Below are 72,089 nucleotides of genomic sequence, written 5' to 3' on the forward strand. Positions count from 1 at the left end.
GCTTAGGCTGTAACTAGGCATTTAGCATGTATATTGACAATTTATAGGACAACACAAACCTTACAGAGGATTGTAGGTGACGTAGGACCACACGCCAGAGCCTTATTAGCCTGCAAGACGCACTTAAGCTAATGCTACAAGGAAAGAAGGTTGTTTTTTTTACTGTTTCACAACAAGGCTATAATATACACACCCAATATTTGCTTTTTCAAGTAAGTTCATGTACCAGAAGCACACACGCCAAGACTAAGTAGATTTTGATTTATACTATCTCAGGTGCTAAATTTAGCAAGGACTATGTCTATATTTCTGAGAAATAACGTAAAAAGCATAAAATTTGAAGGCAGTAACAAAAACAGTACATGTAGTTACTTGAAAAAGCAACTATTGGGTGTGTAAAGGATAGCCAGCAAAAACGTATATGAAGCCCTACCTCATATATTTAGAAAACTTTACCTAGTAACAGTAACAAAACAGGCAGCAAACTCTAAAATGAACAAATGTTCCTGCAAAACAGGCATCACCTGACCTAAATAAATACATATAGAAATATAAAACCAAAAATAGCATAGTGAAAATATGAAAAGTTTAAACTATAAAACAACTTTAAGCCAAAGTACTTTCTCATTAGTGTTTTTGAAATGATTTAAATAAATACAAAACTTTTTTAATGTAAAAAATTAGTGAATATGGGATACTAATTCTGTAAATAAAAGAATAAAACTTGACAAAACACACTTTGTGCGTCCAATATATAATAAAAGATCTTACCTGAATAGATTAAATTGTGTTATTTGAGTAATAATAAGCCTATACTTGTAAAATAAACAGACAAAACTTAACAAGACACCCTTTGTGAGTCCAAAATGTAATGAAAAAGAAGTTCAGATGTTATTTTGGGAAAATAAAAGAAAAATAAAAAACTTGAAAAATAAACAGACAAAGCTGAATAAGACACACTTTGTGTGTCCGAAATATAATAAAAACTCTTACCTATAAGTCGAATAAATCGTCTTATTTTGGTAAAAATAAAAGGAAGAAACTTGACAAAACACACTTTGGGTGTCGAAAATTTAATAAGAACTCTTTCTTGAATATACTAAATCGTCTTACATTGGTACAAGTAAACCTAAACTTGAAAAAGAATCAGGTAGAAATTGACAAACATATAACAAAAACTCTTGCTAGAATCGTTTAAATTGTGTTATTTGAGTAAAAATACATGAAAAATTGAAAAATACTCGACATAAAGTCAAACTTAGGTAAAAATAAACTCAATTTTATAATTTAAAAAAAAACACGCAGAAACATAAATTTACTAGCTAAATCAATAATCAAAGGATCCGAGGTTCGACACCCCGTTATAAAGGCAAAAAATAAAAACTTTAGGCCCAGTCCAAGATAGCTTTCCCTTCTTCCTAATTCGGATAAAACCCTTACACTTCGTTCTCCTTGTTCAGGGCAAAATTTTCGCTCCAATCTAATTTGGTATCCCAAAATTCTTTTTTCTTGTGTTCTGGGTAACCTTGGCTACTTTGACAGAAACAAGTAGCCACGCAAGCGTTCTACCCTAATCCCCATACTACAGCATTCAGTGCCCTGGAGGCAACCCTGAGAGGAATATTAATTCTCTAAAACCGGTTCTACAAGCGACTCATAGCTTCAGAGATTTAACCTTGACAACGCAGTCCCAGACATCCTTTGTTCTCTGGTTCAATCCCTCCCTTGTCCTGTGCTACGGTGTTGCATACCCTTCACCTGTTCTTGCGTTCTTGTTAACCTTGAAAAAACCTGTTCTTAAAATCTACCGACGCGTTTTCTAATTGGTCAATCGGGTTCTTTGTTTGTTCTGGCGTTCTGACGTTATTTGACCTTGACCGCACATACCCCAAATTCTTTTGTCGTCCAGCTGCGCGGAGTTCACACTCTTCTGCCTAGCGTCTCGATCTACCTTCTTTCATAACATATATTATTAATACATAGTACACTATAACCATATAACATTATTTCATAGTACACTATAATTATTTTCAGTACTTATCGCGGGTTCGAGTACCGGGACCGTACCAAATCGTCATTGGACCTTCACCAATACCCATCAACACCCTTCATAGCGTTTCATAAACCGTAAAATCTTATTTTCAATATTATAAACATTAATATTACATTACGTACTTTACAGTAATGAACATAAAGTCATATACATAACATTGAGTACCTCTAATTATCTTCTATTTACATATTTTTCATAAAATAAATAATTAAAAATTCATAACAGTTATAAATATTCAGATATATAAACATATATTATTCTAATGATATGCATTTATTCTAAATGATTCAAATTTATTCTAAATACATGCAAATTAATTTTAATACATGCAGTTTAGTTATCGCCCGAGGGCGCAAAGAGGCACTAGCGTATTTATAAGCTACTCTGCACAATATTAGGGTGGCTACTCACCAGGAATTCCGGGAATTATGCATGAATTATTGGCTCCGGGGATTATGCGTGAATTTTTCTACGTAGATGTGAAAAATCGCAACTTCTATTAATCTAAATCCCATAGAATTAATTCATATTTATAAATGCTCTAGGGCAATAGGGATTGAAGTGGTGAACGATGGCGTTTCCAGTTCCTCGAACTTCTTCATTTTCACACCTTGTTGCAACTTGTAATGATTGATGACATCCTGAGCAGCTGGGATGCTCTGGGGAATTGGCATTTGGAACATGTATTGCTACTAATTGGTCCTGCTCGGAAGGATTTCCAAGTTCGTGAAATACTTGCCTGCTATACTAATGTGTTGTAAGCTGGGAATCAGATCACAGTGGAAGAATCACATGTTGTCCTCGGTGAGAAACCTCTTACCCTTCTTCTCCAACTTTCGCAACTGGGACAGAAGGTTCTCCTTGGATGCATTGTCCTGTCTTAGCAGTATCAATTTGAATGTAATAGACACATATTCAATTAATGCTGTTCCTTCTGTGTCCTGTCCAAACAAAGTGTAGCCTCCGGGAACATTCTTCTTGACTTGGCGTTCATCTTTCTATTCTCCAATACGGTAAGTCCATCGTCCATCCAAATCTGGAGGGGGAGGGGGAGGGGGGATTGTTTCGAAATTTGATTTAAATCTGGAGTTGTATTCTGTAGAAGGTGGAAGACAATTTGGCGGCGTAGGTCCTCGAGTATTCCTCTGTCGATCTTCGATGATGCTCTGGTTTTGTAGGTACCTGTTAGAGGTGGTCTGAGCCATTGAAAGAAAGGAGAATGATAAAATAAGGAGAGGAATGTAATAGAGATTGGACATACACCAGTCGACATGTACTCAACCAAATGTAGGGCGGCTTTAGAAGTTCACTGTCTGCCTACTGGTCAGGGTGTCTAATCCATTGACTAAGTGCAAGTCGGTGGTGATGTGCCTTAAAAGATACTGTGAAAGTGATGTGATGGGATATTGATACATGATTGTTTAATCAGTGCTTTGGAAGAAGAAGGAATAGGGGCTGGTGCCGTTGATGGTCTGATATGTCTATTTTGTGGTATTCTTACAGGAATTATTTGTTCTTCATTCGTAACATTTATACTGCGAGCTTGTGGGGTAGGTTTTTGTCGACTGGTTGTTTGTTGTGCAAGGAGACGACAACAAAAACAGGATTTAATTTTACGAACAAAACATGCCGTAATTAATAAAAATAAGATAGTCCAAAAAATTATCCTGCCTCCGTAATGTTTCGTTTTCAAGTACACCTTCTAATTTTTACCTACAAGTCAACAATATATTTGTGTGGGTATGTGAAGGGGTAGTAATACGAAAGGTTGAACTAGAGAAAACATCTGCTTGTACCCTTGAATGTTTGGTAAGTTCGACTTGAAAACCAGAAATTATACTTGAATATTATCATGGTTCTAGAGTAGCCACCATGACTACATAACATGCATACTGTTATCCAGGATGAGTGATGATATGATGAAATTGATGAAGGGACACTCACGAATAACACACATGCCCAGGCCGGGATTCGAACCCGGAACCCCTGTCGTCGTAGCGCGCTATGCTAACTACTCCGCATGGAGGTCGGCACATGACGCTCGAAACAGGATGAAGAAATTTTAGAACTAACAGTCTCGAATTTAAGTTCTCATTTTATTGGAAATTCTTTGTATTGCTCAGTTTGTAAATCCTGTAAATACTTCTTACAATATCGCATGTATCATTATTCTTTTGGATTTTGTTCAGGTAAGACTCCCAAGCTGTTGTTTTAAAGTCGTCTCTCTTAATAAGGAACGCTCTCTGAAAGTTACGCCAGATCGATCGTTAGCTATGTTGGGTTGCACACATACAGGTAAGATTTTCACTGGCCATATAGCGCAGGAACTAAGCGCTTTCGAGGTTATATTTATAAGGTAAAGTTGCTTGTTTTTAAAATATCTACCTGCACCCAATCGTTGTCGAAGTTGTATTTGGAAACCTTATCTATTAGGACTAGGGGCCAAGTTACAAATATTTTGACCTCATATGAGTATGTAATTATTAATACCATATGAAGTGTTATGGGAAGAAACCAGCTAAGCCAACTTTCTGTCGAGAGCGAAATAGTAGTGTCATTTCTTGCCATGTGAATGCTGTACTGGATATTTCACCATGCTTTCTTTCGTTTCATGCATTTGAAACTTCCATTCATCAAAGCATACATTTCTTGTACCTTTGCACTTGCATGTTCAGTAACATTTTGCGATCAAAAAAATCATTTTTCTGCAGTTTGAGTAGCGTTGACTTACCTGTTATTTTTCATCTGAGCCTACAAATATTTATTAGATGTGAATTCCCGACATATACTTTAATAAAATTCATTAAACAACAGAGAAGAACGTTGGGGTGGTATACTCATTCAGTTGCCTTGTTCTTGTCTTTTCTCTTGTCATCCTCTCCATTCTGCTTAACGTAAAGCGGCGATAAATAAATTAACCAGCCAATCCATGCTCCCTTGAATTACATTAAGTAAAATATGAATATTTTTGTGAAAATGTGAACTTCGTAATACTATACCAAAGAAAAGGTCCACAGAAAAACCAAATACCCTCAATGGTTTACTGGAGAAATTACTAAAACTTTAAAACTTAAAGAATATCATAGAAAACGCATGAAATATGCTGATTATAGTAAAATAAAATGTAGAGAAACTCGCAATAAGGCAGAGGAAATTATAAATAAAGCTTATCGTATGTATATAAAATAAACTGAGGAAAGCATTAACGATAATGTAAAATCTTTTTGGAATTATGTACATAATAGGAAAGGTAGAAACGTGTATTGAAATCAAACTATGATACATGACAGCAGAATTTTACAAACAAAGCAAAGAATAGCTGACAGCTTTGCTTCATACTGTAAATATGTTTATTCTGCATAACCTAGTTATTAATGATGAAGTTGAATTAAAGATATCTAGTTCACTCACTAATAATATCACTGAAAAGGAATATTGGCACACAGTAAAAAAAATTAAAGCCGATAAAATCCAGTGGACCAGATGAAATTTCTCCATATATAATTAAAGCTTGCGCCGAAGTGCTTCAGAAACCTTAATGTTTTATTTGTAATTTACTAATGAAGACACAATGTTTCCCCAAGATATGGAAATTAACTAAAGTCTGTCCAATCTTAAAATCAAGTAAAAGTACAAGAATTGAAAATTATAGACCAATTGCTGTAGCTAGTATGTGCAGCCTGCGTGATAAAATATATAAAACCTGAAATTATACTTGAATTTTATCATGGTTCTAGAGTAGTCATCATGACTACATAACATACATACTGTTATCCACAGTAAAACTCCGGCTCTTGTCTCCGAGGACCATCTTATATGCTGATAATAGAAGAAGAAGAAGAAGAAGAAATGAAGTAAGACCTACGTTGTTTGTGCTCCGCAAATTATGTGTGAATTTTATGTGTTTGCACGTTCTTTAGCCTGAAATAATATAAGGAGATAACGCAGTAAGTACTATACTAAAGCTAAAACTATAAAAAGTGGAACTAAGGAACATATATAATGCTATACTGCTAAAATTTGCAAGTGAACCAAATGTAAACAAACGAAGTACATGTGAACAGCGTCTTAACGTGTGCAACTGCAACTACTTTATACATCGCGATAGGAGGCAACGTAGGAACTGCTTGAAAATGAGTACATGTTCTGCATGTTCAAAGCCTGTGTCAAGGCAGGACATACTTTCAAAAATACAGTGTAAGGACTGTTTTAACTGGTATCACACCAAAGGTGTTCATCTAGTGGAGAATGACGTGGAATTTATTAAATCAACAAATGAAGGATGGCGGTGTATAAAATGTGCAAAATCCAGGCGTGGTAGCTTGCTAGAAGAAAGTGCAAATGAACCATCAGGAGAAGCAAAACCGTCTATTACGGATGTGTATGAGCTGTTACATAGTTTGAAAAGGGAAGTGGAAAATCTGAGGAAACAACAATAAATCACCGAACGCGAATTAGGAAAGTCGCTTGATCTCGCACATGAGAAACTTGACGAAAATGCGGAGTTCGTGAAAAAACAATCTCAAACCATCGCAACGTGTCTGCTTCAAATAGAACAGTTAAAGGAAGAGAATATTGTTATAAAAAAGAATTTAAATAAGTCACAATTGCAATTAGACGAATTAGAGCAGTATGGGAGAAGAAACACATTGGAAATATGTGGTGTTGCTGTTAACCAGAATGAAAATCTGTTTGAAGTTGAAAAAACGTAGGGCGAGTGTTAGATATTGTAGTTGATAATCAAATGATAGACACCTGTCATAAATTAAAGAAGCCTCCTCAACAAAAATCTGCAGCCATCATTGTTAAATTTATTAGGCGAGTAGATAAGGATAAATTTATGGAAAGAAGAAAAGTAAAAAGAAATCTAAATTGTCTTCATTTGGGTTACACTAGCAATGATATGGTATACATTAACCAAAGTCTCACCCCCCTTAGAAGGAAATTATATAGTGAAACCAGGGCAATTAAACGGGAAAGAAATTATGCATACGTATGGGTTGATAATTCTGGAAATATAAGGTTGAGGAAGAGAGAGGGTGACAAGGATGTATATGTATTAAGAACAACTGATGACTTAGATAACTTGAAACAATAAATGGCTTCGGAAAAATGTAATGAACTATCTATCTATCTACTACCAGAATGTTAGAGGGTTAAATACAAAATTACGCAAACTATACTCTAGTATATCCCTTGAAAATTATGATGTAATCATACTAACGGAAACTTGGTTAAATGTAGGTGTATATGATGGAGAGTTCATAGATAAACTGTACAATGTTTATCGTCAAGATCGGGTCCATAAGGGAGGAGGAGGTGTCTTGGTTGCTGTAGCAAACAAATATTTTGTTGAGGAATTTAAAATCACTATAGAACATGTAGAAATAGTATGTATCAAATTTATATTTGAATATACAAGTTATTTTTTTATATCAGTATATTTTCCACCAGAAACACCAATTAAGAAGTATCAGGATTTTTTTGAATTTGTTGAGGAGATTGCTAACCGGCATAGCTTTAAAGTAATTATTGTTGGTGATTTTAATATTACCACAATAATAGATGATCAATTTAATTTATTCGAAGGTGGACCAATTAGTACCTCTCTTGCTAATTTTTTATCAATGGGAAATCTTAAATCTGTCAAAACATATTAAAAATAAAAATGGGAAAACCCTTGATTTATTATTGACAAATATAAGTGATAGCATGACTCTTATTAGAAATTTACACCCGTTGCTTGAGGAAGACGACCACCACCCTTCACTACTTATTCAGGTCTTTGTAAACAAAAAGGTTACTTGTGTTAAATCAAATTCAGTTACTGTATACAATTATGCAAGGGCAGACTTCTACAATGTGTACAAACACTTGGAAAATGAAAAATGGGACAATTTAGCTACTTACAAGAATCCAAATGAAGCCTTAGACTATTTTTACAAGGTAATTAATGGTGTGATAGACATATATGTGCCGCCGAAAAGATCAATATGTAAAAAACGTTCTTATCCATGTTGGTTTACATCAGATATAATAAGAAACTTAAAAGAAAAAGAAACATACAGAAGAAAGTTGAAACATTCAGATTATTATCAAACTAAATTTGTTGAATTAGGCAGAAAACTAAAAAGAATGATAAATATAGCATATAAAACATATGTATCAGAAATACAGAACAATTTAATAAGGAACATCAAACCATTTTGGAATTTTATAAGAAACAAGGAAAAACAAATAGGAAACTAACTCATATGATGTATAAGGGTAATAGATTGGAAACGAACATACTAATTACTAATGGTTTTGCTGAATATTTTCAAACAGTGTATGCTTCAAATCCTTTAACGTATAACATCATTGAATCCTCTGACATGATAGTATCTCAGTCGTTGTTGGTAGATTCTATCACCAACGCAGAATGCAATGAAGCCATAAAAACATACATATTCAATGGTTGTGCCGAATTATTATGCACCCCTTTGTGTTATATTTATATTATTCTAAAAACGCAAATTTTTCCTGATCTTTGGAAAATCAGTAAAATTTGTCCTGTTTTAAAAAAGGGAGACCCATGCGAAATTACAAATTACCGACCCATTTCACTAATCTCAGCTCCTTCAAAAATATTTGAATATATATTATATGTCAGGATATACAACCATATTAAACCTTATATATCAATAGATCAACAAGGTTTTTGTCCTGGAAAGTCTACTTCAACTAATCTGGTTAATTCACACAGACTATATCCGATTCCCTCGGTGATAGAAATTCTGTTGATGCAATATGTATGGACTTCGCAGAAGCCTTTGATACTCTTGATCACGATGTATTGTTGAGTAAATTGTCTGAGTTTAGTCTCTCTCATAACTTTCTTACGTTAATATCCTCTTACCTATGCAATCGAATGCAATTTGTGACACACAATCAAGTTAAGTCATACACTTACAAAGTCTGTTCCGGTGTACCACAAGGCTCCAATCTTGGACCATTATTCTTTCTATTATACATCAATGATCTACCCACAATTTTTAAATACTCAAAATGCTTACTTTTTGCTGATGACTTAAAATTGTATAAAGTAATGAAAGATCCAAACGATGCACATAAGTTGCAAAAAGACTTGGAAAAGGCACAAACATGGAGCTTCGCAAAAATAAAACTTTAATGTCACAAAATATTTTGCAATAACTTTTTCCAGGCAAATCAAACCCAATACTTATCAGTATACAATGAATAATCGTGTATTACAAAGAGTAAATCAGATAAATGACTTAGGAGTTACATTAAATAATAAATTATCTTTTGGAACACATATTGATCAGATTTGTAATGATGCTTACAGAACGTTAGGGTTTCTAATTAGAAGTTCACAAGACATGCATAATGAAAGAGCTCTGACAAGCCTGTTTAATTGCCTTGTTCGAACCAAATTAGAATATACAAGTGTAGTCTGGTCACCTTACACACAATGTAATAGCAAAAAGATAGAAAGAATTCAGAAGAAATTTATTCGTTACTTATATTACAAAAAACACAAAATATCATCTTTCCAGGATCAGGTATCATATAAACAACTACTCAGAGAATTCAATGTTACAGCTCTGTACGAAAGGAGAGCAGTATCACATCAATTATTTTTATATAAGTTAGTCAACTGGCTGGTCGACAGTCCAAGGCTCCTCCAAACATTAAACTTTAATGCTAAGAAGGACATGTTACGGTTCAGGCAGCCATTTTATTACAGCAAATCCAACTCAACAGAACACCAGAATTCGCCCATTCTAAGACTATGTATTAAACATAATGAAATAGTCAGAAACGGTGGAGACTTGGATTTCGCAATGCCATTCATGCAATTCCTATCCGTCCTTCGAAGAATATCATGAATAAATAATAAACAATTATAAATGTTTTCTGTGTACATGGGTATGTTTGTGAATAAAATTATGCCTGTATGTGTGTATATTTGTTTATATACGAGTATTTACATGTGTATAGTTATAAATGTCTCAGTCTGTATATAGATATGTATCTTGTTCTACCACAGTGAATATAATTTTTGGATTTATGTTCTCTAGAATACTTGTGTTGGTGTTCTTTATTATTGTAGTTCTGCTCTCATTCTTCTTCTTTTGTTTTGTATTGTTAGAATTATATATTTTTTAAATGTTTAAAATATATATGTAAGCCTATTGTAATTGGAGCGAGAGCTCTGTTATAGGTGAAATAAATAAATAAATAATGATATTTCAACAGAAATAGTCAGTGGTGAAAAATGGAATGCTGAATCGTTACTTCGCAAGGCGTGAATGCTACATAGCACCAAACTGTCGCAAAAGTGAGCAAGACCAAATGGATCAGAAGTTTGCACTTTGGACCGTGCAGGTGACAGTAGCGCCAGCTATTTTGCTTTGTTGAGAACTTTGAAAAGACACCACGGACTTGGATGGAGGGAAATCGACAGAAACTATGTTTCAAACAGTGGCGCAGGAACGTTTTTCATTTAGGGGGTACAAAATTCAGCCTCTCATATAGCTATAGCTATATACACACACACCTAGGTATACACACACACACACACACATATATATACAGTGTATATTATACACATATTACTTCACAGGTATAATGTGAAAGCCTGAGAAATATTCCATTTTAGAACAGCACACTCGAATTTACTGTTATTTAATGCAAAATTTGCATAAATAATTTTCATTTCTTTGTTCTGGGATCATTTTGAATTTAACGAAACGGAAAATTAGGAGTTCGAAATGTGGAAATTGCGAACAAAGGCTGTGAGGAGGATTCCCCCTCTTCTATCTTGAGCCACCCCAACCAGGAATAATCATCTCCCACCCACTGAATATAGAAATCATATTATTCAATATATCATACTCAAGAGTTTCACTTGAGTTCAGTTAATTTTAATTTTATGGTCCAATAGCTACGTATAAAAATATTTTTAAACAATTTATGGCAGATGTGTACCACATCCAATGCCTTCTAGTATTCAGTATTTTCTCAGACATCTATAGAGCGTTGTATTAAAAAGAAAATACTGAGTTGAGATGGTTGCTGATCAACTCGTAAGAGGTCTAACTTTGGAATATTTGTAAAACATTTAACAAAGCATTTGTTTGTAATATAATTAGTTGTACCTAATGACGCTCTTCAAGCACTGAAAGTACTATCATTAAATGTACAAAACCAAAATCCTTCAGATCTCAGAGCAAGCAAGGAAAACCATACGCTCGATTTTTTTTTCTTCTCAATCTTTGGTGGAGAATATAAGAGCCGGTATGAAGAGGTATTAAATGCAGATACATGCGTGTGTTATAGGGTGACATGTCAATTCCTCGTTTATGTGAAAAGGTGAACTTTAATGTAAGCAAAAGCATGTGCCCGTCACAGTTAAAGATTCTCGCATGTACAAAGAAAATCCAAAACACATTCCGACCTCGCCGGCCTCTGTGGCGGAGTGTATAGTATAGCGCACTACGACACCAGATTTCCCCGGTTCGTCCCATCATAATTTTCATCATATCATCACTCATCCTCATTTTCGCGATTAGCCCAAAGTGGCAGAAATGCGAAGAAATATAAACCAAATCAAACATTTCCATCTCGCTCAAAGACATTGTGAATCCAATCCAAAATCTACCAATATCTACAGCCGAAAGTGAAATGCCATAAACCTCACCTTAACTGATTACAGAAATCCTTTAGCAGTTTTGAATCTACTTTTCCTTTCCTCAGACCCGCAGTGCATTGCTTTCATGCAGATAAATTAGCAAGAAATTGGATCAAGTCTAAGTATGACAGTGCCCTTGACAAGTCAACTGGCAAACCATAGAACATGCAGTGAGTCTCATTTATCTCGTGCATTCATCTGACGAATGTAATTTTCTTACAGTTTGACTTTAGAGTTTAACTTAAAATGGCGTTTGTGTTACATTTGATATCAAAATCAGATTTTAAGCAACTAATGTACAATTCTAAATATACCTAATAGGAGGTACAAATAAGTCCTCCCTCTGATAAAATCACAAATTGTTCCCTGTTTTAACGTCTAGGAAACATTTCATTTCACCTGATATCGCGATGAGACGAGTCGAGAATTGTCACAGCCTCATCTCGTCTCCTGTGTGGTAAGGTCCCTCTCGTTTTTGTTTGTGCTTCTCCTTGTTGTCTTGTTAAGCTTATTCTAGATTCACTTCATGCTCAGATAGGCTAATCGGGACTGGATCTACTCTACAGTATAAAGTGGAATCCAAAGCACTGTGCAAGTGGGACCCCTCAATTAATATTTAATATAAACAACACATACAGTACATTGTGTCTCACCATTCAAAGTTTCATAACGTACAATATGTCACGAAAACAAAAACTTTTCTTAATAACGTTTATCTTGCTTCGAGGCTGCAAACCATCGAAATAAGGAATTCTATCCTGAATAGATGAAACCGGGCATCACAGGCTCGCAATTGTCACTAATCTATTAACTTTGCAATTACAGTAAACAAAATATACAACTTATTTGAAAAATCAATAAGATATACGCTTGGTATGTCTGGATGAGACACACAGTAATTTAAATTTATTTTAATCAATTTTTTCAAATATCATAGTTTCGAACGAGATCCTCTCGGTCATTAAGTATCGTCTCGCTTTGATTTTGCAGAGATTTATTTCAGTCTCGTCTCGAAAATTGAGAGGAAACAGAGACGTTTTCTTGTCTCAGTACTTTCTCTATATTCAAAAAATCTCTTAATATATAGTTTTCCGAACACCCTCTTACAAAGTTATGGAAATTATGGGTGAGGTACAGTACAGTACAGTACATTGTACCCCCCCCCTCCGCAAGTTGGTTTGTCATGTCTCGTCTCGTTTGTGTAAGTATTTCGTTTCGAAAAATTCAATTTGAAAAATTCATATACTCTTCTGATCAACATTTGTATCTTATCTTCGAATCGACGCGACCACTTCTTTAGAAAAGTATACCCATTCACGCAAAAGAGAATTCGTCTGGAGCGTCATTTTCTGAGAGTAAGCTATCTGATTCCATCGTTCCACACACATTTTAAACAATTTTCATCTCCTTAAAGAGGTTTCCAAGAACACAGGTCAATGAACTAACTAGTAGGAAGCATAATGTAGTAGAATGAGTTTACAATGGTTTGAATTTCTGTGGTAAGTTATATCTTTATGTTATAAAAAAAAGGTAAAGTGCTCTCCTGTGCATAGCACCACGCCATGAAGGCGTATAGGAGGTGTGGGGGTAACGCCCCACACTTTCTTGATCCGGTCGTGAGTGGGGGTGATGTGATCAGCATCACGCCCCTGACCGCCTTTACCCCCCAGGGTTTCCCCCAGGTACCCATGTTATTCGACGCTGGGTGGGCGCAGGGGCCGCTTCCATCTTTATGTTATAACAATATTAATATTTTAATTGAGCGAATTGAAAATATGTTCTTTTAACAGTAGCACCTTGCGTCTGTCAAATTATCTAACGGGGTACAGGGGTGCAATTGGATTTACAGATTAAGGGGGTACAGTACCCCCTTCAAAAATGTGGGGGTACAATGTACCCCTGTACCCCACCGTTCCTGCGCCACTGGTTTCAAACACCTTAGGCCGTGTCCGAAAGGTGCAAGACCATACTTCAAGCGAGCATCCTCCGACTATGAACTTGCAGTGCGGTCTTGAAGTCGTGGACTGAAAGTGAAAGTCTTTCGAATTGCACTTCGACTGCAGCGCCAAATACGATCAGTACATAAAACTGAGGACACGTTGTTTTCCTCGCATTTAGTGTTGCCCACGGGACGAGACATGTCTCGAAAACGAGACGAGACACGAGACGGAACGGGTTTTTAAAAATTCGAGACGAGACGAGACTGACTATCTGTCCCGTCTTGTTTTCGAGACGAGACACGAGACGGGACGAGACGGCTCATGAAAAGTATCGTCCTGTCTCCTAAGTCTCGAAAAAACACAAACAAAATAATTAATCAATTGCAAATAATTATTTGCTCGGAATAAAGTATTTTTGTTTGAGAAACAAATCAGCGTGTATTACATCGAAAAAATAACCAAGGGGCCCGGGTTCGCTACCTGGTGGAGGCACATAGCATAGTGGTTCGGATTCCACTTTAAACTGTAGGTCCAGTCCCAATCAGACTTTCTGTGCATAAAGTGGACTTAAAACAACAATTCAACAACAATACACCCAAAAAAGGCTATCCTACTTATTTTTAACACTCTTTCGAAATCCAGCTTTACTTCCATTTTTCAATGTATTCAAGCTTAATAATTTTGCAGATTCAAGTACATTACTAAAATACCGATTCAGATATCTATTTGTAAAAATATTGTAATAAGAGAACTGTTTTCGATAATTTCTTTGAGTGAGAAATTTATGAAGATATTGTAAACCTTACGAAGAAAATTGCGGGCTTTGGTTGCTTTTCCATGTTAATGAAATTATTTGCTTATCCTTAAAACAGCTGGCAGGGCCGCCGTTAGGAAGCGCGAGGCCGTATGCAAACTATACCCGCGAGGCTCTTATATTTTGAAAAATTATAATGTATACACCTTCAATTCTTCGTAAAATTCTACACTAATATCAACATGGTTATTAATATTGCATAATTTTTACCCCACCTTCAACACAAGGATTTCCCTTGAGCCACCAACGAAATTTGGCAGCGTATTGAGGACATCAAGACAAAAAACTTTCTTTAATAACTTTTTGCTACTTTAGGACCTGTTTCGAACATCTATCAACCTTCCAAAAACATATTTTATCCTGTATGTATGTAGCCATGCTCTACAGATTCATCGTTACAAACATACATAGGAGCAGCGATAGTATAGACGGTTCGGTAGGTCTTTTGACTGCCACGAGGGAGACCCGGTTTACATTCCCGGGCTGGGTATTCTAAAGTTGGTACGAGAGAATGGTATTCCCCAGCAAAGTCCCTTTGCTTATGCATAGAATCCCCACCTAACACATTCCACTACGAACGCTATTCTTTACACATGTGTTGTGAAAGTATAAATATTTGGTATGGTATAGTTGAGAGAAATTCTTTTAGAGAGCACAATGTAGCTTACTTCTCACATAAAATGTGTCCCTCACCTTCGTGTAGCAGTCCAACACCAAGGGTGGCCGTTCCCTCCTACCCTAAGCCAATAGCCTTCACCCACATAATGCATAATCCTCATAAAGCATTTAATGAATAACTGAAATTACTTTTATTAGCTTTACACTTCGATTGATCTGCCTTTGCCAGAAATTCTTCATTCTCTTCACCCAACGGTCTAAATATGGTGTATCGGGTAGTCAAAGTGTCTTGAAACCAGCTAAAGTTATTGGAATACTTAGGATATATATTCTGATTTCCCCCTACCTCATTGCACATATTGCAACATGATGCAAACAAGTAAACTTTTTTTTGCAAATTACAATATTATATATGTATATTCAAGAAAAATGATGCATGTTAAATTTTATATTATTTTGAGAAAAATTCACCTCCAAATATTTGATTATGCTGTTCGCGCCATTATCAGCCCCCTCTGTGTGCGCCTTGGCCAATCCCATTATCGAAGTCAAATTTTGACGCCACATAAGTTTTTGCCAATCTGTGAAAAAATTCCAACATGAAGAATTTCAGTTAACTCCCTCCTGAGCATTGGGACAGTATAAAAATTAGGACATACATTTGCTCCCCTAAGAGCAAAACGTTAGCAACCATAGGGCCAGGTTCTCCGACCTCTACTTTCCCCTGAGGGGGGAGCATATCGGGTCAACTGTTTACCACAGGAGGATGGAGATACCAGAGGGACAATTCAGCCTCATCCACTCTTCAAATACCACCCCGGAGTTAGCCTTTTTGGGTTGACTGGCATAGTGGTAAAATCCGCGAAATCTGCCCCGCACCTTCTCTGGGTTTCAAGGAAGTAGAAATAACAGTATCTCTAAATCTTTATTTATACGTTAGCTGCGGATCCGTTTCACACAGAAGGCAACATGCCGACCGGGACAAGTTTCCTTGCCACGGTGTATCCTCTTCTTGACATCTGTTGTCAATTTGCCTACATCGTAAATTGCCCATCCTCAAATTTGGGGCTGGGAGTTCGGTTTCAACGCAAAGAATCACAACGATGCCTACACTCTATCGAACAATAGAGTTTATGACAGGGAATCGGTAGAAGGTTGGGCTCACAAACAAGAAACTCCACTGTGTTAGTGCTGAAGTTTTATTTTCACAGCAGCCTCGCTGTATCCGTTTCCTTTTCTATAGTATGTATGCTGATTGCAAAATGAAGCTGTATTGCTAATGTAGGCTTCTATTATTTTCATTTATATATTCTAATGTGATCAATTTTTCATGAGAAATAAATATGAATAAAAGAGTCAATAATATTAAATATCTCGATGCGCGAGGCCCGTGCGGTGGCATGCGTCGCACAACCCTAACGGCTGACAGCTGGAATGTTTTTAACGCTTTCAAAGTAAAAAGAAAGTACTGCTACAATTCGTAAGCTATAGAAAGGCAGGCATACAATAATTGTTATCGTCTCAACACGATATATTCCCATGTCCCACATGTGGAATTAGAGAAATTCCACATAAAATCGTGTCATCTAAGGAACTGACCAAAATCAAGGTCTGTAATCTGCCTTGCTGTTTGTAATCCCTCCCTCACACCTCGCGGTCAGGAACTGAATATGGAGCAAAATAACACCTGAATCCAGTGAAGAGATATAATCAATTAAAAGTAAGGGACTGATTGTGATATAACTTCACTGGATGATCGATATCCTCTCATGCTTGTCGCGTCGTTTTGGTTCGAAAGATTGCATTCATTACTGTAGGTTCGTTTCCAAGCGACACTTCTCCCTTTTCACCTGTTGTCTGTTGCTTGTCTCATAGGTCAGACCGAAGTAAGAAGTGACCAGACCAAAGCAACAACCTATGTCGCTTAGAAACGAACCTCCGTTAATAAATGGCACATTCCGAACAGAAGAAACACAAGCTGCACGTATCGCTTATCGCTTGCGTTTTGCTGGACACAGTTCTTCTCTATGACTGTCCATATCAATATCTCAATTTCATGTAATTTCTTTCATCGGTTAAGCATTCTCTAATTTCTCTATATTTCTCGATGTTCCAACATATCTTCAATTTTTTTTAGCAAGATCTTGGTTGTTATATTCTGCAAGATTCCCCCTCGAAAATCCGAATTCATCACACGTTGTCCGTAACGAATCTACCCTGACCTTAACCTCGTGTTCCAGCTATCTTTATTTCCAAAGATCACTATCTTCCTACTGAAATTTCTTCCGAATACCTTAAATCTGCCAACCATCTGCTACCCCAGACGCTTCCTGCCATTCATCCTTGCGCAAAACGATGTGGAGGTAGTCACTACCATTATTTACTGTAGGTCTTCCTCCAGCCATGCTGGGGACAATCGCCCTAAAATTCTTGCTCGTGCAAACAGTTCTTTCATTGTGACCCCTCTTCTCAAAATCAACACACCCTCGCCCCCTCAAGTATACTGATTGCAAACTCCAAAGAATTCGCACTAACAAGCTAGAAATTGACTCTTTGATTGGTTGATTGAATCGGTGTTTTAAGTCCACTTTATGCACAGTAAGGCAAATCGGGACTGGACCTACAGTTTAAAGTGGGATCCGAACCACTAGGTGCCTCCACCAGGTATTGAACCCGTGACCCCTTGATTAAAAAGCGACGACGGTACCACCATGCCATCGGCGAGGACATACTAATAGACAAATAGTTAAGGCCGAATCACACGCAACTGGATATCCAGTTAGTTGACGCTGAACTTGCTACCTGCCCGGATTTGATGTTTGCCTGGATGACTGCTTGACTGGGTTGGAGGAATAGGACATGTTCTAATTGCTACTGGCTTTCCTCGACTGAATTCTGTGGAACAGCCAATCAGAGCAAAATTTGGCCAAATGAAGATAATCTGTGAGTTTGCAAAGGGGAGTTTTTTGTCTGTGGTTTTCGAGTGTTGGCTGTTTTTGTTAGTTTCTCCGATTTTTCCGATTTTTTCGAGCCAATTTCTAGTCCACACTTTTCTTTTTTTAATTTTTAATAAAAGCACGAAGCAGTATTCTTCAAATTGCTCGTCCATGATTATGAATTATGGGAAGAAAAGTCTATCGACAAGTGCGGTAACAAAACAACTAACAAGTATCGTGCGAGGTGAAAACAAGCAAATGGGTAGCCAGTCCAACGCCAACAAGGGCATTCCTACTGGAAATCCAGTTCCTTGTGATTCCAGCTTTAGATATTGTGCGTTGACGTGAATAACATATCTTGCCTGAAGTCAAAGGAGGAAGAAGAATCATGAGAGAGGCTACAAGCGGCATCTGCGGCTTGGAAATGAACACTCAGTAATAAATGCAACCTTTCGTAGCGGAGCGACACGACGAGCGGCACGTGTAGCTTGTCGCTTGAGTGTCGCTCAGACTGGATAATAAACCTTTTGTCTTTTAATAGTTATAGTGTATCGTGTCACCTCTGTCTATTGGTAGCGCATGCGCGGGGAATGTCCGCTTATAGACTAAATGAGATTGTGTCGGTTGTCGCTTCGGTGCGATACTCCCGTGTCGTTTGTGGATTCCCCAATCGAATGCAGGCTTGTGCAGCCTCCCGTGCCGTTACGGTGTGCAATGTTGCTGTTGATGGGCTCGTTCCCAAGCAGCATGTGTCGCGTGTCGCTTCGGTGTCAAATCTCCCTTACATGAAATCTTTCGAACCGAAGCGACTCAACAAACTGCTCGTGGCGATTGTAGCTTGCGTGTTGTACGGATTAGGCCGTTTTACGAATACCGTGTGTCGTGTTCTTTCGGACTGTTAATTTAACCTTCCGAATCGAAGCAATACGACAAGCTGCACGTGTAGCTGAAACTCGGTCGTTTTCTTAACATCGTGCGGTGTGCCGCCTCGGTCTGTTGCTGGTGCATATGCTGTGAATACTTGCCTAGGCGGAAGGTGTTCGTTCGTGTCGCCTGTAACTTTGTAAGATTACAACCCCACCGTGCGAATTGTTTCCTGTCGCGTGTTTCTTCTGTGTGAAAGCTTCCTTAGTGTACGATGGATAAAGAATGGATGGACGTCAGAACAACAAGGCAGAATCCATAAACTATCTAGCTATTGGTAATCAGCAAACTTTATTTTAGACTAAATATTAATGTTCTTATAGTTAACAAACCTTATTTTTTCTGACTGTACAGTGAACAAAATGTTTTAAAGGTATAACCCAGTTTAGGGAATAATGTTTTTCCCACTCATAACTTTTGTTGGCATGATATCCTACATTAATTTTACGAGACGAGACGGGACGGGACGGGACAAAGCTCTTCGAGACGAGACACGGGACGAGACAAACGAATATTTTCGAGACGAGACACGGGACGTGACAGCATTTCCACGGGACGAGACGAGACAGGCCAAAGTCTCGTCCTGTCTCGTCTCGTGGGCAACACTACTCGCGTTTTAGACACTTTTTCCCCCATAGATATCACATAGCATTTTCAAATGTTCTTACACATACATTTGCACACATTAGAAGCACTTTAACCAACAACTTGCTGACACATAAGGTATATTTAACCCGTGTTGCTGGCTTTCTATCTCTGCGATTTTAAACAAATGAACAACGAGTGTAGATATCACATGACTTAGTCACCAACCATCTGTGCTGCTCTGCGTACTTGCGTGCTTCTCTTCTTGGCGCTTTCGAACTGTACTAGGTGACGTCACTTCCGTCAAGACCATACTTCAAGTATGTACTTTCTTTCGGACAGAGCCTAAGGCCCGCTTTAGACGAAAGCATTTCTCTTAGCATTTTTCTTAACATTTACGCCATGACCAAAATGCTACCGTGTAAAGTGAAAAATCTTATGGCATTGCAGATGCACATGGCATATTTCATGGCATTTCTCAAGGATAGAACCCGTCCTATTTCCGTAGCATAACCAATCAGAAGCGACCTCTAGGTAGCGAGTGAAGTTGTAATGGCGGCCGCGTGAGATGTAAACAATGTATCACTTCACATTTTTAAAAGCCGATAACTACTCAACCGAGAGGAATAATGTTTCGTATAAAACTTTGTTAGATACACAACAATGGCGCTGCTTAAATACATACTTTACAACGTTTACTGTACACGTATGGAAGAATATTTAAATTGTTTCAAATGTAAACACAGTGCACTCAACACAGATGGTGTAACTCGACCTGCCTTTCATGCTGTATATGTTATACATTGTAATCGCAAAAGCTAGCCGAAAAGTTACATGAAACGATTGCGTATAAAGTACTATCTGCTATAAGATTTTTTGAAGCATTTGCATAGCATTTATGTTAGCAAAAATGCTAAAGGAAATGCTTTCGTCTAAAGCCGGCGTTAGTCATTGAAATTTTTGTTGCCACACAGAGAAGGTCGTCTGCGTGATATAAAAACCTAAAAGATGTTTTGATTTAGACGCATATACCTAAAGTAGGTTCTAATAAGCAAAATAGGTTATTTTATGTGCTATAAAACTTCATCAGTTGTTGCGTTTGTTTATGAAACGCAGACGTAATTTATTATTTACTATTTACCTGCAAAGGAAGAAATAGGTTATAAACATAAAATCCGAGGTCTAATGATGACACTCACAAACGTCCATGCCCAGGCCAGGATTCGAACCCGGTACCCTTGGCGTCCTAGAGCGATATGCTAACCACTCCGCCATCGGGGCCGCCTAGAGTGATGTTAGAGTCTCCGTTTATTATAAGTTGTGTCGGAAGTAGATTTCGAGGCGAAAAATGTCGGGGCGTGGATTAATAGGAATGGACTGTCCCAATTAAATCGTGACGTCTGATAGCCTTGCATGAATGGTTATGAAACTAAAAGTACCAAATGTTGCAGAATGAAGACTTCTGGAGCCTGTCTCTCTCCATAAACAACCCATTCATTGTGCAAGGACGAAAACGAAAACGAAAATCGTCAACGTCATTTTCGTAGGTTTTTATAGGTTCACATTCAAATATTTCATACCTCGAGGAGAGGAGGCATGGCGGAAGACGGAAGGGGCAATTGTCCCTCCCCCTGAGACGTCTAGAACAGTGTTCCGCAACCTTTTTTTACTCACGGCACACCCCAGACGGGCCTAGACTCAACACGGCACACCAAAATGTCTTCCCCCTCAAAATCATATGAATCTTAATATAATTACGAAATATTACGTCGTTATGTAATCAATTATTATTATCATCATCATTGTTGTTGTTCTTCTTATTATTATAAAACATGAATAGACATGCATTTATTAAACATTTATTAACTTTAATTCACTGTAGAAAATACACATTTCTAATACGAATTTTAAAGTAAATAACTCTACTCATACCTTCAATGTGATACTTGAGCCTGCTTAGCTGCACACAGACGGCTGATTCGTGGCGGAATCGTTGACAAAGCAAGCCTCATTTCTTCATCGATAGATTTGAGTCTCTCTCTCTTTGATGTTTTAATTGCAGTCAACGTCGAGAAGCTCAGTTCACAAAAATAAGTAGTTGAAAATGGCAATAACACATTAACTACCATCTCGGAGATAGCCGGGTATTCACGGCTTATTGACAACCAAAATGTATCCAAAGGCACTTCGAAAAATTTTAATTTCAATGTTCTGTTTGCTTTCAAATCTGCCAGTTCCTCTTGTAAGCGTAAATTTTTCGGAAGATGTTTCAAATCCATACTGAATGGATCACGAACCCAGTCAAAATCTTCAACGCTCTCTCCAAAATATTTTTTGAAAGTCTTCTGCAAGAGTACTAAATGTTCTTTAATTAAGTCCATCAACACCTTGTTATCGTCAGCAAGGGGCCATACAGTTTGGAACATCTCACACGATCCATTTTAAATTGTCTGTATCCACAAGTTCAACTTATTAATAAATCCTTGAATCTTATCCATACTAGTCAGAATATTTTCGTTTCTACCTTGCATTTTTCTGTTTAGTTTAAGAAGCGCCGACAAACAGGCACAAAACAGCCAGCCGTACACAAAAGATGCAGTGTTACAAACAAAGAACTCGCTTGAATAGCTCTATTGTATGATTGATGCGGGCCGCTAAAAGGCTTGCTAAAAGTCTTACCTGGCTTTCTTTGCGGTGAACACAAAGCTTGCCGCCTGCAACCCATCAAACCGGCCCAATATTACAGGCGAGAATACATATAAGATGAGCAAACTATAACAATATTGAGTAAATAAATTAAATTAAATTTCTATGAAAATATAACAGTTATCAGCAAGAATAAACACGCACCTTCTTAATTAAAATCGACAATTAATTTCTTGCAATATTGCAATAGTAGGTAAAAGTTCGCGTCACACCTTTCACCTTGTGACGGCACACTAGTGTGCCGCGGCACACCGGTTGCGGAACACTGGTCTAGAAACAGGTGATCATGCCTCCTTGGCATCTAAAACTGAGCGATCACTCTTCCAGAATTAACAATAAATCATCGTAAACATATAAATTAATGTAGTTCTCTTATGTCTAAAACTAAGCAATCACCCAGCCCTTGACATGGTTTCTAAAACTAATGAGCTTAGCGAGCTAGAGTTGTTTTTTTAAAAAAATAAGATCCACTTCTTCCTTCCACGAGAGAAGATGGTTGCTCCGCCATTACCAATAAGTGCTTGCAATATTATCTGATGTTAATAAACTGTTGGAAAATGAACAAACAAAATATACATTCCAAAGTTTGCTGCACAAGAAACAGAGGGGGCAGAGTAGGAATGGATTTGGATTAGATTTAGATTTTTATTCTTTCATGTGCGAGCCATAAGCTGTACGCACTACATAACATTTGGATGTTTTTCTACAATACATATATATTGCATTTAGTTTATCTTATATGCTGTCTCTTAGTTTGTCCCCTATGTCTTTCACCAAAAACACTCCCCCTTTCTCCAACTTTTCCACACTAGCTGCACTCTGTTCCACAACTAATTTGAGTGCTTCTTTTTTTCCCACACCCTCCAGCCATTTATCCTGCAGGGCGCGCGTTCAGTGACATGCAAACAGATGATCCGTCCCGTCATTCCCCTTACATATTATACATTCATATGTACACTTCGCAACATCTTATTTGACCGCCCTGAAAAAATTCAAAGTCCGGAATTCGTAAATTTGGCAGCATAGCGCTTCAGAGCCAACTAAGAGTAGCCAACTTTGCAACATTTCCTCTTCCTCAATGAAAACGCTCTTGTGATTTTTTTCATTCTTTCACATTCCATAAAGTAAAGATACCCTAAAGCAGTAATAAAATATATGAGTAGACAAAAATTGTTAAGTGGAAATACGAATGTTGAAAATATTTCAAGATACTTCGTTCTGAATTTGAAAATAAGGAAATTTATGTGCATTGTGAAACACTGAACAGGTTCTCATCCACCTGGAAAGAATTGCGGTCACATTTGAATGCAAGAAGGCAAATTTATGATGATTTTATGCGAAATGTTTAGTAAAGATACCTTGCACAACACCACACGATTCTGCAAAGTGTGTCTTTTCCTTGGTTCTTGGCGAAAAATGGTTCGAAACTCCGGCACAATGTTGCTTCAACAGAGATTAACGTGCTTTACTGAGTTTTCCGTTAGCAATCTCCTGGAGTAGTTGGTTAGATGACAGCACTTTTTTTTTTTCTGTTTTCGTCAAGATCGAAACATCGTAGGTTCAAATCTCACCCTTACCTTATATTTTTTTCCTTTTTATTTACCGAGTACGAAGTGTTCTAATAACGTATTATAAGATTATATGATATTACTGTAAATATTTATGCGATGCATGCTCAGTGGCGGCGATTGGCTTTCAAAACTGATGGGGCAAGGTGGGGGGAGGGCAAGGGCAGTTTCTTTCCCTTGGTAGATAATGTTTAGCATAGTGCGGGGTTATCTGCCCCTCCACACTCCATAATCGTCGCCACTGTGCATGCCTCAAGTAATGCTTCTACTAATGTTTTTAATCTTTCAGTGATTGGCAGGATTTTAGGAAATACTTTTCCTTTCATTCAGCTGTTATAAGTTAACACATATTAAGAACTTACATGTCAACTTTCTCTATCCGAAAATACTGGACATAAATCGCATAAATATCAACGGAAATATCCAACAAACGTAGATAAGCATTCTGTCCAAAGCCGTTTACTTCCCGAAAAAGATTTTGCAAAGAACTAGGTTTGAACCCATGACCTTCCATTCTATAAGCAAACGATCCCCCTACACCACACGGTTCACGTTATTTTATGCATTCGGTTCGGATCCCACTTTAAACTGTAGGTCCAGACCCGATTAGCCTTACTATGCATAAAGTTGACTTAAAACACCAAATCAACCAATTCATCTCCTTTCAGAGTGGGCCTTCTATGATACTGTAGTCGGCCAGCATCCGAAAAAACAGTTCTGTTTCGCGTACACAAGAGTGTAATTGCATTTAATATTGTGACTAATTTTACTTTTAAACTACAGATTAAAGCGATAATAGTGTCCAGAAAAAGAACCTCAAAGTAGATCTTCACACAAAGTATTTTAATCCATTGCCAAACATTTCAGTTAAGAATAATATTATGCTTTTCCATTGACCGTATTTTCGATTCATGGTGAATTTGCTAAGAGGACCATGTCAAGACATCTAAATATGTAAGTTTTACTAGTAAATGCATTTGAAATGCACGAAACAACAGGGGAGGAGAAAAATAAACCTCAAGAATAAGTAAAAATGCAACAAAAACTGTTAAAATACTGACAAATAAACTAAAAGCCAACAAAGGCCGAAAAATGCAAAAAAAAAAAAAAAAAAATGTGAAATAGAAAGTGTTTTCCGGCTCTAACTGAAGGGAAACGGATATGATATCAGGTTTAGCATTGTTTTTAAGGGTCAGGAAAAAAGTTGATTTTTCATCAACTTCCGGACCCTAATTAGTAATTATGATCATTGAAAAAGTTGGAGGTAGCTTACTTAAAATTCTCTTTCTGAGGGATCGTATCGTCCCATATCTCCACTTTATAATGCAGAATAAAATGAAGTTCATATTTCGAAAATGACTTGGAGTTTTCCACCACGAAAATATGTTTTTCATAGTTTGAAGTTGGTTAGTATTATCATTCAAGGTTTCCATTGTTTTAATTTCAAACATATTTTATATTTCATACGTTCCTCTATCTTTTCATAATAATAATAATAACCCATAGCTCTACAGCCCGTGAGGGCCTTGGCTTACCTACCGACTGCTGGTCTCCCTCCCACACTGTTCCTCCGTCACCTGTGTCGGGGGATCAGCCCGACGAGCCCCCAGCCGTTGCAGGTCTTCTCGATCGGGTTACGCTCACTCACTCGGACCTTCCCAATTTCCTCACGGTGGTGGGTTGCCACAGGCCCTATACGTAGGCCGAATAAATTCCGACCAGAGCCGGATTCGAACCTACGCCGTCCCGCAGCGAACGATCTTAAGACGAGTGAACGCCTTAACACGCTCGACTATGGAGGAGGACGAAGAACAACAATACATAACTTAAATAGCATTACATTTCGCATCCTGAATACATATATGTGATTTGTGAATTAATGATGATGTTTGTGTTAACACAACATATGAACAATAACTAAAATGAAAAGTTTTTAACTTTAAATTCTGGAAATCTCCAAGTTCTAAGGGAAAATATGCGCAGAAGGGATGTCCCTCAAATGTGCATCGGATTCATTTTTAAAATATTCTAATATCAACGGTATCTGTTCAGCAAACAAAAAAAAATAAAAAAATAAGAGGAGAGGGTGGGATTTGAACTAGCGACCTTTCACGCTTGACGAAAAATAAGGATATCAGCGCCTAACCAACTGCTCTACGTTAACTTCATGACTTTATAACCTTAAAAACATGTTGACGTTTATGAAGACTCCCACTTTCCTGTGTTTCAAGCACATTTTCTCGACAAGTCGTGTAAAATATATGTTTTTGAGAACTGTTCGATATTATGCAAGGTATTGTAAATAAAATGTCTCATAAGCTCCTCACAAATTTGCTTCTTTCTACACAAACTTGATGGCAATTTCCTCCAGGTGGAGAAATACTCTATTCAGTGTTTCAAACCCCCAAAATTTCACGTCGAGCAGGCAGAATCATAAATATCTCTCAAGGTTCTTTTTCCAATTTATTGTTTCTGTTTGATTGTATATTATAATAGCGGTTTGTAGTTTCTAAGTTCATGCAAAGTGTTAAATTGAAAACCTATCACCGCAGCGTTTTTCGTCTAGTGGAAGGACCTACTCAAAGTTGGCTACTCTCACCTGGAGCCGAAGTGCAATGTTGCTAAGTTTACGATTTCGGGACTTCGAATTCTTTCGGAGCGGTCAAATAAGATGTTGCGAAGTGTACCTCTCTCGCTTTTCACCGCAGTATGTATCCACCCCCCTGTCTCAGTCATACTAATCCCTCTCTTGCTTCCTTGCTTACTTTATTCATATAATTTGAATGTCCCCATTCCCGAATGTCCCTTGTCTGGAGGTGTAGTGATATTTTAATTGCAGTTTTCATCATTATTTCTTGCCGATATATCTTCTAGTCGCTGTTTAACGAGTTCAAGTGTTCCTTGGTCTACGTGCTCTTCTTCCCATACCCATCCCAACCCGATCTCGAATAGTTTACCTTTAACTTCTTTTGCCCACGAGCCCATTTCGGAATATCAAGTGTCGTCTCGTCTCGTGGGTGAGGACGTTTGTCTCGCTCTTGATCTTATCTCCACTTGCAAATAGCTGTCTCGTACTGGATCTTGTCTCAGTGCATAAACATCCGTTTCGTTCTCTTCTCAATCTCGATTTAACAATGGTCTGTATCGTTTTCCGGCAAGTCATGAAGCATCTAAATACGTAATTGGTCTCATCTCGTAGCTGTTTTTAAAGTGTTGTCTTGGTTTCGTCTCATTTTTTTCCAACTTGAACTTGAAGAAAAATAAACCAAACCAATCAATAAATCGACGTCACAAACACTCAAAAAACTTTTGTTCTGAATGTATGCAACAACAACACACAGGGTTATAGCTGACATTAATGGATTCATGTAATAAGTGATCACTTAGCCAACTGTGTGTATCGTCTCGACAGGACTCGAAGAGTTTGGTCTTCTTCTCTTCTCAATTATTAAAAGGTCGTCTCGGTACAATTCCTACCTGTTAACCACCACAGAGAAGAAAAATGAAACCCCAATAATTAGCTTTTTTTTATATATATAAGACATAAATTAAACTTAGCAGTCTTGAAATGGCTGCTGTAACCACTATACCACCATTTAGACAGCGAAATATAATTTCAACAGCTTGATTATGACGATTATACTCCTATCACTGCATTAAAAGATTTCTTATTCATTTCCAGTGGGCGAACAAATTTCGTGGTTCGTACTCTGTAGATACAAGTCCAGTTTCGACCAGTCTCTTTGCGCATAAAGCAGAAATTCAAAATTAATCTTCTCGAAATATTTCGAGTCAGCCCACGTGGCGGAGTGGTTAGCATATCGCGCTACGAAGCCAGGGGTCCCGGGTTCGAATCTCGGCATGGGCATGGATGTTTGTGAGTGTCCATTCATCAATTTCATCATATCATCACTCATCCCCATCTTCGCAATTAGCCAAAAGTGACACAAAAGTGAAGTAAAATAAAAACAAATCGATCAATCAATCAATAGAAATATTTCGAAATATGTTCTAAAATATAGCCTTGGACGTCGTATTTCAATAACTCTGATAACACAGTAATGGATATCGGGTTCGGAATTTGAACTGCATAACAACTCCAATGCTGCTCATAACCTACAATATGGAGAGACCTGTGAAATGTTAGCATAGCATTGACATGAATAAACAACCCTACACAGCTATAAAAACGATAAGAGAGCTTTTACATCCGGGTCGATGCAAAACGATAGTTTTGCAAAAACCATTGTTTTGCGTCATGCATTCTTCTACCGTCTCCTAGCATTGGTGTCTACGTGGAAGCGATTGCTCATGGTTTCATTGTCCTAGCAGTGGTGCTGGTAGGAAGACGCTTCTTGCAGCATGGACGAAGTAGACACCATCGAAATGGATCGAAGGGGTAAGTAAGAATTAATTGTAATTCTTCAATTTTCATTAGCTTTTTTCATTACCTTAGTTTAGTTACACTTGTAAATCTTCAAACATGATTTTCTTCTTCGGCTCTTTTGGGTCAATTATTTTACAGGGTACAAAATTCCAAAGAGGATGGGTGTAATTACACTCCACAATGGCTCTATAGCTATTTGAAGAAAACATATAAGTTTGATTCAGCAATACTTAAGATTCACAGTTCAAGAATGGCTTTTACATTCAAGATTTTTAAACAATTCTGCTGTTAGACTAATGGTTGGGAAGGTTGAAAGAGATTGAAGTCTCAAGGAAATAAGAGGAAGACTCTATGGTAATCTTAAAATAGCTGGGAATATTATTTATTTTGAAATTTTTGTTCGGTATGTACTGCAAGAAATTGGAACTTTATTTCCTAAATATGAAACAATTTATGATTCACTTTCTTTCAATTTTATACGTTTGATTAATTTACATAGAGCAGTTTGCATTACATATACATATGAATGTATCGTGATTAGTATGATAGCTTAATATAAAGCCAGCTAAATTTTCTCAAACTTTAGATTTATCCTCATGCACCAACATTGTTTGAAATGTTTGCATATTTAACTGGGTATTTTATGCACTTACTTGAGTGAAAAAATTACTTTCAAACAGCTAAATTAGTGTAGTGGATCGTGAACTACAACCAAAGAAGCCAATAAGATTCACTCAAGCACGTTCGTACATTTGTAACATAAAATAGAAATGGAAGTTGTTGTTTTATAAAATCTGTTCTCCAGCATAGTTACATTATGTATTAATACACTTAGTCCAGTGATGGTTGAAAAAGATGTAGGAAAATAGGCAAAATATGCTGTCTTGGGCTATCAAAGAGTGACCCTTCAGAGTGGTCTGAGCAACCGAGTGCTCCGGGCTAAATGCTGTTTTATGTAACTAATGTAATAGTTCAGAGAAAATAGTGATTACTTGTGACAATTACAGATTCTATTTTTGTCTGCATTTGTCTGGCAGAATTGAGTGAAAATTTGTTGTGGTTTCTATTCCTTGTGTAAAGTTATCGTAAAAAGGTGCTTTATGATTGCCTGAGACAAATATTTGAGACACTTCGGAAAACAACGTCATTGTTCACGGAATTAGCTGCCTTGATCCACTAATGAAACGCTGTGCAATTGAAACTACCACCTCAACTTTCTAAGAGGTACGAGCTAATGAAACTCCATTTTTGGAAGAGTAAGTCGTGGTTGATTTTTTTTTTTTAAAGTCATTTCAATTGTGATTGGATGAAAGTAACGAAGGGGCAAAAACAAATACATTGTGACACTCAAAATACAAACCCTCATAAATTATTACTTTGACAGTGGTTCCAGGCTCCAGGGACTCGTTGCCCTGAAAGAATTAAGTTTCCAGGGTATGCTGCACAGGTTGATATTCTAGTGTATTCGAAATGGTCACGCCATACAACCCAAGTTATCTATAAAAAATAGATGAATTATTGCTGTTACGGTGATCAATTTCGATGAATTCCTTGATTCCTAAATCATTTTGTTACCTCAAAAAATATGTTCATGTAACCATACGTGTGTTGCTTCTCCTGCATTAGATACATGAGAGTTCAGAAAACGAATAGCAACTTATCTAATAATCTCTTCAATTCTGAACAGATTTTTCAATCTCACTTGTTTATTACATATGAGTGATATTTTGTCAAAATAGCCTTTCATTAGCCTAGGGATACTTCATGGACAATGAACAAAGAATTGGATTTCCGTGTGTGTTTTAAATCATTCCTAATAAGACGTTCATTTTAATCCAAACATGCAGTGGCGGCAATTAGGAAGAGCGGGAAGTGGGGGATGCAGTACCCCCGCCACATTTTGCCACTTTTTGCACCCGCACTATAGCCTCTTTATGCTAAGCCTTTTCTACCAAGAAAAAGTATATTGTCCTTGCCCCTCAAATGTTGGCACCCGATCGCCGCTACTACAAACATCCAGATAGATTTGTCAGTTGTGCAAACCTTGTAAGCTAAGAAAAGTAACCCCAAGGAGTAAGAAAACTATTTCAGTCAAAAACTCATACAATGAAAATACTACGCTCAGGAACATGTCCTCAATTACGAGAAACTTCACAAGTGTCTACCATCGCACTTTCTATCACTGTCGCTCCGGCTCCCGTGGCGGAGTGGTTAGCACATCGCGCTACGACGCCAGGGCTCCTGGGTTCGAATCCCGGCCTGGGCATGGATGTTTGTGAGTGTTCATTCATCAATTTCATCATGTCATCACTCATCCCCATCTTCGCAAATTAGCCAAAAGTGGCACAAAAAGCGAAGTAAAATAAAGCAAATCAATCAACCAATCAAATCAATCTATCACTGTCGCCGAATACATAAAATCAAATATGTGCCTTGTATTTGCAACACAAGCTTAAACCTAATTCACATTTATTTCACTGTATTAACATGCATGAAGTAATGTGGTTAGAATGTATGGCTGCACATGGTAAACACTTCCTTGAAATATTTGTGTCCATCAGAGACAAAGCGAATGGAACAAGATGGGAGGATAGATTAGGAAATAATAAAGAAGAAAACAAGAAAAGGAAAGGGAAAAGAAGTAAGAGGAAAATCGGGAGTGTAAGAGAGAGGGTGATACATACGACTTACATACACACATATACTATCCTATATGGTCTTACATTTATACTGCCCACCCTAATCTATCAATATGGCGCTTCTGCCCACCCAGGCGAAAATTTCTGACGCCGTCCCTGGACAGAAGTCGATTCTAGGGCAAGCAAACATTTAAGTAAAAAAACAAGACTAGGAGAATCTAAGAATAGCAGGACAATTGGATACTCATGATGGAATTAGTTTTTACGTGTTCCTTGCATTTTTCTACCAGACGGCCAAGGGCACTTGCAAGGGGCACAGAGGGTCAATTGCCCCCCCCCTTGATTTAAAATTTTATAGAAATCAAAAACATTTCGTAAAATTTTCTTGCTCGCTTCGCTCACAATGTCTGCTATTCTTATAGTCCAAGTTCAGACCCATAGCTATGGCCGGCAGGAGTCGGCCCTGAGAGCCAAACGATCTATATGAAAAAAAATGTTAAAGAGAATGCCATGGTGCCTCGTAAAATTATTGCACCTTATTAAAACAATTTCTTTCTAAACTTAATATGAAATATTAATGATGACACTGTAATCCAAGAAGTCATTGATCAATCAAGGGATTCCTATTTGTTTGTCAGGTGTCAAAACATGTATTTCAACTATAATATAATACAATTCATACAATATTTTGCAAAATGGTTAACGTAACCAGTAGGCAAACGTTGTCTGTAGTGATGCAAGAGTCTCCCGTTTGAAAAAAATATAGTCCGTGGTGGACTAAGGACCCATGTTTTAATGTTTTAGCAAGTACAAAAAAATGTATTAGCTACAAATTTTTACACAATTCATCAAAGTGTAGGTAATATGTAACCATTATTATTTAATTAATTCTATTTTTCTTGCATAACACAACGCAATGGTGTTGTTGGATTCTTGTTAGATTCGTTAGATTGTGCGTAAAAATCTTGCATACTGGAAACTAGAGGGAATCATTATGAAGCATGATTTATAAAGGGCTCCCTTAATCAGTTCTGCAGAGAGGCCCAAAGCTGTTGGTACATATTAATCATCTATTAACATTATCGACCTGTAAATATCAAGTAGATACAGTCCCTATTAGCCTATTTATGTTAAACTTTATATTCTTTGGCAATCTGGAAAGGTCATTATCGAAATATTGCTATTTGATGTTGCTCGAAGTTATTTTGTTCGTTGCAGTTTCAAGATATCATACCTTTTCTGTTACGTATATCTTTTGGGGGAGGGGGCAAGTGCCTCTGTGTACCCTGTTATATCTGCCAATGCGACACAATATATTAAAAATTTGCCCCGTCTAGGATTGACTTCGCCCCTCCTACAAAGAATTTCTGGCTACGGGCCTGGTGGTAGGCTAGGGGGGCTGAAGCCTAGGGCGCCATTCAAAGATATTTTTAAAGACAACAAAGTCAGAATATGTGACGGAGAAATTTACACTCGGCAGAGATAAAAGAAGAAAAAAATACGAAGTGTTACTCGACTCTTGTTCGAATTGAAGATTTTCAAGTGATGAAATGGACCCTAGATACTTCCTATGGCAAGTCATCACGTGGAAATAGGTGTTGTAGTACGTACGTTCTCATAAATGTTCTTCTGACGGTAGGACATAACCGAATTTAACATAACATAACTTCAAGACGACAAACTTTTCTTTATTCAGAAATGCAAACTACGAGTCTTTAAATATAACCTACATTATTTTAAATAAGTTTTCCTTTCTATACTCAATCCAAATTTGTAGGATGTAAATATTACAAACCATGGAATAAGTAAATATAGAAGAACGCACATAAAATGTCAGTTCTTGGTAGTGTGAGAGAGGGAGGGGCTCCAAAGTACAATCCTGCCTAGGGCGCCAAAATACCTAGTTACGGGACTGTGATTCTCATAAGCTCATTCTTAAAATGATCGTTAGGCCTAATTACACTAAATTTAATTCAATTTCATTACATATCAAGGGTAAGGTGCAATTAAAAATATTATTATTATTATTATATTAGTATTATAATTTGCTGTTTATGTCATCTCCACCCCACCCCGTAGCGGCGATTGGGTGCCAAACTGGGGGGCGAGACAGTTTACTTTCTGTTGGTAGACAAGGCTTAGCATCAAGAGGCCATAGTGCAAAGGCAAAAGTAGCAAACACATCATTATTTTGGCACATTATGGTGGAAGAAGGAGTGAGACTCTTATAGCACCCATGAAAGTCTTCGCAGAATTAGTGCAGCAGTTGATGGACGTCCTAAGAGAAAAGTGTGAACGTGTAATGACTCGGAAAAATTGAAAACAATTTGTTACGTTCTTAAAGGTAAGGGCCGCGGTGTTCTAAGGTCGGATTTTTTCCGGGGCTTGTCCCCGCATAAAGCAGCTCTGGGGCTCACACAGTCTCAAATCATTGGGTAGCTTGGGACATCCCTGGGGGGTAAAGGCAGCCAGAGCGTGGTGATGATCACATCACCTTCAAAATGGCCTCGATCGAGAATGTGTGGAGCGGGGCTCTTCCCCCACATCCCCTAAATGTGCCTTCATGGCACAGTACTGTATGTACGGAGAACTTTACCTCAAGTTTGATATTCTTAAATGGTGCACATTCTTTTCTTGACGATATGAAGCAAGCTACAATGGTCTGTTTTATGTGTGTTCCAATTACGTCTGTAGAAGTAGAGAGAAACATTCCTTCTGGCAGACGTTTATGAAACCGACCTTCGTCGTGAAGTGGTTAGCAGAGCTCACTAGGGTCTCGGGTTCGAATTTCGACCTGGGTATGGGTGTTCTTTGTAAGTGTCTCTTCACCAATTTCATATCACCACTCGTTCTTACCTTCACGATTAGTGAATTGTGTGGCAGAAAAGGGAAGTAAAATAAACCAAGGCAAGCAATATGAATATTTAAAACCTATAAAAAGAAAAGACCTAGTGGTTAAGTACAAGCAAAACAACAAAGGAAATTATAATGTTATTTCCATGCATGTCTTAACGTTTTGAATGAAATTATAAATATAAACGACTTGTAATTTGCCACTTTTTGGCTTTATTTTGCCTAGTTTTTGCTTTTAATATATAGTTTCCGCATTACAAATGCCTTTTTGCTTGCCTATTTTAACAAAAGTAAATGCCTAAACTTCCGGGCTCTACTGGTAATAAACAAGTTACTTTTCTAAATAACAAAACTAACCTAAATTCTCGCATGGAGAAATGTGCTAAGTATTTGCAGGAATATGAAATCGTACCTATCCACTTAAAAGGCACGTTAACAGAATGGCGGACCCGTTCTTAAGGCAACTCCTACAAATGATGAGACTATCGCTGGACAACATTAGTGACATACACAATTCGGATAATAACGAGCATTATATCAATATGAAATTATAGACAATAAATTGTAATCACAGTTGTATTCCATCTAAATTGAGTCACGATTTGGTCACTAAAATAAACCAGCCCTAAACTATGGGAGTTCGTCTCAAGTAGTTAAAACGTACAAATTGTTTCTACAAAGGTATCTACAATTTTCAAGAAATGGAAAAATCACGGCAAATTCTGGGTTCTAAGAATCCTATTGAGAGTCAATGGAATTGTTACAACCCAGAACTATCCGTGACTGTACCCAATACCAAATATTAAAACAGCAAAAGGTCCCACCGCCTATGAACTAACACAACTAGACACGTCTCTCAGCACCTTGAGGCTGTTTCGATAGCTTTGTAAGCAAAGCTATTCTAGATGTACGAAGAGATACAATAGCTCAGTTCCAGATCTTCCTTGTCTATGGCATACCGAAATAACTGTAATTGATGAAGCGAGTGCGCATACTTGTCACGTTAATCAAGAGCTGTCAAGTAGCTCTGATTTTGCTCCTACTCATCACCACCACAGAACAGGGCATGTTGAAAGTACCGTCAGTACGATCAAAATGTAATGAAGTGCTACATCAAGGATAATCATGCGCTGTGTTCTTGGGCACCACATAACTGAGAACGGTGATACGAAAATGTCTTCCTTTCAGGCATTATTAGGGTATCTTCTCTGCATCCCCACAGACACAGGTTGGATACCCCATGCCGAAACATGGAAAATCGTAAGATTCGAGGAACTCAAGCTTTCAAGAGAAGCTGTTTCTTAAATTCCAAACGGTGCTGACAAGCCAATAACCGATACGTGGACAAACACCACAAAAAAGTAAGATGTTGTAGGGTTGACTACGGGATATAAGATCCACACTTTCAGGAATTAAAATTTAATAATGTAAACTTTGGTTTCATACACCATTTCTTCCAAGAGGAAAAAGCATTGCCTCCCTCTTCCCAAATAATTTGGGATCTACTCGACAGCAATAATATAGGACTCCGGCCTCGAAAGCCGTATAAAGCTGCAATTCGATGGCAAGGTATCACCCAAAAAAGTAGCTTGGCAGAGTTTCGCCCTCAACGGGATGCTGGGATATGTAGTTCATGAATGTTCCCTCGAGTAGTGCGATGCATAATTACAGGGGAACGTGTCCCTCGTATCTCATGCTTCAGATATCCTTGCATTCTTCACTGAGAGATAGTAACTTAAACGTGTCTCTAGAATCTGAGAGTATGGAAAGCAAGGGAAGGAGTGAACACGAAGAATTTTCCCGGTGATGAGGACAGAGAATTTAATGTTGGCTTTTTTTTTTGTATGGGCATAGCGATTCTACAAGCCACCGCGATTGTTCGAGCCTTGGAAGAAAGAAAATAAACATATTCTCGGAAATCATTAGTTAAGTTCACAAAAACGAAGCTACACTTAACATGTGCCGGGGTGTTGAAAATTCAAAAACATTGTTATAAGTACAACTTAGTTTTAAAAATGTATAATTGAATAAATACTGGCAATGAGAAACTGAAAGTGAACATTTGTCACAGGAACATTTGTCACAGGAACATTTCAAGAATGCATCCATACGATTTGTTCATAAGGGTAAATTTGCTAGCAACCGTAACTCAAGTAGTCCCTTTGTCTTCCGATTTCTATTTTGGCTTCTTCCTTCTGCCTCTCTAGGTTTGTGAGTTTGAATGAAGAACCCCATTCCTTACTCACAATTTTGATGTCGTTGTGCGCAACGCTAATCACTTAGCCACGGTGGTCGCATCGGATCCCGAAACCCATGATTATAATTACATTTTCTACTGTTGCTGCAGTAGTTATCGCAACAATGATATCAACAACAACATGTCATAGCTCGAGTATGTCTTTTGCTGTTGCAGAGTGGTTAGCGCATCGCGCTACGACGCGAGGGGTCACGGGTTCGAATCCTGGCCTGAGCATGGATGTTTGTGAATGTCCATTCATCAATTTCATCATATCATCACTCATCCCCATCTTCGCAAATTAGCCAAAAGTGGCACAAAAAGCGAAGTAAAATAAAGCAAATCAATCAATCAATCAATCAATCAACCTCTTGCTGTGTTACTTAAAACAGCAATTGTACCCCACCCGCACTAAAACTCGAGAGAAATAAATACCTGTATTCCCACGTCACATTTTGAACTCATTGAAAACATATCTCTCCCTCAGTGAGATATCATTAAGAAGTGGCAAGTGAAGCCCATCTTCTTTTGAGTCCTTTTTGTGCAAATCGCCGATACATAAATCACGTCCGAATACATCTTCTTCCACTCAATGAAAAGAGATATTGGATGGCAGCACTGGTACCACTTGCCTACCCCAACTACTGTTTTTTCTCTCTTACGGACGGAAATGCAGCATCCATAATACGAGCCTGCAAAATGCAGCACCTTTTGTAGTCGTGTAGTCGCCACCTTTCCCTAAAAAAAAAAAAAAAGTGCACAAAAGGCTACTTAAACATTTCGCCATTCTATTTTAATTCAATCTGACTGAAATAAGGTGTCCAGGTAGTTCATAATTATTTATCATCTCTAGGGCTTACCTTTATGACATAAATACACAAAGTCTTACGTAATTTCAATATTTATAGAATTATATTATTATGCTGCAAAAGCGTACTAATAATATTGTTGCCGAAAAATACTCATTAAAACTGTGGTCTGAATTACTTAAAATTACTACATATAATTTATATCTATGAGGCAAGCCTTAGGGAGATTTCACACCTAAGTGACAACTCTACAGGTGACACCTGTTGCTTTAGGATATCACCAATCGAATGCAGGTTTTACCAAGGACGTATGGCCCTGACCCCCCTAAACACTTACCAATTACTAACATTAAATGATCAAATATAATTTGTTATTTATTGTATTTGTTATGTAATCGATGGTTATTTATTTCTGTTGAACTTATTGGAAGGCAAGGAATTTGGTTCATACGGCTTTAAAGGACAGTTTCAAAGATTTATGCACAGTAGCATAAAATATTAATCAGCTAGTTTACTTTTCGTTAATTGTAATAGGCAATTCAAAGTACTGTACAATTATTTTTGCCTATTACAATTGGATCTAACTCCATTTTTATTATTCAATAAACATTCAATTCTTTATATATTTGACTTTAATTTCCTTGCCAGGGCAGTTATTTTTATACAAATTTTGGCTATCTTAACCACACGTAAGCTAGATAATGAATACGTGCTTTTATATATCTATTTTTACCATCTTTTTACCTATTTATGTAATAATAATACAATATTAATTAATTTACATATTTAATTAATATTATTTTAATTTATTATAATTATTATTGAGACACTTGGTTGCCCTCACCCCCGAAATGTATTTCTAGATACGTGCTTGGTTTGTGAAGCCTCTTGTGCCATTACGGTGTGAAACATTGCTGTCAATGCTCGTTCCCAAGCGACGTGTCATGTGTTGCTTGAGTGTGAAATTTCCCTTAAAGCAGGAGTTCTCAAACTTTTTCGTTTCACGGCCCCCTTAGTGTTTCAAGTTTTCCGTTCCGCCCAAGTCAGAATGTAGGCCTATCTAACATTTGCAACGCTGTTAGTGTGATTAGGTTGCTTTCCTTAAGTTAAAAAAATAAACACATATTTCAAATTCAGAAACATTTAAAACCATGTGTAGACTAACAAGTAAGTGTCATTTCAGTGAAAACATTGGAACATTTCGCTGCGCCCCTGTAAACCAGCCACGGCGCTCAAAGGGTGCCGAGGCTCACACTTTCGGAACAACTGGCTTAGAGCTAGCTATTTGGTCACGATAGGTTCTGGGAGTCTTCACTTCAAATAACCCTGTAGAGTAGGTGGATAATGGAACTTCTTTTTAGGGCAATTCAAATACTAGCATAAAAATGTGACAATATGCTGATGTTCATTTCATTTTCTCTGAGTTTGTTTATTACTTTAAGGCATTTACACTTCCAGATGAAGGCGCTGAGACCAGTGACGAACAGCCCGTCCAAACAGAGGCACGAAGACCCAGGTGCAAACTTAGTATTGTGATTTTGCTTGCCTTCTTGTCCATCATCGTCATCTTCTCAGTGGCGGTAGTGATCCTGTACCATTACAACAATCATGTAAATACCAAGAAGGAGATTACCAATGGAACATCTGTAAGTGTTACTAATTTGCCTTGATTAAATTAGAGTATTTACCTGCAATATGTATATAGAAGGACATCCCTTCTTAAAAGCCAGCCCCCGTGGCCGAGGACATCGCGCTACGACGTCAGGGATCCCGAGTTCGAATCCTGGCCTGGGCATGGATGTTTGTGAGTGTCCATTCATAAATTTCATCATATCATCACTCATCCCCATCTTTGCAAATTAGCCAAAAGTGGCACAAGAAGCGAAGTAAAATAAAGCAAATCAATAAATCAATCAATCAACCTTTCTTAAAAATTACAACCTGAAACCAACTCGGACTACAAGATAGATCGTCGCCATTAATAGAACAAATAACATTTTCCATGATTAAACAATATTATTTCTAATTATAATTACAACCTTAGTAGGATATCTAATAGCATAACTATTTAATAATAAATTTAAAAACCGAATACCATTAGAAGGACAAACTCTAGAAACAATATGAACAATTATACTAGCAATCAATTTATTTTTTATTGCACACCATCACAACAGCAATTGAATTTATTAAATGAAATTAATCAACCATCATTAATAATAAAAACAACTGGACACCAACGATATTGAAGTTATGAATATTCAGACTTCATAAAAGCGGAATTTGATTCACATACGTATAACACCAACAAATAAAATAAACATAAGTTCATTCCCACTTTTAGGTGTTGATAATCGGACAATTTTACCAAATACTACAATGAAATCTAAAATTGCAAACACCAAAACCTGAAAATGGTAACAAGTCTTATTTTCATCATTTGACCCAGCATTATCAAGTATAAACATATCGTTAAACTGAATAATGGCTTTTCTAGGACAATTAATAATCTCAACATGATTTTGACTAATACAATCATGAACCTCTTTCTTAACACATAAATTACATGAAGGATTCAAAACATTCTTGGATACATTTAATCATCAAGAATGAACTTTACTATTCAGTAGTATGTTCTCAATAATTCTCTTTAATAATTTTGTAGGGTTATTTCCATATGTATTTACTAGATCAAGTCATTTATAATTCACCTAAATATTTGCTATACCAATGTGAATATCATTCATATATCGTAGCGTTCCACCCTGTAGAACACGGGAATCGAACCAAGGGATGTTGCTCACCCCAACCAATTATAGCACTTGATGGTAGAGACGGCCTCTAGTGAATACCTAGCTTAGCATTCAGTAGTTAATGTAAAACTCATGTTTAGACTGAGCAATGAGAATGGCAGATGAGGGTGAAGATGTAACTTACCCTGCTCGGTAAACGAATAAATCTATAGCTCTAGCTGTTGCTCCTGCAGACGATTACCATCGAAAAGCCCGTGCTCCTCTCCCCACCTGGTTTTCTTGCTTTCCCTAACCTTCACTTACCCTCTGAGGGTAAACGCCTTTGCTGCTTCGTGTGTAAACTCTTTATTCAACAATATTCTAGGAGCAAGTTCTGACAAGTTCTTTTATTCGTTTACCGGGCGGGGAATGTTATGATATATTGGATGAATTAATAATATACAACATACATTAGAACACTTAGTACCGGAAGGTCTGCCTGCTACATTAATGCCCATTGTAGTATGTAATGAAATGATTAGAAACCTAATCCGACCAATAACCTTAGCTGTGCGATTAGCAGCAAATATAATAGTATTGTCAATAATATTGTCAATAATTCGAATACAGCCTATTAATGAATCAGTATAAAATATACTGTCATGCATGGGCGTATTTAAGGGAAGTGGTGTTCAACGTGTCTAACCCCACCCCCTTTGGTTCAATAAAATTACCAGATTACCTGTTCTATCCACTATGTGCAGTGACTTGTTCGTAAAAATTTCTTCCGACTTATTTTGTTCTCCTAAATTAGAGACGTATAGGACGGGATATGGATGAGAAATAAATTAATTCCACACACCAAATGTGATTGCAGACCAAATGTCTACAATTTCCTGATACTTTCAGAATTTCTCTGGAAGATGCTCAGAAAGTTCCTGACATTTCGCAAATTCTATCATGCTACATGTAATTTCTACCCGAAGCAGCTGCTTATGAACTTATAGCGTGAATATTACCATTTCCTTATAAGTTTCCTATTTTGTGTGCTACCATTCAAGAATTAAGCATTCCCCAGGCTCTAATTTCTTGACAATTTGAAATTTCCCAAATGTTTGATAATCCCGAAAGTCGGTAAATCATATCCCAAAGTGTAGATCGGAATGGGAAATTTTATTTCCGATTTGTTCTTATTGGAGATGCAACTGCATCTGGGTTAGCTTCAGCCATTACTTCTATTCTCTCTGGGTTTGGTGTGGATTTAGAAAGAAATGGTTGGTGAAGGATATGATGGTGCTGATGTAATTTTTGGGAGAATTAAGGGGGTGAGATCGATAATTTCAGAAAAGTGTCCAAAGGCAACTTTTGTACATTGTTCAGCACATATTTTAACTCTAGCTGTTGGCCATTCATGTGAAATTCCTGCGATAAGAAACTGCATTTAGACTGTCAAATCACTTAGAATTTTTTTCCCTCAAGTCCTCTCAAAGGAATTTGGTTTTAAAAACACTGTGCAAGAAAGCCAGGGAAACACTGTAACATTTTCAAGTTGTTTGAGGGAGTCCCCGATGGCGCAGTGGTAGCGTCGTCGCCTTGTAATCAAGGGGTGCCGGGTTCGATACCCGGTGGAGGCACATAGTGGTTCGGATCCCACTTTAAACTGTAGGTCCAGTCCCAATTAGCCTTACTGTGCACAAAGTAGACTTAAAATACCAAATCAACCAACCAACCAATCAAGTTGTTTGACACAAAATGGACAGGAAAATATCTATACTAAGTAGCGTGACCTGTGGAATTCACTAATTGTAGAAACTTTACAGACTTTACAATTTACCAGTACAAGAGAACCATTTCAGCAAGCTCTTCAGTTTCTTCACTGTGTAACCTGTGTGCAGTTTGAAATATCTCCACTTGTTCTAACCAAATTATTTTCATGCAGTACAACATTATTTTGAGCACGTCAAAGGGTGGACTGTTCAGTATTGTGAACACGTCAGTATTCTAATAGAGATATTTAAAAAAAACTAAGAGAAAGTTCTGCGAACTTTAGTGAAATTTTTAACCAAATGCAGAGAAACTACTTAGAGATCTAGAACACCCAGCCGTCAAATCGGAGGGAATAATGCACCGGCTGAGAGCACAAAAGAATATTACAAGATAAACCTTTGCTTTGTCGTCCATTTTTGAATCATTTTGTAGCATAAATTAACTCACATTTTTCTGAACAACAGAGTAAACACATTGAAAAATTGCAACATGTGAAATAACTAACTATTCCTCATTCGTTGGAACTGTGGGTCAAAATGTTGGATGGCCTAGTTGATATTTTTTTATATTTTCAAATCTGAATGACAAATGTTGAAAAAAAAGTGGCAAACAGTAATTGAGAGACAAGTCCAGGGTCTACATTACAGGCAGTAGAAAATTGTGACAAGCTCATTTACTCAAATATGCACAAATTGTTGGCTACACTGCCAGTTTCAACTTCAACACCCGAGAGGATGCGTTCAACATTAAAGAGGCTGAAATAACGTCTTCGCAATTCAACGGGACAATCCAGGACAATCCCGGAATGGTATCATTTGTCTCGGTGTCGCGAATAGTTTCTTAGGAATGCACAAATGTCCTGAAATCGGGTGGGAAAGAAGAAATCATTAAGACTATACTTTCCTGAACTGTATTTACACTTAAATGCGTGGACGTAATTTTAAAGTGTCATTTTACAAAACAATTTAACTGTACATTGAACCACTTCCTCTAAATAATGAAAGAGTTATCGAGTTACAAGAAGATGCTACAATTATATTTGACTCCACGATGGCACCGCCGTCTGTCTGCTAACAGGGCTGAATTTCAATTACGATTCTCTTCCATTGTATTGTGACCTGCTTACTGTAAAGAGTTTTCAAATAAACTTCCCACATTGTGAGAAATCAGCTTAGTTCATTATGGTACGGAAAAGGAATGCAAGGTTACCGATTTTGAAGTGAACAAGTTTCCGGTCAGCAGTGTCCCGGATTTTTACTTGATATATAGGAACCCTAATCGTAGCAAAAGTTGAACCCCCTACCCTTACGTGAACTATATTGTGGAAAAACTCAAGGGAGACTTTGTAAATAGCTAAAACTCAACCCAGACATCGGTATTCGGCCAAGCGACAAAACACTACACAAGGTAACATTCCAGCAATAGCGGAAGCATATGTCTTCAGGAGACACTGCACTCTTCTCTACTACAGGGTTCAAACCCGTCATCGACTGGCAAATCCGGAAGAGCTGAGTATGCAGCTCGGAAGTAATTGCCAGCAGCTTGAAAGAGGTATCCACTAGCATTCAGTATCACAGACCTCAGAAGGACCTCAGAAAGATATCAGCTACCAGGCAGAGACCTTCGCACGCTATTTATACCCTCTCCCAGCTAACTGTGGAGCAAGGCCGCGCATGGTGTCAGAGAAGCGAAGGAAATTGAGTGGCCAGAGCGAAGGAGTACATACTGCTGTGAAGGCAGTCGCTTTCCCCCACTCCACGCAATTCCGTTCCTCTCGCGTGTTCATTGGTGGAACCGTCTCCCGTCACTACTTGCGCAGAGACTTGATTTCGTTTGCCTGCTCTACAATTAGCTGGGACAGAGTATAGGTCTCAGACAAGGCTCGGGATTACGAGACGCCGCTTTCACCGAGGGCAACCGCTAAGTCTCAATGCGAGTTTGCCAGCTTCAGTACTGCGCGGTTCGTAAGGTATCAACCGTCGGGTCAGAACCAGCGCCTACCCGAGGAGGCGTCCTGCCAGAACCAGCGCAAGCTTCGTCGGCAGAGAGGTAAGATGTACAACGACATCCCTTGATTCTTTCCAATCTCTGCCGAGAGCTTGTTAGAGAGATTGTATGGGGAACATAAAATGTACCTAGTTCTACCATCTGGTCCCTAAGTGTTCACTAGCTCGATCTCCGTATTTCTGCTCATGAAACCAGTGAACGCATCAATATATACGTTCATGCTGTAATGTTCACAGTTACCAAACATTACATGTGTATCTGATAAGTTCTTAAACACACAAATCTTACAATCGTCAGAGAGCTTATTTTACAAACTTCACTAATAATATTCTACTTCACTTCGACCTACTATTACTTATATCTCTGTATTTTCATCATTTTTGTCCCTTGCCGCAAAATGTCCTGAATATTAACTACATTACGGTTGTGTGTTACTTTGAAATTTCGAGTTCGTACATTCTTGTTTATTTTTTCAACGGTTTAGTGTATCACAGACATCCAGAATCAGATGGACAAGTGACAGATTAACCTGCAGATGTCAACCGGCCAACGAGATTTCCAAATATATTACACGTAGGCTAAGAGATGAAATCCGATATAACCACTTCCATTTGTACAAGTTGCTTTCCCACCGTTTCTTGTATCGCTGGTTTACCTCCCTTTGGGTTACTCAATGCGTTCCTCACCACAACACATGATGTGGCTGGTTGTAGTATGTCGTTTCTCACAGAATATGTGTTCCTTGCACTTCTGGCAGGCACCGTTTCACAACAGGAAGCAAACGTCACAAATGCGATCCAATGTTGTGTTGGGTTGCCAGCATACACGCGGGAAAATGGGAAAATGGACGTTTTTTATGTCTGTAACACCAAAATGACGCACCAAAGACAATGATGTTACTGAGAAAAGTTTTTTTCGTTTTGATATCTATAGGTTTCGGTGGTCCATGGGCGCCATTTAAAATGACACCCTGCACCCCCTCCCCAATATATTACATTATATACAGAGTGGACCATATAAATGTTAGCCCAATGCTAACAAAGTTGATAACTTGAAATAAAAAGTTATTGACTTTAAGGGGGAAAGAGAATGCCATTATGTATGTTTTAGTAGGCCGCCATTTTGAAGGTCATTTGAAGCTCACTCAAATGTTTAAAATGGAAACATATTTGTTTGGTTTAATATTTTTATTCCTCTTACAAAAATAAATAACTTTTGTAGAAACCATACATCCATTCATAGTGTAGTTGCATAGACATTTGATAAGTAAAAAGTGAAAACAGAAATTCATATTATTTCATAAGCATCGAAATTTTTATTCCAAAAACGAAGAAAATGGTTCAGGATAATACAAACATGCATTACATTACACGAAAATATGGAACATTTAATAAATTTTACTGTTATAAAAATATGCATCTTAAAATATTAAATGCCTTAGTTTGAAAGTTAAACATTTAACACCTTTACATTTGGCCAACTCTCTTGAGTGTCTGGGTGAGATGCTCCACCTTGTCCGGAGAGATGTTTCAGTTTCCAGGTGAGATGCCTTACCTACAATTTACATTTCATAAGAAAACAAACTTCAGTTAAATACTTTCTCCATACTTAGCTCTTCTATCTTCCCTATCACACATGTTTGCACATATTTAAACACATTGTGCAGGATTCGTGCAAACACATTGTACCAAATAAGCATTTTTCTTTATTTTAATTATTGTTTTGTTCTATGATAATTTTCAAAGCATTTGTGATCCAGTTATCATCTTGCTCATTAGATTTCCTTTCGTCGGTGACATCATCAATTGGATGTTGAAGAGATTTTTTAAAAGTTTACAAAATAAAAGCTTTAAAAACTTTAAAAAAGCGTTAGTTTTATATTTTGCTTATTTCCCATCACTCCCTCCCCCCACGTTTGGTTAATTGCGACAATGAAGATGAATGGTCATCAGATGATATTGATGAATGGAATCTTACATCTATGCTCAGGCTGGGATTCGAAACCAGAACCTTCGTCGGTGATGAAACCGTGAGTAGGGCACCCAACACACTCGGCCACAGAGACAGCTGTTAGGTTTGAAAATCATATGTTTATAAGATAATCATGAATCAATGCTTCTTCAAAATAAAAACTGATTTTAATCGTATATTGTAAGAGTAAAGAACACTAAACTGCAGAAATATTGACAAATTCAGTGGGGAATCTCTCCTAACTCGAAGTGGTGCGGGTGTAACCAAACCTCCCGCTCCCTGAATTTCAAATCGAGTGAGGGAATTCTGGAAGTTGCGCTACTACTTTCATCTGAGGTACGTAAATACAGGAAACCCAGACCCTTTCCTATCATACAAATACTTCAGAAATAGATCCAAGAAAGCAGTCAGAAACGCAAAATTTGAACACTATAACGAAACTGTAAATATGAATATTAAAAATGCTAAAAACTTATGGTCTAACCTACGAAGCCAGGGACTTTTACCAAATAAAAAGAGTAATGTGCTCTCCTAGATACATTTCGGCCTGATGTAGTAAACGAGTTCTTTGTTAACCCGAGTGCACCCTCAGATAATAAGGCAGCGGTGAGGGATGAAAATAACACTTATCTCCAGCAACCCAACAATGACCCGTTCTTTTTTACCCCAATAAGTAGCAAACAAGTACGTAAAATAATGAACAAAATGAAATCAAACGCGTGCGGTTATGATGGCGTAAACCTAACTGTTCTGCAATATTGCATTCCCCTTTTGCTCAGAAACTCTTACGTACATTATTAATCTTTTCCTTTCCAAAGGTTGGCTCCTTCAAGAGTGGAAAAAGTGCTAGTAACACCCATACCTTAAAAACCAACTCCACATAAACTAAAGATCTAAGACCTATTAGAATTCTATCCACAATGTCCAAAATACTTGAAAAAAGTAATTTATGAACTAATACTTCCGCATATTCAAGGTCTCCTACCACACTTTCAATCTGGTTTTAGGAAAATGCACAGTACTTGCACTGCGCTGGTAGATATCATACACAATATAAGTAAAGGGATACATGAAAATAAAGTTACACTTTCAGTCTTGTTGGACTATTCAAGAGAGTTCGACTCGATCAATCATGAATTACTATTGGCCAAACTGTATCACTATGACGTTACCGGAAACGCGTTAAATTGGTTTCGTTCATATCTAGGCAACAGAAAACAACGTGAGAAATATTGAGAACAGAAAGTTACTTACTCTAACTGTTTGGCTGTTCGACAAGGAAGTATATTAGGTCCACTACTATATATGATTTACATAGATGATTTCGACCGTGCTGTACAATATTGCCACTACCATCAGTATGCTGACGATTCTCAAATCTTTATTCAGTGTAATACAGAAAATTACGATAATGCGATGACCAAACTCCAATTCGATCTTGATGCTATAACAAATTGGTCACGGAGAAACTCCCTTCAATTAAATCCAACAAAATCTTGCTTCATGATCATAGGAACGCATGGTACACTTAAAAAACTTCTCCACCGTTACTTGTATTATATCTGTATGATCTAACAGACCTCTTTAATTCCCCCATCTCAAGCACAATTCTAATGTTTGCCGATGATTTCAAAATTATGAGAGAAATAAAACAGCCATCAGACATGCAACTTCTCCAAAATGACATTAACAGATTCTCTGAAAGGTGTAAGCGATGGAAACTGTCCACAAACCCTTCTAAATGCTCTTACATAACAATTTAATTGAAACAAAACATACTCACCGACCTCCCTGTAACAAAAGAAGCACAACACACAGATCTAGGTATCCTCATAGATTCAAAACTCACTTCCGATAATCACATATCAACCATCACAAAGAAGGTAATGCGTATGCTAGGCCTACTTTACAGATTCATTCGAAATCAATAACCCGAAAGCACTTTCAATTTACTTGAAAACATTTGTGTCCCCCATTCTAGAATACTGTTCACCAATCTGGAACATAGCTGCCCATTCTCATACCTCCAAGATCGACAGTGTTCTGAGCTTTTTTCCTCTTCATCGTTCCTCACCTGCCTAAGATAGATCTGCTTGTAAATCTGCACATTAATACTCCAGAAACTCGTAGATACGTTGCAGATATGAAATTGCTATACATGATCATAAATGGAAACTTAAGATGCAGTATCCTACTCCACGAACTCTCACTCAGAGTTCCTAGACATAAGACATGGATCATGGAAACTTTCCACGCTACAACTCCCAGGCTCTCACTCATACAACGTTCACTATTCCACAGGCTACCGAATCCGTTCAACATCATCTGAAACCAAATAGATATATTCAGTTCATATTCATCTTTTATCATCAACATAGAAGAAAATGTACATAAGTTTTCTGAAACCGATCTGTTTACCTTGGTACTGTTTTGGCTTCTTTAGTTTTGTTTATTTTATGTTATCCTTTTTTGTTTGTGTTTTTAATATTAGTCTATTGTTTTACTATTGTTTGTTTCTTGTTTAAAATGGCTTCTGCTGTACTGGAAATTTCAATAAATAAATAAATAAAATAAACTCTCGGCATTATACCGCTAAGCGAAGTGTAGAGAGGCAAAAACTTGGGGCTCAAATAAGATGTTCTGCACTGATCAGAGGACGGCGTGGGGACTCTTGAGTGATAAACAGTGAGAGCGGGTTAGCGCTATGATAAACAGTGCGCTCCTAGAGTGAAGTCCTGGAAGTCTTGATAAGTGCATTTCTCTGTGTGATGAGGCAAAAGGCAACTTAGAGCATGTTTATTGGATCTGTAAAGGAAAGATGTATATACGGAGTAGGGCAGTGGTGTAAATAAACCTGTACAGTGGGATCTATAAGTATTGCTCAGCAAATTGTCTATGACTATTTTCGTTGGTTCTTATCTTCATCCTACGTATTTTTAAAGACTGTATTTTTACGTATACTGGTTCAGAGGTTGTAAGCAGATTGTTTGGTATTTTGTGTCAGTTCTTGAAGCTCTCATTGTATAAAACAAAGGGAATAAACGTGGTGATGGACAATTTGCCTGATAATACTTATGGATCCCACTCTACATAAAGAGATAAATCCGAGAGACGTTAATTCTTGTCAACAGAATCGGGGCTCGTCAAAACATACTAGAAGCTTGTTGCCGTATACAGTATTGAATTTGTTGAATTCAAGGTTGCGCTCCATACTTTCTCGACCACGGACTGCATGCACTCTATGACATTGCGTTATCAGGTACGTTCAAGTCTCAATATGGCTCAGGCGCCAGGAAACATAGACGCGGCGTTGCTTCGCACGGCATTGGGGTGGCCAGAGGTCAGAGAACTGACCACAGAAAATGTAAATGATCGATTGCGGAAATTGGCATTAAGTACTGGGGATCGAGCGACAACGCGGCAGGCGAGAGTAGCCGGGCTCATCATCTGGTCGAGGTTTGCAGGGAAGAAGACATGGGAGAGCGTCTTCTCAGAGAATATAAGTTACTCCTCCCCAAGGCTGATGAACACTCTAGTCAAAATTGATGCATGACAAATTTGGAACAGAACATGGACATTTCATGTCTGTTCGCTCAGCTATTACATCAAATCACCAATCACCTTCAGAATTTGATTTACCTAGAGACACAGAAAATTGTCGAAAAATTAGAAAAATACAAGTGTAAGTCATTTGGAAAATTTGCCTGTTTCAACCTCGAAGTGTAAAAGATAGGAAAGTACAACACGTTCAGTAGTTCTGCTTTTGCACTTCAATTGGGTGATTCAGTGGATTTGTTGTTTCATCTGTTTCATCAAGTTATCACTTAGGTTCATTGTTGCATAATAGCACCATATTATGATGTCACTACAAAACTCGCCTTTCAAACGAACAATGATACAAATTGCAGATAAATTATAAGAATATTACACGTTATCAACTTACTGAATATCCTCTAGACTGACAACCTGAGAATATTGCAAATAATCAATATTTGAAGACACGGAAATACAAAGATATATTTTCCAGGGAAATAGAAAATATTTCTTTGACATATATTTATGATCGCGAAAACGTAAGTGTAATTAAAGTAGTATTATTTGAAGAATATTTGAATAAGTAGTATCGTTAACACAAAAATAGAGGAAACCGATGTTGTAGCTGTATTCAAAGCATACAGCACAGCATTAATAATAATAATACTGGGTAATAATAACAATAATCAGTAATGTGAATGATATCAGCAATAGTAACCCAGGTTAACTGTGGCACTGCATGTTTTTGGAACCGCGCTCAGCGTCTGACTACAATGCGAGAGACCCGGGTTCGATCCCCGGCGGGGGAGAACCGGGATTTTTTCACATGTTCAAACTGTTCCTGCGCCAGTCCAGCGTTACAGCGCCTTGAATAATGTAGTGTGGAAAAAGACCCAAGAAACTGGTTCCCGAGACGGATGACAACATAGATGGCAGTGCGATCAGCACAGCTGCTAATTTTCTTATGAAAGTAATGCGGCTTAATTAGTTTTGGGAGTATATTGTGTAGATTTGTTTGTCTTGAAATGAGGTACGTGAATTGATGGAAACAGTTATATTTGTGGAGTGATTTGCAGTCACGAAATGGCATTAATTTGGAAAGAAAAGTAAAATAAAATTATTAAATAAATAGCATGCGTAACACAAGACGAAACATCACAATGTAATTCCGGACGTCAGGTGTTGGATTGTGTACTAGAATTTATTTTTCTATGTTACTAGAATATAAATAGTATCCTGAGAGATATTTGATACCGAGGCGACAAACCACAAGTGTCGCTTGGAAGCGAGCAGTTGGTAATCAATGCAGCCTTTCGAACCGTAGGGACACAAGCTCTGACTGCACCGTTTCCTCAAGGAGATTTTAGATCAAAGCGACACGCGACAAACGATTTCACACCAAAGCGACACGGATCCTTCTGTAGAAGGAAAAATTCATACCAAAGCGACACGCGACACATGCCACTTGGAAACGAGCCAATCAAGAGCAACATTTCACATCGTAGCGGCATGACGGGCAGCACAGGCTAGCGTTCTGTTGGTGAAATCCTCAAGCGATAAGTGTCGCGTGCCGTATGTCGATTTGGTGCGCAATTTCCCTAAAGCAAGACACTCATTGCATCGCGCATGCGCGAACAACAAGCCACGGCAACACATTGCAAGCAAGCTATTGAGGAAAAGGGCCCAGTATGAGCGACACGCAAGCGACAAAGCGACACGTGTGGCTTATCGTGTCGCCTAGATCTGCTGTTCGAACAATTAGCAGCAAGCGCTCTCTAATAGGCTGAAGAAACCATGTCGCCATGTCGCTTGTCACTTAGTTGGGAACACCTCCTGTAGCGCGTTGCTTCGGTCTGAGCACCCTTCCTTTAAGGAGCTTTCAGACCGAACCGAAGTAACAAGTAGCACGCGAATACTTCATATGAACGTGTCGTTTGCTGTTTGGACCCTCATGCGCAATGAATGCTATTTTACAGTCTGGAACGGAAGTGTCTGTGTCACTAGTCACATCAGTGTGAACATCCCGTGTCGCTTGTCCCATTGGTCTGAAAGTTTCCTTACACTCGTGTCGATGGCACTAAGGAAGTTTTGGGCCTCCCCGATGGCGCAGTGGTAGCGTCGCCGCCTTGTAATGAAGGGGTCCCGGGTTCGATACCCGGTGGAGGCACAAGTGGTTCGGATCCCACTTTAAACTGTAGGTCCAGTCCCGATTAGCCTTACTGTGCATAAAGTGGACTTAAAACACCAATTCAACTCAACTAAGGAAGTTTTGTGGGTTTCCCCTTGTCGTTTTATGTAATCATCATTATCATCATCGCCGCGATTAGTTTAAATCGGAAGAAAAGAGACCAAAAATACAAATGATTCAGTGCGTATGTCTTTAAAACAAATGATGATAATAATAATTAACCTGATTCATACATAAAACTTTAGTTACTAAGAACATTCAACACGTATTTTTTCTCCCGTATACGCGTATTTTTTCTCCCTTATTATTAATGAAAGTATAACGATAACAGGACGTGGTCCACTGTCTCGAATGTTCGTTAATATCTTAGCGACCACTTTATCAAATATCATAGCAATTATCACATTCATAGAAATGCTTCATGTAAAAGAATCAGAAGTTGCAGCGAAAACTCCATTTACTTCCATTATAAGCAGACGAAAGCCATGCAGCTGTACCGACACCAGCGCCTCTAGCGGTATCATATTCGAGTGGAACCACCTGGAGAGCCCAGAACTGTGCCGTTTTCCACACTGTACACTTCGGCACATCTTATTTGACCGCCCTGAAAAATTTCAAAGTCCGGAATTCGTAAATTTGGCAGCATAGCGCTTCAGAGCCAACTAAGAGTAGCCAACTTTGCAACATTTCTTCTTCCTGAATGAAAACGCTCGTGATTTTTTTTTTCATTCTTTCACATTCCATAAAGTAAAGATACCCTAAAGCAGTAATAAAATATATGAGTAGACAAAAAAATGTTAAGTAGAAATACGAATGTAGAAAATATTTCAAGATTCTTCGTTCTGAATTTGAAAAGAGGAAAATGTATGTGCATTGTGAAACACTGAACAGGTTCTCATCCACTTGGAAAGAATTGCGGTCACATTTGAATGCAAGAAGGCAAATTTATGATGATTTTATTCGAAATGTTTAGTAAAGATACCTTGCACACCACCAAACGATTCTGCAAAGTGTGTCTTTTCCTTGGTTCTTGGCGAGAAATGGTTCGAAACTCCGGCACAATGTTGCTTCAACTGAGATTAACGTGTTTTACTGAGCTTTCTGTTAGCAATTTCCTGGAGTAGTTGGTTAGGTGACAGCTCTTTCGTTTTTTTTACTGTTTTCGTCAAGATCGAAACATCGTAGGTTCAAATCCCACCCTTTCCTTATAATTTTTTCCTTTTTATTTACCGAGTACGAAGTGTTCTAATAATGTAATATAATATTATATGATATTACTGTAGATATTTATGCGATGCATGCTCAGTGGCGGCGATTGGGTTTCAAAACTGATGGGACAAGGTGGGGGAGGGGGGAGGGCAAGGACAGTTTCTTTCCCTTGGTAGATAATGTTTAGCATAGTGCTGGGTCATCTGCCCCTCCACACTCCATAATCGTCGCTACTGTGCATGCCTCAAGTAATGCTTCTACTAATGTTTTTAATATTTCAATGATTGGCAAGATTTTAGGAAATACTTTTCCTTTCATTCAGCTGTTAACACATATTAAGAACTTACATGTCAACTTTCTGCATCCGGAAATGCTGGACATAAATCGCATAAATATCAACGGAAATATCCAAGAAACGTAGATAAGCATTCTCGTCCAAAGCGGTTTACTTCCCGAAAAAGATTTTGCAAAGAAGTAGGTTTGAACCCATGACCTTCCATTCCATAAGCAAACGACCCCCCTACACCACACGGTTTACGTTATTTTATGCACTCGGTTCGGATCCCACTTTAAACTGTAGGTCCAGTCCTGATTAGCCTTACTATGCATAAAGTTGACTTAAAACACCAAATCAACCAATTCATCTCTTTCAGAGTGGGTCTTCTATGATACTGTAGTCGGCCAGCATCCGAAAATACAGTTCTGCTTCGCGTATACCAGAGTGTATTTGCATTTAATAATGTGACTAATTTTACTTGAAAACTACAGATTAAAGCAATAATAGTGTCCAGAAAAAGAACCTCAAAGTAGATCTTCACACAAAGTATTTTAATCCATTGCCAAACATTTCAGTTAATAATAATATTATGCTTTTCCATTGACCATATTTTCGATTCATGGTGAATTTTCTAAAAGGACCATGCCAAGAAATCTAAATATGTAAGTTTTACTAGAAAATGTATTTAAAATGCACGAAACAACAGGGGAGGAGAAAAATAAACCTCAAAAATAAGTAAAAATGCAACAAAAACTGTTAAAAATACTAACAAATAAACTAAAAGCCAAAAAATGCTCTAACTCAGGCTCTAACTGAAGGGAAACGGACATGATATCAGGTTTAGCATTGTTTTTAAGGGTCAGAAAAAAAGTTGATTTTTCATCAACTTCCGGACCCTAATTAGTAATTATGACCTTTGACAAAGTTGGAGTTAGCTTACTTAAAATTTTCTTGCTGAGGGATCGTGTCGTCCCATTTCTCAACTTCATAATAAAGAAAAACATCAAGTTCATATTTCGAAAATGACTTGGAGTTTTACACTACGAAAATATGTTTTTCATAGTTTGAAGTTCGTTAGTATTATCTTTCAAGGTTTCTATTGTTTTAATTTAGTCTCTTTTCATACAGTCTTTGGAAAAAAGCTGAACTTTCTTGTCAAACGGGGTCAGGTTCAAATGACTCCTTTTCGCTCTCTGTTCCTACTTTAAACAAAAAACAAAATACTTCGCAACTAAACGATTGCTTGTCCAAAACACGGAATCTTTACACAGCTTACAAAATATGACAAAACGTCAATAGTCATGTTCATCATTTTTCCCTTTCAGCGTTTCTCGATTTTATCTGAATTAGTTTCCTCATGAAAATTGCCATGAGGAAATTATAGATATGACTTTATGTGTGAATTGGTTTCTGCAAACTGGTAGCAAATTTTAACATGAGCTACCTGGAGAAGAGGTAGCCTGCTTGATCCTTACGAGAGAGATCGTAGGTTCGATTCTCCACCTAGGCAGGATTTTTTTCAGGAGTATATCGTTGGGTGTAAAGTTTATCCACCGTGCTAAGAAGTTAACATTGGTCTCTGTATTTCACGAGAGGAAAGGAAACAGTAACAGAAAGTTATTTCGATGATAGAAGGAAGCCACGTGGAATGCGCAGAATCAAGTTACATAGAGCTAAGTCTGTAATGGTGGTTTCGAATATTGCAAAGTTAGTGCGGAAAGTTAGTTATATCTGATACTCGTACTTTCTGTTCAAAGAAGACAAACATTTTAGATACAAAGCAGTGACGAATTAACGGTCATTATGAGGTTTTGAATTATTTGTTTGTCACTCACTATGTAAATACTTATTAGTAGTTTCTTATCGAATCGGCCTTTGTCGCAATATCAATTTATTTATGTTAATTAGCGATTTACTATTATTTTTAGACGCATGGTAAGATGGTGGTGAGGGGATTGACAACAGTCATTACGAAGGAACGGACATAACATTACCAATCTTAGCAATCTGAACTCATTAAACGCTCTTCTTCGTTACAGTACTGCACTACATCACTACTTAACATAACTGTATATCTTTTTTTAGTATATCGAAATCAAATAATCAATATTTTAGGTGTCAGTGAAGAACAAACAATACATAACTTAAATAACATTACATTTTACATCCTGAATACATATATATGATTTGTGAATTAATCATGATGTGTGTGTTAACACATATGAATAATAACTAAAAAGAAAAGTTTTACCTTTAAATCCTGGAAATCTCCAACTTCTAAGGGGAAACATGCACAAAAGGGACGTCCCTAAGTGTGCATCGGATTCATTTTTTAAATATTCTAATATCAACGGTATCTGTTCAGCAAACAAAAAAAAAAGAAAGAGGAAAGGGTGGGATTTGAACCGGCGACCTTTCACGCTTGATGAAGAATAAGGATAACAGCGCCTAACCAACTGCTCTACTTTAACTTAATGACGTTATACCCTTAAAAACATGTTGACGTTTATGAAGACTCCCACCTTCCTGTGTTTCAAGCACATTTTCTGGACGAGTCGTGTAAAATATATGTTTTTGAGAACGGTTCGATATTATGCAAGGTATTGTAAATAAAATGTCGCATAAACTCCTCACAAATTTGCTTCTTTCTGCACAAACTTGATGGCAATTTCCTCCAGGTGGAGAAAAACTCTATTCAGTGTTTCAAACCCCCCAAAATTTCAGGTCGAGCAAGCAGAATCGTAAATATCCTTCAAGGTTCTTTTTCCAAGTTATTATTTCTGTTTGATTGTGTATTATAATAGCGGTTTATAGTTTCTAAGTTCATGCAAAGTGTTAAATTGAAAACCTATTACCGCAGCGTTTTTCGACTAGTGGAAGGACCTACTCAAAGTTGGCTACTCTCACCTGGAGCTGAAGTGCAATGTTGCTAAGTTTACGAATTCTGGACTTAGAATTCTTTCGGGGTGGTCAAATAAGATGTTGCGAAGTGTACCAGCGTCGTATAAAGTGGGTACGTGGAGGATACACTAAAGGGTAAAGTCGGCCACGGGCGTGGTGCTGATCACATCTCCCCAACCTTAAGCGTGCTTAAGATATTCCCATCCCCTATACGCATTCATGGCGTGGTGCAAGGCACAGGGGAGCATTATACTTTACTTTGCTGCATATTATTAAAACTAGTATTTGCCTTCCACTCCAGAAACCAAGTGAAATCTATGCCCGATTCCTTGCAAACATAGTACATGAAAATGATCGATACTGAGTGTCTTGAACTTCATTAACAAGCAAATAGTTTCGAAAATGATAATAAATTACGAAAACTATCAACGCAGTGTCACGAGAACATACAAGATAAGCAAAAATATGGTATTTTGAATGTAGGCCATATGGGCTCCTGCTAGGCTATCGTAGTATTGTGTTGCATTTCAGTTCTTTTACGTCACTTTTCTGCCTGTTTTGAGTAATGGAGAGGTTCTTTTGTTGTAGTATTTTCATTATTTTGCATCGCCTTTTCATCTAATTACAGCTATTCAGTTGGATGACAATTAGATGATATTGATGAAGAGGCACATTCAAAAGAACAGTGCCCAGGCCAGGCTTGAACCTGGAACCTCTGTAGTAAGATTGTGAGACGACCATTTAATGTGCTGAGCCACCCATGTGGCAATTGTCTTCTTTTTGTTGGATCTGTAAGCTCTTTAACTATTTTTTAAACTTTTAACACTTTTTTAACTATTCAAGGTCTTTTATCTGCTTATTTTGATTCCCTTCTTTTGCAGGATGGTGTTATGAATCGTACACTTGACAGCAGCGAGTTCTAAGATGAAAGGCAGAACATGAAGAAAAGCTGCAACCCGAAAAAACTTGGAAAAATGTTACATCGTTTTATAGTGTGAAATAAACCTATGATGATGTGAGAATGTCTCTGTTTTATTCTGAGCAATATTAAATACCCTTATGTTGGTAAATATAATATATTATTATATATACAGCAAAATTGTTTGTAACAACTACAAACATATAAAATTATAATAGTATAGTAAACTATGCAATCCATAGGATTTTCATCTTCAATTTGAATTTTGCAAAAAATAATTTTCTATTCATATATTTTTTAAAACACTTGGTGTTTTTATAAATTAATCTCTTTGTTAGGCAAGATAGTATATTCACGGATATTTTTACCAGGGGGAGGACGCCTTCCCTCGATAATTCAAAGACTGGGGACAGATGTGGTGTAGGTTCCCTTGCGACGTAACACATAAAATCAAAATCAACTGCCCTATTTTTGAACAACTTGGAGGTGCATTTACAATGTAACTGCGATATGCCTCGTGGGCACTATTCAATACACTGGAATGTACTTTTGATTTATGAGAAATAGTTAATGAGATTTATCATTTGTAGTTCACACTTCCTAAATAGCCAAGTCAATTGAACTATTGTTTTATTTATCTTATCGGCGAACACCCATTTTTTTATTGGTAAATGAAATATCATTTTAATGCCAGTGGTTGTTAATTTTTGACTCCCATTTAACAGACAGCAGACAGATTGATCGGGTTAGTAAATATCTCAGCAACTGGCATTCTTTCAGTTCATGAAATTACATCTTTGTACCTGCATCAGTTCCCGATCGATCGACAGATATGAAATGGTTTGATTTGTTGATATGAACAGACAAAGGGACCAATCAGGGGAATTATCTTAATTAAAATCGATACTTTATACGTATATCTTTTATGTACACAAGTTACACAGTTCTAGCTTTATTTACTTCTGATATATCAATGGTTAGACACTTATCGGTTGTTGGCTTCCAATGGTTTGACTACAATACAGTGGCGCAACCAGAGGGGACAGGGGGCATTGCTCCCCACAACCTTCGATAGAAGTCAATTCTAAGTGGGGCAATGGGGGGCAAATATTGACAGCCAAGGGCACCTGCAGGAGAGCACAGAGAAGCAATTGCCTTCTTCGATTTCAAATTTTTAACAAATTAAAATACATTTCGTAAAATTTTCGCAAAGCCTGCTTTTCTCAGTTTCGTCAAGTTCAGAGCCGTAGATATGGGGGCGGCGGGAGTCGGCCATGAATGCCGAGCGATCTAAATGAAAAAAGTTGTAAAAGAGAGAATACAATGGCGACCAGTGAAATTATTTGTACCCTATTAAATGAATACTGTTTTCAATTGCAAAAATTGGACCAAACTTTTTTCTTGCTCGCTTCACTCGCAATTTCATTGTTTTCTGTAATGTAATGTATTTAAATAATATGTGTTGTATATAAGTATTGGATATATATTGAATACGTACACAATTTAGTGTTAGCATGTTGCATATGAATTTTCTAATTTTATGTCGCTCAATGTTGCATATTGTGAAACATATCTTGTACATGAAAGTTATACATGTTATATGTACGTACAAAAAGAATTATCTTCGGAATGCATTTCTCATTCATTTTCTGCCATTCAAAATTACAGTTTGTGTGCTTGTTTTCCATCATTAGCTAATGTGAAATTGACGGTGTTGAAGAAAAATATTTATAATCAATGCATTAGCACCGGCTTCTACCCCCTTTTTGCATAATTTATGAGGATAATGACGTCTTTGATACTACTATTACTACCATCACCACTGGTAATAATATTATTATTAATATTAATATTATTATTAATGTTGGTACGTTTATCCAGGTACACCCCCCCCCCGAGAAAAATTCGTGGTTGCGCCTCTGCTACCATAGACAGAAAGACTATCCAATCGAGATATTTCATATCATGTTAGGGTAGTATGTTTCTATTTAGCAGTGTCTGAGAAATTAATGGGCATCTACTGACTTTGATTTTTAGACTACAACACACCACTGGAGAAGGTGGAGATTGCATGATGTAGAGAATTCACAGTTCTTTTACATCACCAAATTTCGTATTCATTTCAGAGATACCAAAGCATCAAGAATGTGTCAATTGTTAACTCTCAATTGTTTGATACCCAAAGACACACAGAAGTACCAATCAAAATAATTTATGTCACATTCAAATTAGTATTTACTAGGTCTTCATTTCTATAAACTTTTAAATCTTTGCGTTTGCTATCTTCCGAGATATCCATAGGTCATGGCCATACAGGGCCACTGATCGAGTTGATTTTTCTTGAGCTCTTATTTGGTAGGTTTGTCTGTCCACCCATATATTGTCTTTATCACTATTGCAGTTTCTGAGATATAAATAGTTTACACAGACAGACACGACTTTCAGCTTTTGCTGATTATGCTAAGCACATTGTTGGTAGGCAACAATTCTTAGTTGTAAATCAATCTAATAGTGACTGTTTTGCTAAAAAGAAAAAAAAAGTATAGTTCCCCAGAAGCCATACAGTATTAGCGATTTGATATAATTATTTGAGTGTATGGTTTTCAAATTGTTACAAAAATGTGAACAATGTACCTTTTATATCATCCAGACTATAGAAGAACAAAGAAAAAATGACATTGTTCTCCGTTTCAGTTAAGAGGGTTAAAGAAACTTTAATGTTTCAGAGTAACAGTACTAAAGAACATAAACTTTATGCAAAACAGTGGTGTTGTTGGTAGGTATTTTTTTAGTCATATGTTTTGTGCGAACGTGTACGCTATTTAAACAAACAAATTTCTGAAGACAACTAAGATATTCGAGATTGTTTTTAAACACCCGCAGGCATAATCTGTGCTAGTAAGTGCTACGTTAGCGTACGGTACTTATTTTAGTGTATAGTCTATGGCGCTCTTGCAGCATCTGTTTACTTACTAAACCATCCAACAAAAAAGCATAATCAAATATCCTCCACTATGGTGGGCATATAGAGGCAAGTATCTTAGTTTCCACTCTTCCTAATCTTTATCTTATCATGTCCAATAGTCAAGAAACATTCATAGAAACTAATTCAATGTTCTTTTAAAACATCTGTTATTGCGCTAATGCAGTTATGTTGAGAATAATAACAAAACTCACTAAAATGGATCAAATTTTATGCAGGTGGTTGTAATAAAATGAAAACTAAAATTGGTAAACGCTGTAAGTGCCACAATAATCCAAACACCGTTTTCAACGTTAAACTGTGAAATGTGCCATGCTTTATAATGTGGTAAACGTGAAATGTGGCTGGTAGCCCTCCAAGTAGTTCAAAGGGCGTGTAAAGATGCACTAGTGTGAACGTTCTTACGGGCTGATGTGCTGAACGATACGATTTCCCAACACTTTCGCTTTTGGCACTTACAACGTTTACCACTTTTAGTCCTCAAATAACAATCGAATTCAACAATAAAAATATAGTTCAGCATATCTCCAATTGCATTAGTCAAGATGGCAGGCCTACATTTAACAGCACAATGTAAACTTACAGCGAGAAATAGAAAGAATTCTATTTTCATTCTTATTTTTTAGTTTAGTCAGTTTCAAATTTCCCTGCATCAATTACTCTGCAGAGAAAACCGTTTATATGTCTGCATAAAAAAATCTAAATTTACTAAAAAAAAAAACACATTTGGATGAATTCAAATGCATAATTCAATGGCTTTCTGATGCTAGATACTCATACATTTTGTTTGGTATTAAGTGAAATCACTCATTGCATTAATTCCTGTTTGAAGAATCAAATATATTTTTCTTTTTTCAGTTTGGATAAATCAATTTTCATCTTATTTTTTTTCTGTGTGGTACATGTTTGGTGTTGTAACACATCTACGCTTGATTTAACGAAGGGATGCCTCATGCATCATGATTCCTGTATAAGTTACATTAGTCAAGTGTACGTACGTACACTGGTTTGGATTGCAATTTACGCTGTAGGTCCAGTCTCGGTTAGCTAAAGCATAAAATGGACTTCATGTCCTGGCTAGACCCAGGGTCAAAATCGTGAGTCGACCACTCAACACTCTCGACCACCGAATCGACTCTATGCTTTGCATCGTGCCATCGAGGCACATAAGGGATGTGGAGTTAAGGCTTCCAACATTCTCGACTTCGACCATAGTGTGGTTGGATTTAATCAGCAAAACTGTTTGATCTCTTACACCCTTCAAGGTAACCCCCAGGTACTCATGAGAGGGCTAGCTGAACCTCAGTTGTGCGTACGCAGGGATGGCTATTAACAGAAAAATTCCTACCTGCCTGGAAATGAACCCGGGTCTCAGGTGCTTCAGTCAGACATTTCATTAATTAAAAAGCGAGTAAAATTTACTCGGAAGGCCTCTCCCATCCTTTCTTCTCCTGAATGAAGTCTAACCCCTTTTAGTCTATGGGTCAAGTGGCCAAAATCAAGAATTCGGTATAATTTGGGGGTACTAATTTTCCTTTATGCCACTGTTACATGGGTGTGTAAGGATACCAAAAAAATCATGATTGACATTTAAAAGTGATAGTTAATAGAAATGGCGGTCAATCCAAGATGGCGGATGTTGACATTTGAAAAAGCGACTGACTGTATCTCTGCAACCATTGATCCGATCTCAAAGTTCTTTTTTTCAAATAAAAGCTTAATATGTTATAATGTTGTCGTGTATGTAAGCAGAGGTTAATTGATTCGAACACGTAGGTAATTCATGATATAAGGATTAACACGAGGATACAAAATAACAACGATTTAATACTCAACTTACAAGACCATTTCTAAGATGGCTGAATACATAATCAAGGATTAAACAACTTTACAAACAATTGAATGTCGATTTAAATATTATACACACTTAACATTCCCCCTCTTGCTTATTCGATTTACTTATAACTCAGTATATCTGGCGGTTTTCTTTGTCGAGAGGACCTTCTGTACTGCTGCTGCTGTAGGCTGAAGGAATTATCCGAATATGACGTAGACGGCTGGTCGCCTGGCGTTGAAACTTCAGCCCGTACTGTACCACTGTTATCGTTTTCATTCCTTCCAACGATCAATAAGTCTTCATCGTCGAAAACTGATGCGCCGCCTTGACTTGTATCTGGCACATGTACTCGTTCATCATTATCCTCCTCCATCTTCTGACTTAAACTATGATGTCTATCTTTCTTGTCATGTATCCACTTCAACTGATCTTCATGCACGACCCGGTTTCTACCTTCAACATTCACCAGCCATGTAACTTTGCTTTTCCGTACTATAATTCCTCCCTTGACATATCTCGTAGCATTCCTCTTGTTCTTAAATGGTAGCATAACCCACAAAATCGCCTCTTTGGTTCACATTTTCATCTGCTTTATCACTTTCGCAGGTTTGATCTTTTACTTCTTCCATTTGGATATCAAATTTATTCCTGAGAATGTAGGAAAATATCATTTTTTGTGGCGTTTTGTCACCTGATGCGTCATATTCGCTTCTCAAAGCCACCAATACTATCTGCAATAATTCGTCAACGTTGACATGCGAATTCTTATTCAATTGCTCCCGTACAGCACAGTCTAGCTTTGTTTTCATTGTCTGCACGTAACGTTCGACGTGACCATTGCTTTCAGGATGGTACACAGGAAAATGGTACACTTCGCAACATCTTATTTGACCGCCCTGAAAAATTTCAAAGTCCGGAATTCGTAAATTTGGCAGCATAGCGCTTCAGAGCCAACTAAGAGTAGCCACATTTGCAACATTTCTTCTTCCTGAATGAAAACGCTCGTGATTTTTTTTTTCATTCTTTCACATTCCATAAAGTAAAGATACCCTAAAGCAGTAATAAAATATATGAGTAGACAAAAAAAATGTTAAGTAGAAATACGAATGTTGAAAATATTTCAAGACTCTTCGTTCTAAATTTGAAAATAGGAAAATTTATATGCATTGTGAAACACTGAACAGCTTCTCATCCACCCGGAAAGAATTGCCGTCACATTTGAATGCAAGGGGGCAAATTTATGATGATTTTATGCAAAATGTTTAGTAAAGATACCTTGCACAACACCAAACGATTCTGCAAAGTGTGTCTTTTCCTTGGTTCTTGGCGAAAAATGGTTCGAAACTCCGGCACAATGTTGCTTCAACTGAGATTAACGTGTTTTACTGAGCTTTCTGTTAGCAATCTCCTGGAGTAGTTGGTTAGATGACAGTACTTTCGTTTCTTTACTGTTTTCGTCAAGATCGAAACATCGTAGGTTCAAATCCCACCCTTTCCTTATTATTTTCTCCTTTTTATTTACCAAGTATGAAGTGTTCTAATAACGTAATATAATATTATATGATATTACTGTAAATATTTATGCGATGCATGCTCAGTGGCTACGATTGGGTTTCAAAACTGATGGGACAAGGCGGGGGGAGGGGGGAGGGCAAGGACAGTTTCTTTCCCTTGGTAGATAATGTTTAGCATAGTGCTGGGTCATCTGCCCCTCCTCACTCCATAATCGTCGCCACTGTGCATGCCTCAAGTAATGCTTCTACTAATGTTTTTAATCTTTCAGTGATTGGCAGGATTTTAGGAAATAATTTTCCTTTCATTCAGCTGTTATAAGTTAACACATATTAAGAACTTATATGTCAACTTTCTCCATCCGGAAATGCTGGACATAAATCGCATAAATATCAACGGAAATATCCAAGAAACGTAGATAAGCATTCTCGTCCAATGCCGTTTACTTCCCGAAAAAGATTTTGCAAAGAAGTAGGTTTGAACCCATGACCTTCCATTCCATAAGCAAACGATCCCCCTACACCACGCGGTTCACTTTATGTTATGCACTCGGTTCGGATCCCATTTTAAACTGTAGGTCCAGTCCCGATTAGCCTTACTATGCATAAAGTTGACTTAAAACACCAAATCAAACAATTCATCTCCTTTCAGAGTGGACCTTCTATGATAGTGTAGTCGGCCAGCATCCGAAAATACAGTTCTGCTTCGCGTATACCAGAGTGTAATTGCATTTAATATTGTGACTAATTTTACTTTAATATAATAATAATAACCCATAGCTCTACAGCCCGTGAGGGCCTTGGCTTACCTACCGACTGCTGGTCTCCCTCCCACACTGTTCCTCCGTCACCTGTTGTAATTTTACTTTAAAACTACAGATTAAAGCGATAATAGTGTCCAGAAAAAGAACCTCAAAGTAGATCTTCACACAATGTATTTTAATCCATTGCCAAACATTTCAGTTAAGAATAATATTATGCTTTTCCATTGACCGTATTTTCGATTCATGGTGAATTTGCTAAAAGGACCATGTCAAGAAATCTAAATATGTAAGTTTTACTAGTAAATGCATTTAAAATGCACGAAACAACAGGGGAGGGGAAAAATAAACATTTAAAATAAGTAAAAATGCAACAAAATCTGTTAAAAATACTGACAAATAAACTAAAAGCCAAAAAAGGCCAAAAAATGCCCAAAAAAATATGTAAAATAGAAAGTATTTTCCGGCTCTAACTGAAGGGAAACGGACATGATATCAGGTTTAGCATTGTTTTTAAGGGTCAGAAAAAAAGTTGATTTTTCATCAACTTCCGGACCCTAATTAGTAATTATGACCATTGAAAAAGTTGGAGGTAGCTTACTTAAAATTTTCTTGCTGGGGGATCGTATCGTCCCATATCTCCACTTCATAATAAAGAAAAACATCAAGTTCATATTTCGAAAATGACTTGGGGGTTTCCACCACGAAAATATGTTTTTCATAGTTAAAAGTTCGTTAGTATTATCTTTCAAGGTTTCCATTGTTTTAATTTCACACATATTTCATATTTCATACGTTCCTCTCTCTTTTCATACAGTCTTTGGAAAAAAGCTGAAGTTTCTTGTCAAACGGGGTCTGGTTCAAATGACTCCTTTTCGCTCTCCTGTTCCTACTTTAAACAAACAAGAAAATACTTCGTAACTAAACGATTGCTTGTTCAAAACACGGAATTTTTACATAATATACAAAATATGACAAAGCGCCAATAGACATGTTCATCATTTTTCCCTTTCAGTGTTTCTCGATTTTATCTGAATTCGTTTCCTCATAAAAATTGCCATGAGGAAATTATAGATATGACATTATGTGTGAATTGGTTTCTTCAAACTGGTAGCAAATTTTAACTTGAGCTACCTGGAGAAGAGGTAGCGTGCTTGATTCTTACGAGGGAGGTCTTAGGTTCGATTCTCCACCTAGGCAGAATTTATTTCAGGAGTATATCGTTGGGTGTAAAGTTTATCCACCGTGCTAAGAAGTTAACATTGGTCTCTGTATTTCACGAGAGGAAAGGAAATAGTAAGAGAAATTTATTTCGATGATAGGAGGAAGTCACATGCCACGTGAAATGCGCAGAATCAAATTACATAGAGCTAAGTCTGAAATGGTGGTATCGAATATTGCAAAGTTAGTGCGGAATTTTGTTATATCTGATACTCGTACTTTCTGTTCAAAGACGACAAATATTTTAGATACAATGCAGTGAGGAATTAACGATCATTATGAGGTTTTGAATTTTTTGTTTGTCACTCACTATATAAATAGTACTTATTAGTAGTTTCTTATCGAATCGGCCTTCTTCGCAATAACCATTTATTTATGTTAATTAGCGATTTACTATTAGTTTTAGACGCATGGTAAGATGGTGGTGAGGGGATTGACAACAGTCATTACGAAGGAACGGACATAAAATTACCAATCTTAGCAATTTGAACTCATTAAACGCTCTCCTTCGTTTCAGTACTGCACTACATCACTACTTAATATAACTGTATATATTTTTTTTAAATAAATAATAATCCGTCGCGCAACAGCCCATGAAGGGCCTAGGCATACCTACCGACCGCCGGTCTCCCTCCCTCGCTTTCCTTCGTCACCTCTAAGCGTGGAAATCTTCAACCAGTATTGGAATGGTCGGGGGGTCAGCCCGACGTATTCCCAGCCGTTATAGTAGGTCTCCGTGACCGGATTACGCTCACTCACTCGGAGCTCCCCAATTTCCTCACGATGGTGGGTTGCCACCGGCCCTATACGTAGGCCGAATAAATTCCGACCAGAGCCGGATTCGAACCTATCGAAATCAAATAATAAATATTTTACGTGTCAGTGAAGAACAAACAATACATAACTTAAATAACATTACATTTTGCATCCTGAATACATATATGTGATTTGTGAATTAATCATGATATGTGTGTTAACACAACATATGAACAATAACTAAAAAGAAACTTTAAACTTTAAACTTAAACTTTAACTTTAAATCCTGGAAATCTCCAACTTCTAAGGGGATATATGCGCAGAAGGGACGTCCCTCAAGTGTGCATCGGATTCATTTTTTAAATATTCTAATATCAACGGTATCTGTTCAGCAAACAAAAAAAATAAAGAGGAGAGGCTGGGATTTGAACCGGCGACCTTTCACGCTTGACGAAAAATAAGGATAGCAGCGCTTAATCAACTACTCTACGTTAACTTAATGACGTTATACCCTTAAAAACATGTTGACGTTTATGAAGACTCCAATCTTCCTGTGTTTCAAGCACATTTTCTCGACAAGTCGTGTAAAATATATGTTTTTGAGAACTGTTCGATATTATGCAAGGTATTGTAAATAAAATGTCGCATAAACTCTTCACAAATTTGCTTCTTTCTGCACAAACTTGATGGCAATTTCCTCCAGGTGGAGAAAAACTCTATTCAGTGTTTCAAACCCCCCAAATTTCAAGTCGAGCAAGCAGAATCGTAAATATCCTTCAAGGTTCTTTTTCCAATTTATTATTTCTGTTTGATTGATTATTATATTAACGGTTTATAGTTTCTAAGTTCATGGAAAGTGTTAAATTGAAAACCTATCACCGCAGCGTTTTTCGTCTAGTGGAAGGACCTACTCAAAGTTGGCTACTCTCACCTGGAGCTGCAGTGCAATGTTGCTAAGTTTACGATTTCGGGACTTAGAATTCTTTCGGGGCGGTCAAGTGTACACTTCGCAACATCTTATTTGACCGCCCCGAAAGAATTCTAAGTCCCGAAATCGTAAACTTAGCAACATTGCACTTCAGCTCCAGGTGAGAGTAGGTCCTATCACTAGACGAAAAACGCTGCGGTGATAGGTTTTCAATTTAACACTTTCCATGAATATAGAAACTATAAACCGCTATTATAATACACAATCAAACAGAAATAATAAATTGGAAGAAGAACCTTGAAGGATATTTCCGATTCTGCTTGCTCGACTTGAAATTTGAGGGGTTTGAAACACTAAATAGAGTTTTTCTCCACCTGGAGCAAATTGCCATCAAGTTTGTGCAGAAAGAAGCAAATTTGTGAGGAAGTTTATGAGACATTTTATTTACAATACCTTGCATAATATCGAACAGTTCTCAAAAACATATATTTTACAGGACTTGTCGAGAAAATGTGCTTGAAACACAGGAAGGTGGGAGTCTTCATAAACGTCAACATGTTTTTAAAAGTATGACGTCACGAAGTTAACGTAGAGCAGTTGTTTAGGCGCTGCTATTCTTATTTTTCATCAAGCATGAAGGGTCGCGGGTTCAAATCCCACCCTCTCCTCTTACTTTTTTTTTCGTTTGTTTGCTGAACAGATACCGTTGATATTAGAATATTTAAAAAATGAAACCGATGCACACTTGAGGGACGTCCCTTCTGCGCATATTTCCCCTTAGAAGTTGGAGGTTTCCAGGATTTAAAGTTAAAACTTTTCTCTTTAGTTGTTGTTCATATGTTGTGTTAACACACACATCATGATTAATTCACAAATCACATATATGTATTCAGGATGCAAAATGTAATGTTATTTAAGTTATGTATTGTTTGTTCTTCACTGACACCTATAATATTGATTATTTGATTTCGATATACTAAAAAAAGATATACAGGTATATTAAGTAGTGATGTAGTGCAGTACTGTCACGAAGAAGAGCGTTTAATGAGTTCAGATTGCTAAGATTGGTAATATTATGTCCGTTCCTTCGTAATGACTGTTGTCAATCCCCACACCACCATCTTACCATGCGTCTAAAACTAATAGTAAATCGCTAATTAACATAAATAAATTGTTATTGCGACAAAGGCCGATTCGATAAGAAACTACTAATAAGTATTTACATAGTGAGTGACAAACAAATAATTCAAAACCTCATAATGACCGTTAATTCGTCACTGCTTTGTATCTAAAATGTTTGTCTTCTTTGAACAGAAAGTACGAGTATCAGATATGACAAACTTTCCGCACTAACTTTGCAATATTCGAAACCACCATTACAGACTTAGCTCTATGTAACTGGATTCTGCGCATTCCACGTGGCATGTGATTTCCTTCTATCATCGAAATAACTTTCTTTTACTGTTTCCTTTCCTCTCGTGAAATACAGAGACCAATGTTAACTTCTTAGCACGGTGGATAAACTTTACACCCAACGATATACTCCTGAAAAAAATCCTGCCTAGGTGGAGAATCGAACCTACGACCTCCCTCGTAAGGATCAAGCACGCTACCTCTTCTCCAGGTAGCTTATGTTAAAATTTGCTACCAGTTTGCAGAAACCAATTCACACATAAAGTCATATCTATAATTTCCTCATGGCAATTTTCATAAGGAAACTAATTCAGATAAAATCGAGAAACGCTGAAAGGGAAAAATGATGAACATGACTATTGACGTTTTGTCATATTTTGTAAGCTGTGTAAAGATTCCGTGTTTTGGACAAGCAATCGTTTAGTTGCGAAGTATTTTGTTGTTTGTTTAAAGTAGGAACAGGAGAGCGAAAAGGAGTTATTTGAACCAGACCCGGTTTGACAAGAAACTTCAACTTTTTTGCAAAGACTGTATGAAAAGAGAGAGGAATGTATGAAATATAAAATATGTGTGAAATTTAAACAATGGAAACCTTGAAACATAGTACTAACGAACTTCAAACTATGAAAAACATATTTTCGTGGTGGAAAACTCGGTCATTTTCGAAATATGAACTTGATGGTTTTCTTTATTATGAAGTTGAGATATGGGACGATACGATCCCTCAGCAAGAAAATTTTAAGTAAGCTACCTCCAACTTTTTCAATGATCATAATCACATGTGGCACACAGAATCCAATCCTCGACTGGGAGTTTTCTGTACTTCTCAATACAACCAGGGCAACTGTACTCTTTCCTTTGACGTTGCCAGCTTGATACGTCTACTTCAGCAAGGATGTTCGTTTTCATCATCATACCAATAGCAGATGGCGGTACCCCAACATGTAGTTCTGCTTTCATTCTCTTCCCTGGAAAGATGAGTACAGGAGGAATGAAACTTCCTGACGCGCTCATACGACATATAGCAGTGATGGTTTGTCCTCGTTATCCAACAACTTTCTTAACCGATCCTTTCCCCTTCACACTTATCACATTTGGAGGTGTCAAAGGGACTGTGCTAACACCAGATTCATCCATATTAAATACACGGCATGGTTGAAATTTATATCTATCCAATAATTACTGCAGATTTTTAAAATATCTGTTCACCTGGAATCAGTGGCGGCGATTGGGTTCCAAAACCGGGGGGGGCAAGGTGCCAAAACTTGGGGGGGGGGGGCAAGGACAGTATATTTCCCTTTGTAGGTAAGGTTTAGCATAGTGCGGGGGCAAAAATGATGAAAAGTGGGAGCAACTGCCCCCCTCGCACCCTAATCGCCGCCACTGCCTGGAATTTATTGCACAGTCTTGCCCCGCGCTGCAATCGGGAACAAAGCACGTGATAGTGTCGAGACATTGCACAATGCAATGAAAACGCATACACAGGTGGACTCTGCATTAACATAGGTGCCTCTATGAATCAACATCGTAATATTCTGAAGAAGTTAAAAGAAAACTTAGTATCAAAATAAATAGCAAAACCTTAAAATTCTTCTCGCTTTCCTCTCTCAGCACAACGAACTACCAACATGTCTTCACTAACATCCACGGCTAGCTTCCAGCTTAGGCGAAGTGACGGTGGAGCAGTGGTGCCAACCCTGTTTGATTTTCACCTTTAAAGAAAACGGTTCGCAGACTTACCCTTCTCTACTCTATAAAAAAATCACCATGCGTGTCTCTAGATCTCCTTACCCAGGGTAAAACCCGAGGCTGTACTGGGGCACTCAGCACATATGTTTCTATGAGCAAAGCACAGGAGAACAAACAACCATACAAAGGTAGCCTCCCCGATGGCTTAGTGTAACCAGAGTGTAACGTCGTGGTCTTGTGATCAAGGGGACCCGGGTTCGATACCCTGTGGAGGCACAAAGAGGTTCGGATCCCACTTTAAACTGTAGGTCCACTCCGGATTAGCCTATCTGTGCATAAAGTGGACTTAAAAACAAAAACTCAAATCAAACAACCCTACAAAGGATTATGCGATTATACTGGCCCTAGGTTCAGACGCCAGAGCTTCGTTGGCCTGCAAGACTGCAGTTGCCAAGGTGAAGTACGTGGAAATGAGGTTAACATTTGGGTGTGTTCAGAAGAACATCATAACACACGTGCGTACTCATTATTAGTCGCTTTCAAGAAAGTAAAAATCTGTAAAAACAGAAGACGGACCAGAGAAGTATACTTCAGTAAAAATGAAAAAAAGTACCCGGAATTTGGCTGGTAAAAGTCCCACATTGGAGGTATCGAGAAATCATTTTGTTCGTTGGATGACAACACTGTACTAAATGACCACGCAGAGGGGTAGAGTAATCTATCCATCAGACTTGTTCTATGTCCATCATGACCGTGAAAGTGGAAACCGTGCAAAGTCTGTTCTTGTTTCTTCTCAACACCATCCCTGTGGTACATAATTACGATAAAATGATTATTTAAGCCACAAATATTCGTAATTCTTGTGGTATTGAGTCATGAGCATGAACATTCGTAAGAATTATTAAGCAGCGGGGGGAGGAGAGCAAAACATTTCCTTCAAAACACTGTTTGAAGTTGAAATTATCGTGTTCTTGCTACGATCTGTTCCAGCCCCGGCCCTAGGAATTTTACCTTCCCATGCAATTTTACTTCTTGCCGCCCCCACCCCAAAATACGTAAAAAGAAAACGTAATGTATGAACAACTAAGCTTGTTATCTGTGGCAATTTCACATGGTATAACCAACTTTTAACATAATAAAATGAAATAATACATAATGTGAGAAGATAAGTTATTCATAAATAAAAAAATAATATACTATATTTAAGCCTAATAATAATAAAATATCTGTTGCATTTACTCAGCATAGTTTCTGCCGACGTTCCGGAGTCTCAGCTCTCCTGTTTTGATTCACTATTTCTTCATGACTATTTATACTGTACATAATTATGTACATTTTCCAGAACGTTGTACTTACAAAAGTAGCAAATTTTGAAAAAAATCAAATTAAAGTTTTAATAAACGTGAAATATCTTTTACAATTTAAATGTTTGGTTTCTGAAAATTCCTTTTTAACATTTTGAGGAGCAAAGCCCACTAGTATACTCTTCTAAATCAATTTTTATCATATATTTCAAGCTGTGACTGGTTTAGAATCTCAAGGTTTGAACTTGGAATCCCTTGTTTCCTAGCGCATTACGCTGACCACTTTTTGTAATCTAGTGACTTTTTGTAATCACTTAATATCTAATTCTCCAATTTCTTATTTTCTTAAATGTTTCTGAACATGAACAACACAAAAATGCATGCTTTACCCGGAATTCGAACCCGGGACACCCACTCCGGCACGGAGGTCCGCCACTAGCCACGTTGCTCTCGCTCTGTGCAATCAACTGCATGTAGCTGTTATCTCGATCTCTCGTACGTGGCTGGGAGTTGTGGCGTGCTCCTGTAATCCAGCTACCTGGAAGCCGGAAGTTGAGGATGGGATTTCCATTTGCGGGCTTTGACATCACCTGTTGCATTGGAGAAGGACCCGTGAGGTACTGGAGTTAGTGCCAGTTGTCAGGAAACTGACTATTCTACGGAATATCTTGCCATGCTGACTCTGGGGAATACTCTTCTTCGAGTAACACCTGCCTGCCACTCGGACCAACTTCCAAAAAATTTTCTCTCACCTCCTGACGATATCTAAATTTTATTTCTTAGGTATTAGATAACTTAATTTCAGTAAAAGATATAACAATCTTCGTCATTGAGTATCATATATTGCTTTTTTCTCTGGAGAACCTAGTGTGCAGCTCGTGTATATTTTGAGGCGTGAGTTCGAAACCTGCTCGAGGCAATATATATAAATTTTTCTTTTTTTCAAATTTATGAATTTGTGTGGATGTGGTTTGGTTAGGTTTGATTTGGTGTTTTAAGTCCACTTTGTGCACAGTAAGGCTAATCGGAACTGGACCTACAGTTTAAAGTGGGATCCGAACCACGAAGTGCCTCCACCGGGTACCCCTTGATTACAAGGCAACGACGCTACCACTGCGCCATCGGGGAGGCCCCTTGTGTGGATGTCGTTTGCCAAATCTGCAAATGTTCGGTTATTGTATATCACTAATGCTTTAACATTTTAACGATTTAAAAAGAAAGCGAAAGAGAGAGAAAGAAGTCAAATAGGTTATTTGATAGAAATTATTGTTAAAATGCACAATTAACTTCTATGCGGACGTTAGTTGAGAACTTTATTTTAAATATGTTTCCCAGGTGTCTAAAATATGCTAGAGATAAACGTATTATAGTACGTTTATCTATTGCAAATATTTCGGTGGAACAAAATGCAACACC

At 37.6% G+C, this 72,089-nt stretch overlaps 1 long non-coding RNA gene and 1 pseudogene across 1 annotated transcript; one reads left to right on the forward strand and one right to left on the reverse strand.

Moving 5' to 3' along the window:
* Positions 1 to 2,583: 2,583 nt before the first annotated feature.
* Positions 2,584 to 3,258, reverse strand: LOC145982310 (chloride intracellular channel Clic pseudogene; annotated as a pseudogene).
* A 24,863-nt stretch (positions 3,259 to 28,121) lies between these two features.
* Positions 28,122 to 56,356, forward strand: LOC145984442 (uncharacterized). The gene is made up of 3 exons (XR_014441314.1): positions 28,122 to 28,240; positions 38,224 to 38,411; positions 56,233 to 56,356. It is a non-coding gene; the product is annotated as an uncharacterized LOC145984442 (long non-coding RNA).
* Positions 56,357 to 72,089: the final 15,733 nt, after the last annotated feature.

The sequence above is a fragment of the Lepisma saccharinum genome, chromosome 2 (genome assembly GCF_977018435.1).
Source record: "Lepisma saccharinum chromosome 2, izLepSacc3.1, whole genome shotgun sequence".
In the NCBI taxonomy this organism is placed as follows: domain Eukaryota; kingdom Metazoa; phylum Arthropoda; class Insecta; order Zygentoma; family Lepismatidae; genus Lepisma; species Lepisma saccharinum.